General features: G+C 37.9%; 1 protein-coding gene across 4 annotated transcripts; it reads right to left on the reverse strand.

Annotated features, from left to right (window-relative positions):
• Window positions 1-5621: 5621 nt before the first annotated feature.
• Window positions 5622-60482, reverse strand: RPGR (retinitis pigmentosa GTPase regulator). 4 transcript variants are annotated; one of them, XM_041399871.1, is made up of 17 exons: window positions 60428-60482; window positions 58012-58137; window positions 51098-51190; window positions 48479-48541; window positions 46804-46962; window positions 45215-45364; window positions 39748-39906; window positions 31542-31697; window positions 30907-31031; window positions 29597-29776; window positions 28547-28712; window positions 27138-27244; window positions 25323-25388; window positions 10375-10623; window positions 10117-10156; window positions 8809-8897; window positions 5622-7819 (listed from the first exon to the last, which is right to left on the reverse strand). In XM_041399871.1, exons 1-17 carry the CDS (start codon window positions 60465-60467, stop codon window positions 7613-7615), a joined length of 2175 nt encoding a protein of 724 aa, XP_041255805.1. In that variant the 5' UTR covers window positions 60468-60482; the 3' UTR covers window positions 5622-7612. The 4 variants fall into 4 exon arrangements, 3 of the variants coding, with proteins under 3 accessions (XP_041255805.1, XP_041255804.1, XP_041255803.1); XM_041399870.1 differs by having other exon boundaries at window positions 5622-7834; XM_041399869.1 differs by lacking the exon at window positions 60428-60482 and having other exon boundaries at window positions 5622-7834; window positions 58012-58204.
• Window positions 60483-66394: the final 5912 nt, after the last annotated feature.

Genomic DNA, 66394 nt, shown 5'->3' on the forward strand with positions numbered 1-66394 from the left:
AGAACATCAGGAAAAGGAGTGCTTTAATCAGTTTATCTGTGCTGCAAGGCTTTGGTAAGAGTTCAGTGTTCTGATATAATGGAATAATAAAGGTACCTGAATGGGATCTTAATGGGTCAGGTATCTCTTGCTTTCCCTTTGTGTATTGTCCTTGTAGCTGCCCATTTCCACAACACTGGCCTTCATTTAGGTGTTTCTGTGAGCACAAGGTCTGTACTGGTACGAGAGCATTGCCCAAGAAGCCACTGCCAGCAGAAGTGTGAATGCAGCTGCAGCTCCTCCATCAGCTGTCCCAACACCACTGTGCCCAGAGGTCACAGCCTCTCTCCTGGGCAGCCTTTTGGAGCCTTTTCAGGGTGCAGAAATGTGGTGATTGTGGTACAAACCCTCCTGGCTGGGTTGTCTCCTAACGTGAGAGATGCAGGTCTCAGTAGTAGGTGCCATCGGTGACTGCAGCTGTGGTGTCTGAATTGTGCAGGCAAGAATCCTGTTTGATTCCCTGGAATCAGTGGGACCTCAAACTGCATTCCTGTTGCTGCTGATTGTGCATGTGCAATTCCATCTGCTCAAACAACATGACCACTGGTGTTTGCAGAGTTTTTTCTTTGTCTTGCCCCTGAACAGGGACACTCCTGTGCAGCGGGCACAGTGAGCGGGCGTGCCTGCGGGGCTGCTTTTCCTCTGACATCCAGCTCCTGGACAGTCCTAACTGTCCTGAGAAAGGCAAGAGATTTAAGAGCTAACACAGTCTGCAACTTACAGCTCAAATTTAGAGACAAGTGTGAGCATGAGTAGCAGTGGGAATGCATCCTTCATGGCCTGTTTGAAATGAGCCTTGGAAAAGCGTCAGTGCCAAGGTGTGCATTCATCCTGACTCCAGTTTGCTCTGGAGTTTCCTGTGCAATGTAACACTCATTCCTCATGTTTGATAGAATGACAGCACTGTGAAATCACCCAAAAGACTGGGGCTTGAAAGGCAAATTCAAGGCAACTTGAAAAAAAATGTTGAATTCCTAATAACAAATTAGATTTTTGTAGTTTTCTTAAGGGACCTTTTAATAGGAGGAAGCATGTGGAACTATGAGTGAATTAAGCAAATGTCACTTATATTGAATTTGAAGGATCAGTCCAATTTTCTTCTCCCACTTCAGCTTTTAATTTTTATAGCAAAAATTCCAACTATTTAAGCTCGTGGTAAGTTGGAGTTCCTGGCACTCCTGGCATTACACAAGAATTAACCAGTCTGCTTTTCGTGGAAAATTCAGGTTTTGACTGTTCAGAGGTGAAAGAAAATTTTCAAGACTGAAATCAAGCAACACTAGAGGACTGAAATGTGTGAAAAGGTCTTGGTTGAATAGAAAAATAAATCCCAAAGCAAAGCTAAGTGCTCTTGGAGACTTAAAAAAATATTCTCGTTATGTCAAAGAGTTAATATAAAGACATAATTTTTCTTTTCTGCTTTTTTAATAGCAGGTCAGAAGTATAATTTTATTACTCTGTGCCAGAATAGCTGTAACAACTGCAGTTACAGTGATAATAAAAATACAACTTTTAATGGAGAGGAGAAATTAATTAAAATAAAATTTTAATAATATTTAACAATCTAATATTTTTTTCTCCAAATAGTAAAAGAGTGATAAGGAAATAAAAACAATACCCAAACAACCCATGTGTGTGTAATGAAGTTTTGGGACCCCTGAGTAAGGCCTAATTAATCATAAGAGGATGACTAATAGGCCCCCAATCCAAACGACACAGTTTTAGCCCAGGGAATTGCCGGAATGCAAATGCTCTGATACTTACAATTACTCTTGTAAATATCCAGAGAAATAGACAGTCTTAAAATAAATAATAATAATAATGCATGACTTCTGTACAATTCCTAGAATCCTTGGAGCTTATTATTACTTTGTCATCATGTTTAGTGGCAGTGACACTTAAAAATACTCATTTGTAACTCAACATTTGTTATTACTAGACCTTCCTTCCAGCTGCTGGTCACTGCCAGTCCTGTGGCCAGATTTTTGCCTCTGGATGTCAGCCTGTTGCACATGGGCTGTGCTCAGATACTCATCCCTTTGGGATCCCACTCAGAGCCATTCTGTGGGGTGTTGGGACACTCCAGCGTTGGGACATTTCAGAAATGTGGGAATTGGAAAAAGAAACTTACACAGGCACTGAAGAGTTTGATCTGCAGCCTCAGAAGAAGCTTGGGTTGATGTAAAAATTCAACACACAGACATTAAGTAGAAAAATGTTAAATTTATGTTTCTATAGTTGTAAGTAAGAATATACCTTAAGTAAGTAAGAAACTGTATTGGGTAAGATGGTGAAGGGTCTATAGTGTAGTAATGTGACTATATAAAATAGGTTAAGAATTTAAAAGTTAAAATAGAAGCATATGTGTATACGTGTGATAATAATCTATTGGGTGAAAATATCCACAGTGCAGCAGAAGTGAGTAAAGGTGATAGGTTAGAAAAGCAAAATAAACCTTGTAGCGACTGTCCATTGGATTAGAAAGTTATATTTTGTCTTGTAACAAAGAACTTGTGACTACTCTTGAGCTATAGCCGGATACTTGCTCCTTTAAAATCTCACAGCCTCTGAGACTGATGTTTATCTGAGGAATAAATCGTTCTTAGTCTGAAAATTATCCCATTCCTTCATTACTAGTGGTGATAGTGATACAGAAACTCTGACAGAATCTGGGAGAAGCTGAAATGGAAGTGAAGTTTGGGATTGACCTGTGGAGATAGCAGGGAGGAAGAACAGACCTTCCATAGGTGCTGCTGTGGTGAAGGCATGAAGAGGAAAAAAGGCAAAAAGATTCAGAGGAAGACATGGGCAGAAGGAGGCAGGTGGGTGATTGCCATGTACGGTGCTCTCTGAGGAATGATTGACAGAGTTCCTCACACACTGTGCTGCTGCTGTCAGCTCATGACAGGAACCCCAGTGCTAGCCAAGAAACACCACTGCTAGCCCAAGATCATCCTTTCATACGGAGTTGGTTCTTCACTCAGCGCAGTTTTCAAAAGGCACCTCCCTGCCCGTGGGCATGCCTGTTCAAGGCACTTGGCTCACTTTGCATTTTAAATGACATATTCACATTTGTTAATAGGAAGCTGCTTTTCCTGAAATGACAGACAGGAAAGAAAAACAAGAGGTCAGCCTAGGAGAGGACAGCATTGGCTAAAAATCCCAGGAAGATGTACAGCAATGGAAATTCTTGTTCTGGGAGCTTAAACAACAGAAGATGATGATCACACAGTTTCTTCAGTTATATCCTAATAACTTTCTTTCCTACATCACACCTAAACCTCAATGGCACACTCCTTGTCAAAAATATAAAAGAAGATACTGCCCTGACTGTAAAAATAGCATATTTTAGGGAACTGAAATGTTCTTCAGGGCAGCAGTCTCTGGCTGTGCGTCCCATCCCTGAGCACCTTCCTGCTCCCTACACCAGCGATCTGAAGGAATCTCCTTGACTCTTCCCAATTAAAGGTGGCATCCTAAAAATGGCACAAAGGAGATGGCAAGAGTAACTTTCCCTCAATTTCTCCACTGCCAAAACCCTTGCTATGGAAAATTTCAATATGAAGAAAGCACATACATGAAGTACACATGTTGCAAGTTTTGAAGAACACCACTTGCCTTTTTCATCTGGCAGGGCTGGTTTGTCTTAGGCAGCGAGCAAAACAGAAAATTTTGGGGGGAAGATAATATTGCATTCCCAATTAGACACTGACTGATGCATCAGTATGTGGTAAATCAGCAGATACATGGTCTCATGTTTAACAGATGTATGAAGAACAAAATCTCTGTATTTTTTATATTCTTGATGCTGTTAACGTCCCTTAAAATTCTGACTTAATATCTCTTCAGTTTTTGATGAGTGTGATTGGAAACAGCTGTGTCTAAACTGTTTTGACATTAAATGAGAATGGTCTTGAAAATAAAAACTTCTTTGTGTACAAAGCAAAGAACTACAGTTTAGCCAGATTCAGATTTTGCAAGGCTTTTGCTGAGTCATTACAATCTGGTCCTGAAAAAGAAAGTGGTAATTACATAGCATGAATAAAATGTAATTCCAGAAGAGTCTTGAAAAGCAGATAGGTGTGAACTTTAGAGCTCCTCACTATGACATACTGAGCAAAGCAGGCTTACTACCAAAGCATTAATATCTCCAATTTCCAATTCTCACCACTGATGGTGGTCTCATTACACTTAATCAAAACATTATTTATGTCCTTAAAGGAATTTAGACATAACAGAGTGTGCAAATGTTGTAAACTCCCTAAGTAGTGAGTAGTACAAATAATATGGCTCCTAAAAGCACTGTGAGGGAATTTAGAGATAGTATATTTATTTATATTTATATTTATGTTTATATTTATATTTCAAAGGGTAGTTTGAGTACACCAGTATGTTTTAAGTGAGCCCAGACTTAGTCTCTCAATAGTCATGCAAGATTAGTTTCTGTATTCTTGATCACCAGGACTTACAGTGGTTTACCATCATGATATGAATTCAGTTTACTTCAACTACCCTAATGTCAACAGCATGACATAAATATTCCTCAGGGACAAAGACTGGATGTATTTTGCATATTGTGTAAGTAATACTTGGAAGAAAAAGGAAAAAGTTGCACAAAGTTAATTATAATTATGATTATTAACTTTAGACATATAAAATAGTGTCTAAATAAGCTTTCTTTCACGTTCTCTCCTTTTTTAATTTCAGTCACCACAAACGTGCATAGGAACAGCAGCTGCATAAATGAATCCCGTGCTTCTGGAAATCAGTAAACTTACATATGTAAATACATGGATTAAATGGAAATTTCAGGAGGTCAAGCACACATTTTATCATCCATATGCACACACACACATGCACACACGTCTGTATATATTTGTCTATAAATATACACATATATGTCTCAGTGAACTGAATATCTGTGTATGCAAGGTGCACTAATACCACTTCAATTTAAATTAAACATGTATATCTAGACCTACATTTATTTATTACAAACTTGACCACTGTCCATCTATGTATACTTAGAAATAAAAGAGTGATTGTATTTTTTATCTTTATGTTTTTACAAAGACACAGAGTTTAAAACTTTCAAAATGCACTATATAAATACACTGAGGTAGGAGAGTCCTTTAATGCCAACAGCAATATGCCAGAAAACATAAAGTTTTCTGAGAATTTGGAAACAGAAAATTTGATACAGAATGAGTATCTTTAACTTCTTTCAGGGGCCATGAGAAGGAGAATTTCTGGCTCCAGGGGCTGGCTACACCTTTGAAGAGCACAAACTCCACCTAGTGATAGGTTTAGTGGTGAAATTTTAGAAACCAAACAAATCTAAAGCACAATCTCAGTTCTATGGCAGGACTATAAAAATAAGAAATAAAGACTTAAGTTGATGCATTTAATCTTTGGAAAAGTAAGAAGAAAACAGAGAAAGATGTACTAGAAATGTTTATAGAATTTTTTGCTACTCATCTGTTTATGAAAACATTTCAGTAATAAAAAATCTTTACATTTTTATCATAAATATTGTGAACTTGTTAAAAATCCCTATAAGTTAATACACATGCACATGTAAATTGTTTTATTTGTTTAATCTTTTTTATTAAAAATGAAGACATGTAGAAAAGACATTGGAATGGGTTAATATGTTCCTGCTTCTTGTTGAGCAAAGTGTGTGGACAAGATAAATGTACCAGTCCCTGAAACTGCTCAGACATACAGCAGTTTACAGTCCATTACATAAACTTCTGTAGTGTTAGTTTTGAGGGTAATTCCCATTTTAAAGTAATATTTCTCACTAAATCAGTTTACCTTTAAAAAAGAAATTGTTCTTACAGTAACAATTTCTGTAACTGATTTCCCCTTACAAAAATAATTAAAGCTTATTTAATTAATGAGGGCGCCATTTACTTTATTTCTCCTTTTCCACTTTACTCTTCTCAACAGTATCCAAGTAGAACAGAAACCATATGTGCATTCAGAAAAAATAAGAAAATATGTAAATATAATGGAGAAAAAAACCCCTCATGTAAGATTCACTGCATAACACAGGAGTAGCCCAAAGAAAAATAAAAGTCTCAAAGGTAGGATCCTAATTAACTCTGGGAAAGGATGACACAAGCATCCAGGTTTTTAGTATGATGATTATGGTAGCACAGAGGAAACCCTGTGAAAGAATCTGGGCACCTGCCATACTTATAAGGACATGCAGGTGAACCAACTCCTAGGATGAAATCAATTCTGGACACTTCTGACCTATTAAATAAAATTTAAGCAATTCTGAAACTAGAAAAATTTCAGGAAGAATGGGAAAGCAACCAGCCCGGTTGTACCACCTTTCAGCAGTTCACTGTGTGGTCAGGGATCACTGGGGGTCACTGACCACCAGGGACCAGCAAAGGGACCTCCAGGACAGAAGAATGTGTGTAAATGGGAGGGAAAATTTAATTATGATTTCAGGGAAATTATTTATCATGTGTATGTTTATTCTGGGAAAATCAATGACTATGTACGTAAAATACAGTATCTAAACAGGAGTTTTTCTGTACTTAGCCTGCACGATATTTTGGAGGAGATATCCCCTTGAGCAGCTGGCTGAATGAAGAATTCCTGCTTCTTAATGCTGCAGCGGTGTTGAGCAGTTTTTATTTGTACTGATTTTTGGCTCCTCCTGCTAAGTGTCCATCTGAAGAAAAGCCAGTCTGCCTGAGAAAAACATGAATATTTACTCCATGATGATCAGTCTGTCATACTGATGCCACAGTACCTCTGGCTGCATTATTTTCCTGTGAGAAAAGCTTCACTGGAGACTCATTAAGGTGTGGATGTTCAGAGAATACAGGATTACAATCCAAGGGAAACAACAGTGAGGGTGTCCAGTTTTCACTGGGCCTGATTCAGTAGGAGAGAGGCCCATCAGCTTATGACAATTTCAGCAGGAGCAAAGGTTTTCAGCACCTCTCAGAAATAAAAGCTTTCTCCCTGTCCCAGTTTGGCAGGATACTTCCATCCTTACACTGTTTCCACTGGGACTGCTGCCATGTGTGAAATTAGCCACATACTCAAGTAACTTCTTCCATAATGGCCTACAAGTTAACTTGAAAGTTTTACTGCTGTTTTTTCTATGTCAAAACAGAAGGAAATATGTATATTTCTGAGTGCCTTAAATATTCTTAACTAGGTAGTTAAACCAAGTAATATATCAAACATTATAATTTTGCAAGAGTGTCATGCTGAAAGTGGTACTCTGTAGACTGAAACAGAATAAAATTATTGAGCAAGAAACAAAAAATGCCTGTATTCAACTTTTCACATTAAAACCCCCCATATTTTGCTTCAGAACATCAACAGGTAAGGCCACAGAACTTCAGCAAGGTGCTGATAAGTATATAATTTTGAACTATTAAAATTATCAATAAATACCAAGAAAATCATCTGCCTATTTAATATTACAGGAATCCAATCAATCAAAAAAAGCAGCCATCAACATCTCGTATCATAACTGTTTTCAAGTAAAAATTGCACTGTATGCTTTAAGACTGTCACATTCCCATATATTATAACAGTGTTACAGCAATATGCATGTATTAACTTTCATCCTTCTGTCCTGGTTAGTCACAGTTTCACTGGAATTCTCCAGTGTATGATTCTGATTTTCATCCTTACTGCCTTCACCAGTTAAATCTTCTTTTTCCTTTTCTTCACTCTGCAATGGCTTTTCAGAGCTCTCTTCCTTTCTGCTACATACATTCTTGTGGCTTGTCAGTGGCTTTCGCTTAAATAGGGAAAACTGGAGTGAAAAAAACAGGTAAATTATATGACTGAAACAGTTAGCAGTGAAATTCAACACTAAAAAAACCACAAACCCCTTTGTGTATACCAAAGTTAAATGAGGTTGGCAGATTTCTCCTTGGTAAAATAGTTTTTTTTCTCAAAACAAAATCACTAAAAAATGCTAATGAGAAACATTGGCAATATTTCAAATGTGTTAAAATAGCACATGGGAATCAGAAAAGTTAAAGTGATTGCATTTTGTCAAATTACACATTGTACAGTTTGTACAAAATGCTGTAAGTGGTGCATTTATTTGGGTTCTTTCAAATAAGAGCCTGAGGCAAGGTCCAAACATGAAGCCCCAGAACACAAAGTGCTTACTATGCCTCCTGATAAACGTGTGTACTGCCATAAGTGACAGTGCTTGTGCTCAGTGAGACCACACTCGTGTCAAAGTTAACTACTGCTCAGGGCCTTTGGTCAACAGGAACCTCAGCAGTCTCTGCAGGAGCCTCTGGATCCTAAAACCTGTAAGAAATTCTGTATCAGGTACTCCTCAACATGCTCATGCACCTACATAGAGAGATATATCTGATGACAACATCAGTGTATGTTGCAAATAGATGCAGGGTCAATGAGCTCAGCTGCTGCTTTCAGAGACAAGTAGGAGGGGAAATCTTTTTAGATAATGTCCCATAGGAAGCAAGTCCTAAGTTTTCACCTCACCAATTCATGATGTGATAAACCATCTCTCTCTCAGGGACATGCCATCCATGAAAAGGTCATCATGGGCTTTAACTCATTTCTATTACCTGGACAATTTAAAGTTATTTTATCAAAAAATAACATCAAGTCTTAAACATAAGGAGCAGGTTGCTCAGCAGTTTAATAATCTATGCAGATTATATAAATTGAGGTATTTGCTTTGGTAATTGCCCACTGGCTTCTTGGTCACTTGGCAAAGCTAGAAAGAAACATCAGGCCACAAACCTTTTTTCTCCCCACAGTTCCTCCAGTTTTTTGGTCATCAGTGTTCTCTGAAGAATTGTTCACAGTGTGATTGTCAGTGCTTTCCTTCTCTACAACAATATAAATCCTTATAATAACTTCTGATTCATGCAAATCAGAAAAATATTACAGACAAGCAGAAAAAAAATTACTCTTCAGATTATTTTTGAAGTAGATGTCACTAAATAAAACTGAAAAAGCAATCAGAATATTCAGTAAAACTTGATGTCCAGTCTGAAAAGAGTATTTTTATTTTTTAATCTCTGCATATACTGTCCGGATACTACTCTACAGATGCTCAATTTTTATGAACAGAACATTTACGGCAATATATAAAATATTTCTACTTCACACTCACAGTTTCCTCTAGATGACAGGAGACAATGTCTTGCACACTTATTTGCAAGTATATTCTAATTTGGCAAAGCTGATTTTAGGGCAGGAATTACGGTTCAGCATGAATTTTATTCCATAGAAACAATTCTGGGAAAGGAAAAACTTTCCATCTCAGTTGATGTTCCTGTGTTTAAATTTTCCTATACTCCCTGTATGAATCATATACATTTCAAACTTAATATCAAAACTTCCAGATCACTGGATAATGGAAAAATATTTAAGCATCCCTTCTGTACAAGCTATTTCCATTATAATATTGAAAATAAATGGCATAGCTTCTTCATTATAAAGGCTGTGCTCTGTTTTATACACTTGTTATCTTCTTTCAAGAGAACCATTCCAGATTACTCCAAATTTCTAAAATAAAAGAAGTCTTATACATATAGGGCACCCAACTTCATGTTCCCCAGCTTTTCTAAAGGAATATTCAGTTCTCATAAGCTGCCATCAAAACTTCAAGGAACTTCTAGACTTACATCTTCAGCATTCTGAACAGTGTTCAGCAATTATCACATTTCACCTAAAAAAAACCTCTCTGTGAATAGAATAAGGAAATATCAGCTGAAAAAGATGGAGAAGAATTCTAAGAAGCTTCTTGATTGAAGGGAGGCACAGGGCACCTAAAAAAGTTGCCTGAGAGACAATAAAATCACCGTGACTTTGGCACTGCACAGCCAGAACTGCTCACAGCATGGACTTCCTGCAACATGTGACTGGGAAAAGTATTTATTTCTTTCAAATCATTAACAATTAATAATGGGGTTTGCCCCTCAAATTTCATTACCTCTCAAGAACTGCTTTGCCAACTATGAACAAGAACTGTGTTGTATAATATTGTTAAGAACACTTTTATCTCTCTTTAGAATGTCCAATTCTTAGTAATTTTACTCTTACCCTGCTGAACGATGGTCTCTTTCTGAGTAGTCTCCTCTGTCTATAGACCAAAAAAAAAAAAAACCACCTCTTTCAAAATTGCTTAAAAAAGAAAAGTTGTTTAACTATTAACCCATACATGTGTTTCTCCCTCTACCAAAACCACCCCAAACAACAACTTTGCATTTACAGGATAGGTACACATGTATCAAACTAAAGTTAGTTACAGAACCAAATTATTTCAGAGACCAGTAACTTAATAGGAGTAAATGCCTTTACCTCTCCAGTTTCCACAGTGCTACTGCTACTGCTTGTCTCTCCCTCAGGTGATTTACGATCCTTTTCTTTGTCATTTTTTCCCTCTTTTTCCTCTTTTTTCTCTATTCCTTCTTTTGTTTCATTTCCTTCTGTTTCTTCTTTTCCCTCTATTTCTTCTACTTCTTCTATTTCTTCTATTTCTTCTGTTTCTTCTATTTCTTCTTCTTCCTCATCATCATCTATTTCTTCATTTCCAGACAAGTTTTGTTCCTTGGACAAAATTGCCAAAACATAATTTTGAAACTCAAGGTGTACAATGATAATGATCCTCATCCCACACCAGTTCATCACACATCAGAATTTGACTAAGAACAAGAAAACTCAAAAGGGAATGTTCTAAGGAGACAGAACAGGAGACCTCAATCAAAGTTTGCTAATTGTATTACGTTTTTTAAAAACTGACCTCCAGGGAACATTAGGAGTGAAGCTGACTTATGTTTTGCCAACATGTGCCTCCTTAAAAAAAAAGGAATGGAAATAACTTTTTTTAAATGTTTGAGCATAATTGACACCAGAAGTAATAATTCCAACACTGAAAAAAAATTTCAAATCTATTTCTCAAGAAAATTAATGAAGAAATGCCAGATACAAAGCTTTGATTCATATGATTCAATACAGACATTATAATTTGAATTAAAGTTATTTTCAGCCTAAGATAAAACTTCAATATAGTAAAAATAAAGTGGCCAAGGGCATTATAAAATAAATATTTAAAAGCATGAATGCTATTTTTGTAAAATGTGTAGAAAAATGAATCAATTATATCCTTCTTACTCCCTTCAATCAGATTGTCATTATTATGCCAGTAGGTACTTATAACAGCAAATACAATATTTAAATAAGAAGCATTCTCCTTCCCACTGCAGAAATATAAGAGCCTAAACCAAGGGATTCCAAGGTCAACTCAAGTGAAGGCACATCACTGCCCAGAGGGGAACATTTCTGCCCCACTGCAGCCAGTGTCACAGTGGAAACTGGTGGGCAGTATCTGCACACCCTTGGGAAGCGTGGTAGAGCAAAGAGTCTTACAGTGAACTCCCTCCCACAGCTGGTTCCTAATGTTGTCTCCCACCTGTAGTTAATGTTTTCCCTATTCTCTCTTTGGATTTTTGCCTGCTGTCTCCCCAGCTGCTCTCTTGGTCATTAGAAGGTAACTTGCTGGTGAGGAGGAAACCACCAGTGAATGTTTCTCTAAGTTGGAACACAGAGACCTTTGGTGGAACTCCTTTGCTAAACCCAACTCACATATCCCAGGAATCTGAGACATCCTTACAGGGGACTTATGGAATCCTGCATCATTCTGGAACCCAGATCACAGCCTACAGCACCTCAAATCACACGAGATTAATTTATTTCAGCAGCTGAGCCATGCTTCTCATCCAAAATAAAAAAGGTGAAGGAGAGAGTCACTCCTTTTACTCCAAGGAAGCCACCTGTTTAACTGAACAGCTTCCCAGAGTGACCCCATTTCCATTTACTGCAGCTTTGCACAGGTGTCTCTGGCTGTCACCTCATCTGTTCAACTCCTAAAATGGCAAATTTTGCATCATAACTCTGATAGCACAGTTCTGTTACTGTTACTTCTGCTTGCCCATTTACAGGCATGTTTTGGAGATTTTACCAATGGTAGGGAATGATCTGAGAATGTCACACTACAGATATGCTTTTATCTTAAAGGATGAATCATCTGACCATTCAAACTTATACCTGAAGAATTTAATAATTTAAGAATATAGGCTACTAATTAAAGTACATATATATGTTATGTTATATGCATATATTATATATACCTATAATCTCTTCATTATTCTCTTTCATCATGCTTTAGGGTTTTGGGTTTTTTTTATTTCACTCTAAATTCCTTTTTCATAGAAAGATAATGCTGAAAGAATACCTTCAATACCTCTAAAGTTGAGACAGAGAGAAGCTGTCTGGGCCAGGGCCATGCACAGAAAGTCAAAAGTAGTAGAGAGCATACAAGTGAAATATTTCAAAGTGGTTTCATTTAGGCTTGAGGTTCCAGTTTCTTCAAGGACAAAACCATAGTTGTTACTATGAAACAGCCTTAAACATTTTGTACCTATAGTATAATAAATCAGTACAGCAGAACAGCAATCTAGAAAATATAACCTTGCAGATTTAACACAATGCATAGATTTTTGTGGAGCTGTCTTTGCTGATTTATTTTCATGCATTTATTCTGGTTTTCCTGTAAATCCAGACCTTCATAACTAGACATTCTTAAACATAAATTTGCTGTTTCCAAGCTTATGTGGACAAATGACTTTACTTGCATAGGTTTGGGCAAAAGTATTGCCTTAGTGGATTATAACTCCATGTCTATAATTACCTTCTGCTAAAATGGCTGCAGCTAGCTTTTCTTTGGGCAGATTAATACAAAATAAAGACGTTTCTTTTCAGAATGCTCTATAAAAATGTGGTCCTGTGTCTACAGGAGAGAGGGGAAAAAACTTCACTCTGTTCTGTACTGCTGTCTCATCTGGTGCCCCGCTATGGCTAAAAGTCTCACTGAAGACTGAGACCACATCTCATGGTAGACCTTGCTCAAATGACAGCTGCCAACTAGGTTTCCCTGTATTTCTGTAATTGTTTCATTGTGGACCCCTCCTGCTTAGTTTATGGAAACAGCTCTGGCAGATGGGCTGCTCATAATTAGCATTTCAGAAGGGAAGGCTTATGATGTTTTTCCACATCTCCTCAAGAAGTCAAAACAATGCTTGCCATGACCATTTTATATTTTTAGAGAAGAAAATCTCAAAGCCACTGATGGGACAATTTTAGCTGCAGATCTTTTAAAAATCTGGTGAAAACTCAGTGATGAAGAGAAAGCTGTAATTACTATGTGTACTACTTGAAGTGGAGAGTTCTAGGAAGCTCTGGTTTACGGAGATGTTTCTGTTTCCAGTTGCCTTGGAAACTGTTAAAATCCACGAGAAGGTTATTAAAGAGAGCTGAGAGTGAGGTAGGTAGCTGCATGTCTGTTGCTGCATGGTGTTCTGCCAAGCAGCCATAAACCAGCAATAGCAAAAACAGCAATTAGCAGAGTTTTTAATCATTTAAGGAACAGATTTCTCCATTACCTGCCCAGCTCATTAGCCTGACATGCCCAAAAGCATTCTCATGACCTTTTTACATGTCTACAGGATAAATGAATGGTACAAATACCAAGCAGGAACTTCCCTCTGAAGCAGAAAACTCTGAGTAGGTGGGTGTTAGGTCCAAGAAGGTTGGGCAGTGGGCATAAGGCTTCATATGGGCCTAAACTTTCTGGAGCACTATAAAGACAAATACAAAACACATTCTACAGACTATCTTCTTGCTTTGATGCAGGATTGAAGAAGAATAGGTAGAGGAATCATATCCTATGCTAGCTGTCATTCTGCTCTCCAAAAACCTAGTGCACATTCATGTCACTCCTGAACTGTCTATGTTGGGAAAATGCACTGGGTTAACATTTTACTAAAACAGCACTGAAAGTAACAATACCAACCCTGATCTTACATACAGATGAGTGAAAAAACCCCACAAAACAAACAACTCAGTTTACCATTTGTGGGTTGGAGGTACATGGATGGGTGGACTTGTAACATTTTCTTGGTACTGATCAGGGTGTCAAGGCATCTGATGCCAAGTGACTGGAAATACTGCCTGACAAAACTGCTGGAAAAGCTAAGATTCATACTGTGTTGCTTCTTACTAAGCAGTTCCAGAGACAGCTTAACACCTTAAAGTCCACACAGTGTTAGCCACTTGTCATCAGGTATTTGAACTGGCTTTCATTTTGTAGCTATTAATATAGAGGAGTTATTATCTCAGCTACTCTACGCCTTAGAGAAATATCCTTTACTTTAATGTTTATTAAAGAAAGCTGTCCAGTTTAAAGACTGACAAAATTCAAAGACATGAGTACTCAAATAAGAGATTTAGCAGCTTATCCTTCCACTTACAAGCAATAAGGCAGCCAAACTAAGCTTTCCCTACATATTGTCACAGAGACAAACAGAAAAGCTCAGTAAATACACTTAGAAGAGTTTCCTGCAAAAAGCTGAGCCTGCCACCATAACTTGCCTAAACATAACACCTAGATTTCTGCTAGGTTCCCCAATTGCACAATTTTATGTTAGGAGCACTTATCATGGATTACCCAATACTTATTACACTCCCTTAATGCTGCTGTTGTGTGAGTGTCCTGGAAAATGAAGGCAATGCTGCACTTGTCATTTCAGGCACACTGTGCAGTGAAACCACTGGAAACCAGTTTTATGTCAGATGGGACTTTCCACTGTTAAATGTCAAAAACTGAACTTTAAAGGTAGTTGTGCCTTCTTGTAAATATGATGGAAGAAAACATATTGAGGTAGCAGCTGCCCTGCAGTGATACACATTACCCTGGACATGTGGTGACTAACTACCACAACAGTGCCCTCCAACAGCATGGCATCACCCTGGGATAAAACAGTGAATACACAGCTGAAAATTATGTTGGTAGAGACTGACTGAACAGATTCATTTTCCATTAAGGTTTTTTTTCAGCCCACACTTTGCTACCCAACATATTTTATTTACTAAAAGACCAACTGAACAGTTTCATTTTCCATTTAGTTTTTTTTTTTTTTCAGCCCACACTTTGCTACCCAACATATTTTATTTACTAAAAGCCGAGCACAACAACCTACAAGTCTCCACAGACCTGTGCACTTCTGTCACAGGCTGGCAGTGCACATACTTGGCATTAAGAGGATTAATCAGATTACATGCATTAACCAAGGCTTTAGGTGTCATCCTGAGACTGCACACTGGCATTGATTACACAGAGTAGCCAGTAATTTTTGAGGGCATTCTCTTAAAGATTATTTCAGTTGGCTTTGGTGTTATTATTCTGTGGTTTGCCAGCTTGCTGCTGTAGGTGTACCTGGAGAAAGACGTATTTCTGCATTCTTCTGTGAATAAAAATAAATACTTACCAATGTATAAAATTGTAATTTAATACTACATTCTGAAGAAGTATTTGTACTTTCAGTTTTTCACTAGAAATTTAAATAGAGTTATCTAAAGTTTTATCCTCCCAGCAACTCCAAAGATATTTTTTGCTTATTCCCCAAGATAAATCAACATCTGAAATAGCTCAGATGTACTACAACTTTCATATACAAAACAGTTACCTTCTCATAAAAGTTTTCTTTCTTTGGATAACAAACAGAAAATATAAATTTCCAAGCAAAAAGAGGGAAAAAACCCACTTCTATAGAACTAGAAAGAATTTTAAGGTGTTTTGTGAAAACCATAAAACAAGTTAGAGACTGTTTACATCCCGTACAATCTCTTATGAAGTATTTTACACAGTAACATAAGTAGCCTCTAATATTCAGTCACTCAGAAATAGCATATCAAAGTAACTCCTGGGTACCTGAGTACCTAACAAAACAGGAGAAATACAATGAGCAACTCCAGAATATGTTGGTTATTATCTGAAAAACTTACTGTGTCTCTGGAAGATATTATGGTGTATAAAATGAATTCTTAATGCTAACAGACACAGAAGAAAAAAAATTACTTGGGAATATTGGCCCACACTTGGATGCAGATTGTGCATATTTTCCAAATCCTTACAGAAAAACTGTAGTGTCTGGAGTTTGTCATGCAGCTCCCACATATTTGCAAGTGAATGAGGACAGTCACTCCTTCTGCTTTTATTGTGCACATAGCTTAGATACTGCAAGTTTTTCCCAAATCCTGTACTTTTCATTAAAATCCTGCCATAATCATGCTGGGTTTTATTCAGTGCTCTGATAAAAATATTGGTAAAGGCAAATTTTTGCCAAAGCACCAAAGCAGGCAGGAAGGTTTTTTGAGATTCTCTGACTCTGTACATTCCTCAAAGCTGGTCCAGGAGTCACTGCTAAAACCTCCACAGACTGCAAGACTGGGTCTCAGGGAAGAGCCCCCACTTCAAAATACTCCGATGTAAAAGTAGCAATTTTTACACAACCATCACTAATCTTTAAACCCATTCTCATTTCATAGATTTTTCAAGGCACACCCAACTCAGTAATGCAAGTGCCACCAGCTTCCCCATGGAATTGTTCTCCACATCCTGCCAGCACTTGTGGAAGTTCTCCCTCAGCCGCTGCAAGGCTGGCTTTAAAGCACAGCTTGACTCCTTTCTGTACCCTTGATACACGTTCAGGTTTGCTTTGTTCTTTTTCTCCACACAGATGATAATGAAGTGCCTTGCACAAGAGTTAAATTTTGCAGCAGTTCTGCTGCTGTGTTTCTAATTATGAAAGTAGTTTTGTGCCTTGGATAGATGCTGGATAGAATGAAAGTGAAGTATTTTATACTTCCTGTAAGAAAGCCAGGCTCTGCCAGGGTGGCTCACAAGCTCCTTTTAGGTTGGTATTTATTGCTCACTTTCCAGTCAAACAGCACAGGCTCTTGTATTAACAACAGTACACAGGGAGGGTTGAAATCTTATTCTTCAATACTACTGTGATCTATATCCTTACAAAAAAGGTGCAGATAAAGGCTTTGTTTAATATAAAATTCTTCTTAGAGCCACCTTTGCTTTTCTCTCTCACACTCTCCATATGACAGCACAAATACTTTAAATTTACAAACCACAAATGAGACTCTGTGTGAAGGGTGTGCCAGTCATGACAAATTATAAGGCTCTAAATCCACACCACTGAACTTGGGACACTCCAGCAGACAGCCCTGCAACCCAGCAGAGATCCAAAGAGTCATTTCTAATTTTTCAATGCTGGAGAAATAAGAAAACCAGAATTTACACTAGACATTTCAGGGCCCTGGTAAGAATTATTTTCATAACTAAGCATGGGGGTTTGAGATAACAGTATTAATATTTGTTTAAATTATTATAACAGAGGTTGACAAGCAAAAAAACAAAGAGCACTATCACAAATCCTTAAAAAAAGAGCGCGATTAAGTGTACTTGCTTCTTCTTTTGGCAATAGAAAAATAAAACCTCTGTTGCTGTCTGCAATGCAATTTTCTGATGCCAAAGCTGTCTCTCCCAAATCCTTTCAATATCTTTCAATCCTCTCCTGTCTCCATTAAAACATAAATAAGCGTACAAGAATGCTACAGCTCAGTGAGTGATTTTGGATCCCAAATATGCTCAGAACTTTACTGAGCACAACACCATGGGTTTGCCATTTCTGCAAGCTAAGAATGTGCTCATAGAATGCCACAGTACTAAACACTATCACATCCACAATTAGATGAAAAATTACCCTTTCACATTTACTTTGCCCTTTTTTTGGCCTTTTTACAGGTCCTTATTGTTATATGAGAGATAGGATCTAAAAGGTAATGTCATCTTGGGAGAAAAGAAGCTAAAATTTATATTAAAAGATACCTAAAGGTAAGAAAAACTAGGAGGGAAAAAAACCTAAGAGCAATGAAAACAGGAACTAGATGTCCTTTCTGCATAATTCTGAAAGGCCCTGTTCTAAAGAATATCCACGTAGTCATCCAGATAAGAAACTGGAACAAAAAATAATGAGTGAAACCTAGACACTTTTTGCAGCTTGGAGAAGGACATTTTTATTATTCAGCATCAATTATGCCAAATGATTTAGTATCTGAATAAATGGTTTGATATGTTCAGCTATAATGGAAAAACTTATCTGCTGAAATTTTGCAGGCACAAGAGAAGAGCTGTGCTACAGAATATTCCAAGGTCACCCAGAACACCCTCACCTCTAAGCAGAGCTGTGAGGCAGCAGCAGACCTGCACCCCACCCTCTGAAATGCCAGAGGTGTTTGTATTGCATACCCACTGTAAAAGGTGTCACCTGTAATTCTGTGAATGTCTGTGAGACTGTGCAGGGGATTAAAATTTCTGAGATGAGCTGCAGGGGATGTCTAGAAATTTCCATGTGCTTATTAACACTTTGAGGATGTCCAGCGTTGCTGTCAACTGCTGTGTTGCTGCTCTTGAATTAAACATGTACACGGTTGATTGCTGGTTAAGTGTAATTAATAAATCAATAAACCACTTATTCTTGACTTAAACCACAGAACTGAACACTTTTTCCATGTGATAATCATTAAGGAATAAATAATGAAGAGGGAATAAGTGCTCTTTTTTCTAGTACAAGAATACAAAGACATCAAATGATGGAAATAAAAAAAGAGGAGTTACTTCTCCAAACAATGTGTAAAGAAATCTAAGAATTATTTTCCAAAACTTGCTAAACAGGTTAAAAATTGATTGAAAGAAATTAATGTGAAGAAAATGGATGTTAAATGTAATACATGTATCTGCTAAACTACAAATTATACTGAACAATTATAGGGGCAAAGTAACACTACATGTTTGTGCTACTCTAATATTCTAATTTATTTTTTTTCCCAGGCACTCACCAGTAGCCACTGGCAGAAAAAAAATCGATAGATCTTTGGTCTGGGCAATTGCCTGTTGTTTTCTCTCTCAAATGCAGGATTTCTTTTCTCTATTAAAAACTAACACAGGACTATTTCTGCCATTTTTCTTCAGTACTGCACATAAATCTCTTTGTATGCCATAATAAATACCAAGGATATACTGAATCTTCACAAAACCACAAATAGCAAACTTCATAAACCAGAATGAGTCAAACTAAATAAAATTCCACTCATTATGCTAATGGAGTTCCAAAGTCCCCTCAAAGCTCAGAAACGCTGGCACAGAGCACAATTTATGTAACGAGTCTGTGGAAAACCCTTAGAAGTGCTGGAGTAAAGCTCTGCTTTTCCCCCACCACAGGAATGATCCACAAAACTGCATAAAATCTGTTCTCAAATGAATGAATTTTAATCTAGACAAAACAAAGAAGAGGAGATGCCCACCAGCTGGCTTCCTTCACTCTCTTGGAAAGCTTTCTGCTATCGGCATATGTTAAGAGAGAAACAACAAATAGTCCTCATTTTCCTAAGAATTTACATTAAATGCTGCAACCAAAATGAAGGGCCATTTCTAGGTGGAATTGGAAATCACTTGCTTTTAAATGCTCTCTTTTTTTCTCTCTCTCTAGGAAAACTTTTTCACTAGAAATAACAGTGATGTTTTGTTTTTCATAGCCCAGTTTTCTTCCAGTGATCAATTCTAGAACCACAAAGAAGTACATGTCATATCCAAGAAACCCAGTTTTGGGCCTATAAAAATACTTTTCACTACTACTAAACTTTCTAAGTTTAATCACAGTAACATCCTAATCTTTCCTAAGAAAGATAAAACAACACATCACAGCTCCACTTAATTTCCAATGGAAGTGTTTTCAGAGGAGTTCAGTGATAGCACAGCACACTGGCAAAATACCCAATGACTCCATTGTTAGAGAGAGCTTGGGAAGGGCATTTAACTGATTAAATATTCTCTAACAGAATATCAGGATACTTACCCTGCTCCAAAGACACATGCTGATGTCAAGACAATGTCTTCCAGAGAGTTCCAAAGTTTGAAACAAGGGACAAAATACAGCCACTGGGGTAAGTTTTTGCTGTATTTAGGCACAGCAGGTGACTGAGGTGATCTTACCTTCAGATGCAGCATATGGAAGGGGTGAGTGAGGCAGGAAGGTCAGACCTAGACTAGGATTTACTGGCAAACTACCGATCCACTACAGGCTTTTGAGAAAATAAATTCTGGAGACATCGTGTCAAAGATTGTTTAATGCCAGCATCTTACAAAACAATATTAAAATGTTTTATAATATCAACAAAAGTATTGATTCCATTCATGCTTTTATTGAATGACATTTACTCATTTTGATTCCTTTCTTCTTCTGGCCTCATTTTCAAGTAGGGCTTAAACAACTGTTTTCCTAGAGAATGTCAATACTGAGATCTGTTTGCAAAAATTTCCCAGACCACCCACTGGCATAATATTCAAGTAACAATGCTGCATGATAAGTCCCTATCTCTTCATTTACCAGTTCAGTCCCTAATGGTTGAAAGAGTATGCATTATCTTACAAAAATAATTTGCAAGATTTGTTTGTGTATTTTAAGGACATTCTAAAAGTATTAACTTTGTCCTTTCAAAAAAAAAAAATCAGACTTTCTTACCACTTTCTTTACTATTCCATCTGCTTTACCTCTTTTTGGAGATTACAGATAGGGTTTTTTAAAACCTTAAATCTTCTCCAATGAGGAGAAACTTTGGCTCTGATCCTGGAAACATGTATGTGTTTCACACAGCAAGAACATATATTCCCCCTCCTGGAGTGCCTCAGAGTTAGAGGACTAATGTGATATAATCTTTTGCGGGCAGATATAGAATCTTTTGTGTATTGCACAGTATAAACAAATATAAAATGTTTTACAGGTATGTATTTCAAGTTCTTAGTTCTATCCAATCACCAAGTGTGAAATTCAAAAAATTATCCCTGAACTCTAATGTAATCTAGGCTGGATTCTGAGATCTGTGTGTGTCTTCTTGCACAGAATTGTGTGCTGACACCAAAATAAGAAGTCAGCCTTAAGGCCCTTGGAAAGTCCCAGGCCATCGCTTACCCAGGCCTGCATTTCCATTTACCTCCCATCCGCTGACCCATGTAAATTTGGCAACTTGTCCTTTCTTTAATTTAGGTACTTGAACATTTTACCAATGTATGAGCAGAATAAAAGTAGGGGGAATAAATTATGGAGTGATGTGGAAAAGGTTTTACAGCGACTTCTGTGAGCCAGAAAGAAGTTTGATCAGAGGATTCATGTTTACCCCTGAAAGAATTTTCTACCAAGGTTATTGACATAGAAACCAAGAAAGAAAGAAGAAAAAATAAGAGAAACCTGCAACTGCCTATTCCAATAAGCACTTTGTCTGTCTTTCCTGACCAATGAGTAAAGTGTAAACTTATGAGTTTTGTAAGAATGTATAAAAAGCATGCATGCTATAATAAAAACAGGTTTGAAGCCTTCTGAAAATGGAGTGTGTTGCTTTGTATTGTCTCAATTACCAGAGAGTGATACCAGAATTTTAAAATAGGTATCTTTGCTAATTTACTGAAACTCGCTTCATGTAAGGCACATTATCAAGTAAATTGCCCTGCAAGTAAAATTGGTGTGTTGCTGATTCAAAGGCAAAGATTATAATGTTACAATGTATAATTGATTTGTCAGCATGACGTTGCACTTGGATTAAGAGGCAAACACAGTTTACCTCCTCAGCAATTAATTTTTGTGTATTTTAAGGAAATTCTATAACAGATCATATATAATACATGATCAACAGGATTGTGAAAATGATTGTAATGATCAATAAAGTATCACATCTCTCATAAAAGTATCCTAATCTAAACATTTTCTTCAGTCTTTTTCAAGAAATTGGCACTTAAATTATATGCACAATAGTATGCTTTGATTGCATGAAAACAATCTGTTTCCTGAATAGGCTTAAAATTCATCTGCAGTAGTCTATGTTACTTTAGTGTTAAATAATGAGGTAGCACATTGTTCCAAAATTGTTCTGGATTATGTAAACCATTTGCTACATGACGTTTGGATTTCATGTTTTGTTTAGAGCTCTTTGGTAAAGCAGTACTTTCTGTCTTTTCTGGCTTCCTGGGTTTGCTTTTCTTTTCTGGAAGTTTACTACTATAATTTTTCCTTTTATCTTTTGCTTTTTCCTCTTCTTCTTCTTCCTCATCCTCATCTTCTCCCTCATCCTCTTCTTCCTCCTCTCCTAAATCCCCTTCCTCCTCATTTCCTTCTTCCCCCTCTTCCTCTTCACCTTCTCCCCCCTCTCCCTCTTCCCCTTCTTCTTCCTCCTCTTCCCCTTTTTCTTCTTCTCCCTCTTCCTCCTCTTCCTCCTCACCCTCTTCCCCTTTTTCTTCTTTCCCCTCCTCTTCTTCTTCCTCCTCACCCTCTTCCCCATCATCCTTTTCTTCTTCTTCCTCTTCACCCTCTTCCTCTTTTTCCTCTTCCTCCTCTTCCCCTTCTCCTTCATCTTCTTCTTCTCCTTCTTCCTGTCCTGCCTCTTCCCCCTCCTCTACCTCTTCTTCTTCCTCTCCTGTTTCCTCATCTCCCCTTTCTTCCACTCCTTCCTCATCTTCCTCTTCTTCTTCCACTCCCTCTTCTCCCTCATCTTCTCTGACATTCTCTTCTTCCTCTCCTACTCCCTCATCTTCTTCCACTCCTTCTCCCTCTTCTCTATCTTCCCTTTTCTCTTCATTTTCCCCCTCTTCTTCTTCCTTTTCATCTTCTTCCCCCTTGTCCCCTTCTGCTTCTGCCTCTGTTTCTTCCTCTTTCTCATCTTCTCTTTCCTCTTCCACTTCATCCTCCCCATCTTTTCCTTCTTCCACTCCATCCTTACCCACTTCCTTAGTTTTTGTATTTGCATCTTCCTCAATGTGCTCTTCTTCAGATACCTCTTCTTCCCTCCCTGCCAATGATTCTCCCAACTCCTCCTCTTCACCCTCTTTGTCTTTTTCATTCTCCCTTTCTATTTCCTCTTCATTTTCCTTTTCATCTTCTTCCTCTTCTGCTTCTACCTCTTTTTCTTCCCCTTCCTCTGTATCTTCCCCTCCTTCCTCACTCTCATTGCTTCTCTCCCTTTTAACCTGCTCTTTTCCTTTTTCAGTGCCTTCCTCTTTCTCATACTTCTCCTCCATATCCTCCTTTTCTCCCTCACTCACCATTTCTTCTTCCTCCATCAACCTGCCTTGCTCATCTCTTTGCTCTTTGCCATCTTCCTGGCTGACCTCCTCAGTCTCCTCTGCACCCTCATTCCCACTGTCTCTTTCAGTCTGTGATTCTTCTTGTTCATCTTCTTCCTCATTATCTTTTCCCTCATCTTTTTCTACTGAAACTTCATCTCTGTCTTTTTTAACCTCACTTTCTTCTTCCCCTAGTTTACCTTCACTGTCAATTGTTTCATCCAATTTTTCTTTTTCACTTTCACCCTTTTCACTGCTTTCATTCTCCTGCTCCTGATCAGATTCCTCCTCATTCTTAATTTCTAAGGGCCTGTCTTCATCAGGTTTAGCATCAGAGCTTGTTTCTTCCTCATTCAGGCTTTTTACATCAGTCTGTTCTACATGGTCTTTCTCATTGTTTGTAGCTTTCATCTCCTCAATCTCACTGTCTTTTTCTAAGTCCAGATGTGTCACTGTCCTCCTTGCCCTCTGGACAACTCTGTGTTCATAATAGGCATCTTCCTTAAGTATATATTTTTGGAGATCATTAGTACTTTCCTCAGTTGAAGATGATGATGAAGTTACAGATACTTGTTTCAAAAACTGATGCTTTTTTTTAAGATCCTTCTGTTCTGCACTACTTTCTTCTCCTGTGACATTTACTCTTTCACACTTGTCAGATTTTTCAACACCATCCTTTAGTTTGTTTTGACTATCTGTTGTTTTTTGACTCCCTTGCTTTTTAACAGGACGGTATTCCTGTACAGTTAATGAATCAGTCTGGGGCTGATCCCTGGGAGCAGAAGGAAGTACCTCTATTTTAAGGGATTGCTTAGATTTAACAGCTTTTGGCTTTTTATTGGAAGAATTTATTTTTTCAGTCAGAATTTGATTTTCAGTGGGAGGATTATATGTTGCATCCTTTCTGAAAAATTCAGCATTTTCCACACACTCTTTTTCCCCTTTCACTAATATGCTTTTGTCCTCAGTAATTTCTCGAGCACCACTTTTCAAAGTACTATCACTTTGTGCACGCTCAGATTTACCTTTCCTGATACTTTTTCTGGCCACAGGCTTCCCTGCAAAGGCACTACTCTTTTCTAAATCTTGTCCAGTTGACTCTGAAAGTGAAGACTGCTTTTGTAAAGAGCCAGACACTAATTTTGAGCTCTCCTTTGTGAAATCAGAATCCTTGTTTTTCAGCCCACCCTTACCATCTCTTTTCAGTTTCACATTTTTATTGTTCTTCTATTCCACATGAGAAGCAGAAAATTAAAAAGAAAGAAAAAAAGCATTAAAGACAAATGGCAGCAAAAGAAAAAGGTTACAAAAGCATCTGAACAAGAAAAGAAACAATTTGCGAGAGGGGATTAAAAGACAGCATAAAAGGTAGAATATTTCACATGAAATGAATTTACAAGTGCACATATTAGAAGAATGTAACACCCTGGTAGTGCTACACCTTTCTCACTATCCAAGGAAATGCAGCAGGAGTTGTGCAGCCAGTGCCACAGCCCATACACCAGAGCAGGGGCAATGCATGAGGCTGTGCAAGCAGAAGGAAATTCATACAGTTCTCTTACACTTCCTCCTTTGGAACCCTTCTGATGCACTCACTGTTACACCATTTAAAAGCTGAAGTTTGAAAATCTGTCGTCTATTTGCTTTAAACTGTACACTTATTTAACAAATTATGAATAATAACTTTAAAAATCTAAAATAAAATTTTAAGGAAATATAACAAAGTGCTGAAAAGCTGGGATCACTTTAGGAGTGAAATAGAAAGTACTACAAAGTACTTTAATTTCATAATTAAGACCAGTATTATTGCTTCTTTAAATATACTTCATGGTGAATATCTGTAAATAAAATATTTACACTGTGTCCCAAAATATCTTCTTAGTAACAAACCAGTAGAAATGTAGGTTATTACATGAGGTTACAAGATGTATATGATAGTCTCTGGCTTCTTAAACTGGTGAAATATTACACACTCATCTCAAACTGCACTGGGTATGTGGAGTTCTAGGTGCCCAAATTCTCTCTGCCTTCATGCAGCTTCTTAGAATTTTAGGTCATGGATATTCAGAAAATTAGCAAGAGGAGGTCTATAAAATTTGCCTGACTTTTTAAAAACTCAAAGCAAAATAATGGACAATACAAGAATTGCAATAATGGACTAGGACAATACAAGAATTGCAGATTTTTAAACATCAGTATCAATATACAAATATGTAATTAGTTACAGTACCTTCTGTTTTTGGAGTGGTGATAATTTTAAGGACCAGTCACCAGGATTCAACTTCATTGCATGTGTCTGCAAAAAATAGGATCTCGATTAAGAAAATAAATATATTTAATACAGAAAGCAGCATCAAAGCCCAGTTTTACTAAACAGATCTAGTTTATGAACATTTTAATATTATTGCACAGTCAGGGTGAGACAAACCTGTATGATCAATCAGCTCACCTGTTTCACTTCCACTCCATCGTTTACTGCTTATAAAGAGCGTGGAGAACAAATGTCAACACCTAAACTGTCTGTAGAGACTGAACATTACCCTGACCTTTCTAAGAGCCCACAGGCACATTTGAGATCCACCTTCCTCTCCCTGTGAGGTTGCAAATAGAACCTTACTCCATTATCATCACAAACTTAACTCAACATCCAGTTTGGCATCACAGCCTTGAAAGAACGTCTTTAAAGAAATGTTGCACAGCAGAAGTTTTCCTTGGAATCTAATACCTTTATCTCTTCCACATAAAGCAAGAAACCAAAAGACAATATAGAATACTGCTAAGTGGGAACATATACTGAAATTTTGCTCATCCCTTGCCATATATTCCAAATGACATTGTAATAATATTGTCTGCTGCTGATTATTAACTGCTCATGGTTTACCTACATTCTTTTTCAACACAGTGAGCATGGAGAGTTCTGGTTTCAGACTCCCAATAATTTGTATCATCAATTTAACATTAAAGGTCTTTCCTCCTCTTGTCACATGTGTCAATAAGATGTATGTTGCCACAGTCTAGAAAAATTGAAAAAAACTATGCTGTAGCAGATTGTTTTCATTCAGATCCAAGAAGAGCAACCATTTATCCTGTATTTTGACAAGTTTGCCTGATAGATTTTTTTTTTTAATTTATGTTTAAAAATTGTTTAAATGTTTTAAATTTGATTCAGGATAGGTATAAAACTGAAAAGGAGAAGGAAGACTAGCACATAAATTGTGCAATATGTAAATTATGCTTCAGTAAATTAATGGAGGCCATGCTGTGCATTGGATCTGATGACATTTTTTTTCTTGTAAATCAAAATGAAGTTTTATAATGTTAAATAAACATAATGTTAAATAAATGCCATGGACAAACAGACTGTTAAATTACTAAGTACTTTTAAATGCAAACAAATAATAATTCCTGTAGTTGTTCAATCCTTCCAGCGTAACTGTGGCTGCATTAAGGCCAGGACATGTCCCTTCTGCTGAGAGAACAAAATGTTTTGGAAAGTTGAAAGTTGTACAAGTGATAAGATGAACATGTTTTTAAAATAAAAGAAACATGTAGGAACAAGGTGGGGGATCACCAAATAATCAAAATGTCTGGATTTTGGCCTTCCCTTTAACATGATCCACCTGTACTAAAAAAAAAAAAACTCTTCTCAAAGTAGGAAAAGATGCTCTTCTGCTTCATTTCCTGCAATTGTCTGTTGGAAATCAAAGAGAAAAGCAAGGTCAGAGATAGAGATCACCATGTGGTCTTCAGCATCCCTTTCCTTTCCCTTCTGATTTCCAGAGCTAAAGTGTGGGGAGGCACTGCACTACTTGGACTGCTTCAATCTCATATCACAATACCACTTTGAAAATTAAAACATATTTTAGCATTGGGTAATGATGATACAAAATGCATGTTCATCTAACAGTGTGTCAGTATGATATCTGTCACATAGGATGTTTTGGTAGTCAGGAATTCTGCATTAGAACCTGAAACACAATTCAGATTTTTTGTCTCTCCCTGCAAAAAATTACTGAACTACAGATCCATTACTGGAATATATTACCATATTTAGGACATCAGTTGTATCCCCAAGGTTTCTGTCAAGATTTTCATTATCTGAATCTTCTTCTGAAGAGACTTCACTAGGTTTATCTTTTTGATTATTATTTTCTACAAGGTAAAATAGAGGCAAATAAACAAATGTCATAGGAACAAGCACTGTATAGCAAACAGAACACTCCACTCTTATAAAACAGAGATTATTCCTATTTTACTAACACAGAACTGAAGTCCTCAGATTCTTCATTCCCCCAGCCCAGACACAGCAAAAGCACTTCCATCTCCTTTCATCATTAACAACAGAGGGAGCTCAGCAATCTGGTCTCAGTGCACTGTAGATCTCTGACCATTTCTGCAGGCTTTCAAAGCCTAAATATTACCTGGGACAAAGATTCTTTTGGATAATATCCTTAATAATAGTGTAAAAATTAGACCAAAGTAGCAGCAGTCATGTTATCTCCATTGCACATTATCTATGTAATGGATGGAGAGACAGTGAGTTAAATTCAGCATTATAAAAATGTCCCTACATCATTAAGCTCATCAGGTTTATGACCATTTTGTACAGCACAAAACCTGAGGTTTTAGATCTAAGAAAACTCTAAAGGAAATTCAAATTTCACTGCATTGCTTTCCTGGAACCAGAAATGCTAATGGACATGCTGGCAGATTTAAAAATAATCATCTTCATTCTATGAATGAATTACTTTCAAATTAGATTTGGCTGTCCAGTAAATCTGAGCTAACAATTACACAGAAGCTCTGCATTTTGCACTCTTCAGCATTGTTCTTTCTAGGAAATCACACAGGCCCAGGATGCCAGACAAGTCCAGAACTGCCCTAGAGAATCTGTGCCAAAGTGCAGTGCTGCATTATGGTTATCCAGATTATTTCATCAGCTATAATATTATAAATCCTTATTATCTTAGATAACAAAGAGTAAAGAGTACTTCTGCATTTCCCAGTGAAGAAAGGTCCTCTAAGAATTAGTAGACCTCTTATGTTTTCTTATCCAAGTTCCTGGTGGGCTTACCTATGTCCTTAAGACTGTTCCTAAGCTTTTTTTTTTCCTGTAATTCCTTTTTATTGTGTGAAAACAAAGTAAGTAGCTAATGTTTTTACAGTATTTTTGTGAATCTTATTTCTAAAGGTAACTACAGGTACAATTTATAAATTGGGGTTTTTTTTCACTCAAGTCTCCTCTTAATCTTTAAATTTGCTTTGCAAACATGAACAGTGTGAGGCCATTTTTGCCTGCATTTCTCTGCTTTCATGCCTGTATGCTGCCAGACTGTCCTGAGGTAAGACTGAACCTGAACTTCCTTTCAGGTTCAAACTGCACATGTGTTTATGAATGATGAGAGTCAAACCATTCTAATCAGAAAACAGCAGCAAGATGTGGGGACACTTCACCTTTCTCATGGTCTCCATCCCTCCCAGATTCAGCTTTAGGATGACTTGTTGCAGAAAACCAGAATGGGCTGGTGTTGCTTGCCACAGGCAATGAAGATTTTAAGAAGCCTTCCCCCATTGCAGGCAGAGTTTGTGCCATTCGAGCAAACTGCTCTGGTGACCTTTCCTTTAGAAGATTGAAAACCAATAAATTGAGAAAAAGGGTAGAAGAACAAAATGTAAGCATTCTCTCACCCATACCAGTGGTATTTGCTGTTAGCTTGGGATACAGTGTTGCAACTTAATAAGTAGAATATCTTTAAAAATTTTAATTACTTATAGTACTAGAAAGTGGGCAGGTACATAGTGGGATTTTTAAGATCATCTCTATGCAATGATTTCAAGCAATCCTAAAATATAAGCAAAGGAGAAAAAGAACTTTTTCTTTTTATCCAAAATGAAGAACTAAACTCTCAAATAACATCAAGGTATTTAATCCACAACATCAATATATTTTTATAGAATAAATTCGGGTTTTGGTAGAGTTAGTTCTCAGACAGGTAAGTGAAATGATCCAATTCATTGTGCTGTTTAAGGCAATCACATGGAATGTGTAGTGGAGATAAAAGAGCAGAAAGTAATATTTTAAGTAGCTACATCTAATATTCTCCTTTGATATTTTATGAACTATGAAATTGTTTAATATGTTCAAGGATTCAGAGGGAAGAGCAAAAGAGTCAGGTTCTTCCAATTTTTTAAAAAATATTTCTAAGATAGTTTAAAAATGCAAAGGAACAGGTTCTACATTTTAGAACAAAAAAAAAAATATAAACTCGATTTTAATCTCTTTCACAGAAATAATTAAGCAAAATCTGACCAATACCTACTTGTTTTTCTCCTGCATCAATTTTTGGGACCAGGGTAAATGTCTGTTTTTCATATTATACATTAAAATTAAACCCTTAGTTTAAGAAGATGTATTTAACTGCTTGGCATATGCTGTGATTTAGCTATAAAAGTGATTTTGATTCCTGAAAGAAGCATTGCAGCTCTAAATATCTCTGAGCTTACCCTCTCTCGACGTCGCATTCGTGCTGCTGATAACTGTAAAGTGTTTGCCAGCACAAAGTCCCCTCTGCTTTGAGAGGTAGCAGCAGTCAAACGAGGCTCATACAAATCTTCCAAGGGGATTTCAGATCCTTTAGGTCTTGGAGCAGCAAAAACCAGCATGTGACAACCCCCACAAGCAACCTATAGCTCAAAAAAAGGTCTGATTACTTCATTTGCAAGTATCAAGGATGCACTTTTCTTACAATCATTTCTAGGGATTTAGATGATAAGACAGAAATGTAGTAGAAGACACAGCAAATGGCTTCAAATTTAGTTCCCAATTACACCAACAAAATAAAAGTACTTAATCACATTTATTAACAACTAGGATCTATGTTCACTGCTTAGTTAAATACAATCTATTTTTACTGAACAGAACAAAAGACAGGACTATCACATTTTTTAATATAAAAGATAGCAAATATATTTCCACTGATTTTCAAGAGACTTTAGCTATTTATTTGGATACAAGTCACTTGAGAGCAATACTGATAATTTCAAACCTAAATATTTTATCAAAAAATCAGCAAAATGTAAAATAAATTCAACACTCTCCAGTAGACACAATATTATTACATAAAAAACAGAGGTTTCACTTTTTAAAAGGTTTGCAACACTCACTGCTTCCAATAAAACTTCCTTCACCTCTAATTCCAGTAAACAAACAGAAGTGATCAATAGACATTTGTTGCAAATTTTTTTCAATCCTGAGTCGTGTTAATATTTTTGATGCTGACAATTCTCTGACATTTCTTCCACACCTCAAGAAGCAGATGAAAAAACTTCCCTTACACAATTCTCTAAAGAAAAGCCTATTCTTGCTTTCTTGTCCAGTTTGGATTAAAAAAAACCCTCAAATTTTCTTGAGGTTTAAAAATATCTCACTGTACAAAAATTGTCAAAATTGAAAAGATTACTCTCTGGTGTTTACAGAAAAGACAAAAATTTCCCCATGCTTCCAACCATCCGAGAGTAATAAATAATTCAGTTTATAAGTTACCAGAGCTCTGAAGACCAAAACACCACAGCACAAGAGTACTGAATAAAACCCTAAAGAGCAATCTGTATGTGTAGCCCAAGTCAAAGACATTCTAAACTAAATTAACACTGTGCTAAGCATATATAGTTTCCTCTTTCCTTCAGATTGTATTGTCTACTTATTAAATGTTATAGAAAGAAATAATTCTATAATGATAGTTCAGCTCTCATTAATAGTGTTTCATAAAAAGATAAATATTATGATGTCTGAGAGGAATGAACAAAGGTTTTACCAAAAGGACTGTGAACTTCAAGAAATTGTAACACAGAGTGGGATCAAACAGATTTGTAAAACTCTCTTCTCCAAATCCTAACTTGCCATGTCGTCCATCTCCAAAAGTAAACATCAGGCCATTCTCTGCATATGGGAATAAAAAGGAAACAAAGATTCAACAGAAAACCAGGACAGAACCATTAAAAAGTAACAGGCTATGAAAGTAAGAAATATTTCCCTTCCAAAAGCAAAATCTGAACAATTATTTTTTACATCTTCAACAGATTGCTATTATTTAAAAATATGCATGTTTTCAGACAAAGTACTGTCTGAGATGTTGGTCTAGACAATTTGTAAAAAAAACCACCCCAACAAAATAGTAATATTTAAACTATACAGAAAAACAATGGCTTCTAAACAAGAATATTTGTTAGCAAGGCATAGTTAGGAGGTTATCATTCCCCAGGAGATACAGAGTTATGCATGGCATGGCTCTCAAGTCAGAAATTCCTGTTGAATTCGCCTTTCTCACTGGCTCATTTCACCTTTAGAACGAGTAATAGATATGTCTGCTACTGCTCATTGTATAAGGAAAGTTTTTACAGCATGAGAGAGAGTTGCTAGAAGTGGTTCCAGAATTTTGCACTCCCATACCTGCTACCACAGCAGTGTGATTTTCCCCACATGCAATGTTACAAATTTTATGCCTCTTCAAGCGTTTCACAGGCCTCGGTACTGAACTTTCAAACACGAAAGTTCCATGTCCCAGCTGCCCATACTGTCCAAGTCCAAAAGTATAAACATCTGTCTCTGAAATTATACAGGCAAAGTTAACAACAAAAATGCTGCTATGTATATTTATTTATTTATTTATATAATAACCTAAGTTTTATTCAACAAATGGAAGGCCATTGACATAAACATAATTTTAAAATGTTACTCAATTAAAAATGTGCCAACTAATCAATTACACTTATCAATTATTAATATACAACAAAATAAAAAATCCAGGAATTGAAGCACTGAAGTATACACAGGAAATAATTTTAAATAGTTCAATGTGTGATATATTTTCTAACATAAATGCAAAATAATCCACTGATCATATGTACACAAAGCAAAGTTAAAAAATGTATGGGAATTTACAAACTACAATCAATTCAAGACTACAATGTTTATACATTTATGTGCATTTTCACAATAGTCTCATCTTAATTACTCATTAGTTCCACGAACACTGTAGGGCCCTAAATAATAGACAAGACCTCATAATTTGTATGTAAGAAGAGACTGGAACAGAATAGGTTTCAGTATTCTGTTCAGCTACCAAATCAGCCCTGCAATAAATACAGAGAACACTATAATTGTGTTATCTTGTGACAGAATAATAATCTTTCCACATTTATATTTTGTCTGTTTAATGGACTGTGTGTGCCAGGAAAAAGAATGAGAGCTTCTCCAAAGTAATAAAGATTCTTGGTGTGTCCATCCCTGGCACTCCATCACTACAGGGGAAGATTGTGAAGCTTGGAAATCTTGATGAGGTCATGCTTGAACAGAGGAGTTTTTTGGGAAAAAAGGAGAAGTTTTCCTAGAATTTAGTTTCTTCCCCTTTTTCTTTTGCATGTAGGCAACAAAGGAATAGTGAGAGAAATTCTACTCAAAGCACTTGAAAAACTATTATGAAAAAATGAAAAAGATTATGAATTGACAAAAACCATTCCATGTTAAGTTAAAAGAACTTTCCAATTACAAAGGAACTGTGGTGAAATAGTAACACTACATATGGAAACGTTCTTTCTAGGAAAGTCTTTTCCTTTCCGTTCCTTATAAATTGTTCCATAATAAGATATCATAAATCCACACCATAAAAAAAAAAAAAAAGCCCAATGGTCTCACATTTTTTATCAAGTTTTATTCAACAAATGGAAGGCCATTGACATAAACATAATTTTAAAATGTTACTCAATTAAAAATGTGCCAACTAATCAATTACACTTATCAATTATTAATATACAACAAAATAAAAAATCCAGGAATTGAAGCACTGAAGTATACACAGGAAATAATTTTAAATAGTTCAATGTGTGATATATTTTCTAACATAAATGCAAAATAATCCACTGATCATATGTACACAAAGCAAAGTTAAAAAATGTATGGGAATTTACAAACTACAATCAATTCAAGACTACAATGTTTATACATTTATGTGCATTTTCACAATAGTCTCATCTTAATTACTCATTAGTTCCACGAACACTGTAGGGCCCTAAATAATAGACAAGACCTCATAATTTGTATGTAAGAAGAGACTGGAACAGAATAGGTTTCAGTATTCTGTTCAGCTACCAAATCAGCCCTGCAATAAATACAGAGAACACTATAATTGTGTTATCTTGTGACAGAATAATAATCTTTCCACATTTATATTTTGTCTGTTTAATGGACTGTGTGTGCCAGGAAAAAGAATGAGAGCTTCTCCAAAGTAATAAAGATTCTTGGTGTGTCCATCCCTGGCACTCCATCACTACAGGGGAAGATTGTGAAGCTTGGAAATCTTGATGAGGTCATGCTTGAACAGAGGAGTTTTTTGGGAAAAAAGGAGAAGTTTTCCTAGAATTTAGTTTCTTCCCCTTTTTCTTTTGCATGTAGGCAACAAAGGAATAGTGAGAGAAATTCTACTCAAAGCACTTGAAAAACTATTATGAAAAAATGAAAAAGATTATGAATTGACAAAAACCATTCCATGTTAAGTTAAAAGAACTTTCCAATTACAAAGGAACTGTGGTGAAATAGTAACACTACATATGGAAACGTTCTTTCTAGGAAAGTCTTTTCCTTTCCGTTCCTTATAAATTGTTCCATAATAAGATGTCATAAATTCACACCATAAAAAAAAAAGCCCAATGGTCTCACATTTTTTATCAATTGTAGATGAAAAGTATTGAGCACCTGGTTTTTTTACTAAAGGTAATGGTAAAGCTCCCTCTGCTGGAAATTTTAGTGCAAGAAAGTAAAACCTTCTAGGGAGCTTTATAAAGTAAAAGAAGTAGTTAGAATTTTCCTGTAATATTTAGACTCCCTGCATACGAATCAAGAAACTACACCTGAAAGACAGGAGCTTTCTCTAAGCAAACAAAAGTCTCATCTTTATTTTAGTAAACTGCTTTCTCAGGATGGCTGATTAAAAAAATTCTGTTTAGAAGTACTGCAATTGTTTTAACAGTTCTTTGGAAACTGGCAGATATTTTAACTGTGTGGTTTATCTGATTAACATAATTACTCTGAATGAACTACAATTTTTTTTTCTTTAATCCTAGCATGAAACATGTAAAGTCTTTTGCATTTGTGTCAAGAGGGAGATGTTCTCAAATGTTAACTTTAAAAGTGCAGGGAATTCTTTCTTTCCTGTGTTTCTACTGAAAATGAGGGAAAAGGCCAATCCCAAGCCAGGTTAGAGTGCCTTTATATGATGAAGAATTTCTTCTGCTGCCCTTACAGACCAGTGGCACCTAAATGTTGCTCCTCCTAAATTTGCTTCTTAGTGAATTATCAGGGTAGAGGAAGAAAGAAACCTTGCACCTTTCTTAAATGACTCACCACTCTGGTGCAGAAGTGAGGTCACACCTCACTAATAACCCCTTTCAGTAGAAATGAGGTATTTCCTCCCATCTGTCTTTATAAATGCATGGAAAGAGAAGAGTATGGAAAAGCAAGCTCACACACTTCTTGATAAAATGACAAGGGTGAATTTCATCATTCTGAACACAGCAGCAGCCCATGAGAGGGCCTTGAAGCATAAAGAGAAATCGTTTCAGAGGTTGCACAGAAGACAATGGCTTTGCTGTTCCAAGTGACCTCCAGCACTTGAGCGCTGGAAGAGCTGCTTCTTCATTTCCTATTTCTCTTTTTGGAAGAAAGGGGATAATTCCCTGTAGCTGTGTTATCTTCCATCTTTGCAGGCATCTTTTGTAATCTCTGTGATCGTTTGCACTATCAATAAAACAGTTCTAGGCAAAAAGCTATATAGCTTTCATATTATTTTTTACAACGTGCGATTTGCTGACAGAACTGTACGAGCTCAAGGAATGTTTTTCAGAATCATGCATTCCCTGCTATGTATCTAAGGCTACAGATGAAGTTAAAAGTCTACAGAACTAAAAAGGAAGCAGACAGGTAAGCTTATATCATAGTAATATAGAATGGTTTGGCTTGGAAGAGACCTTAAAGATCATCTGGTTCCAACCTCTTGCAATGGGCAGGGATACTTGCAACTAGACCAGGGTGCTCCCATCCAGCCTGGCCTTGAACACAGCCAGGGACAGAACATCCACAACTTCTCTGGGAAACCTGTGCCAGGGTCTCAACACTCTCACAGTAAAGAATTTCTTCCTAATATCCAACTTAAACCTATTCTCTGTCAGTTTGAAGCCATTGCCCTTTGTCCTGTCACTCCAGGCTCTTGTAAATAGTCCCTCTCCATTACTTCTTGTAGGCTCTGTTCAAGGACTGGAAGACTGCCATTAGATCAGCCCAGAACCTTCTCTTTTCCAGGCAGAACAACCCCAATTCTCTCAGCCTTTCCTCACAGGGGAGGTGCTGCATCCTTCCAATCATCCCAGTGGCCTGTCCACATAAATCCATTCTCCTTAAACATTACCATTATTATTATTGTTACTACTATAACTATTATGCCAATGAACTATTCATTCTCACAATAGCTTTATTTTTAAACAGCTTATGCTGAAAAATGTTACGGCGAAAAATCAACTGTCAACACAATGTTCAGTATTCAGAATTAGTAACTGCATTTTCAGTACAAATAGTATACAGACTTAAGAACGGTTTAAAAAATCTAATAATCCTATAAGGTCTGAATTGTGAGTTCTGACAGGAAAAAGTAGAGTTTTTACATCCTTTTTGTTCTCTTTCAAAAGGGTGCCTTGGCTTTCTTTTCTTTTTAAAAGACCTTGAGACAGAAGATGAAAAATCCAGCATTTTACATACTAATGCACTAATGTTCTTATGTCAAACATTCTATTCTCAAAGGTCTGCTTCACTTTTTCCTTTGAAGAGCTATCTTTGCTTTCCTTCCTTTCAGAGAATGAAAGGAAGTAATATATCCTTCTATAGAAAAAAATATTCCCAGAGGATCTGTCCTCATCTGAAAAAAACTGCAAGATATTAAAGCCACTCCAAATAATCAGTTTCTTCTTTTCCAATTTCTAGATTCAGATTCATTATTTTTCCACCTGTTAAAACACCTTATTGAAAAAAGCCCACAAATTGGGATTGCTGCTCTCCCATATTTCATTTCAAAGTGATGACACCAACAGCTTCCATTTGTAGCAGGAAGTACCTGCAAGCATTGGGGGAAGTCGGTGCAATTTTTTCAGTTTCTGAGAAAATGAATCTGAGATGAGGACAGGCTCTTCTCAGACTGGCTGACTGACTGCCATGAAATGAAAAGCTTTGTGCTCTCAAGATTTTGCACTATAGAATTCTTAAATGCAATTCTGTTTATTGTCTAGAACAATTGCAAATATTAAAGGCAGAGGTAACAATAGAGCTTGGAAAGATGATGGTTTCCAATACCACACTCAACGTTTCTAAAACCCATATTTTAAAAATTGGGCTTTTTCCTAAATTATTGCTCTCAACAATTTAATTCTTGTTCTCTGGGAAAAATAATTGAGTTTCTCATTTTAGAATTTCAGAGGAAAAAACCCCAAATAATTATTTTAAGCTATACTTTCTACCTTTTACTCTGACACTTGTAGAGATTTCGAGCAGTACCTTGATTTAATAGCCCAGATAACAGTGGTTCTCACCACACAAAATTGCCAATAGAATAGACAACAGTCATAAAAAGGAAATCTTATGAAGTGCTTTGGAATAGACTAATTACACATGAAAGTCAGGAAGAAACTTGCCTTATACTCTGTAAGATAACTGAATTACGCTTTCTTCTAATTTGATAAACTCTAAGTAGAAATGATGTCAAGAAATGAGCCAAGATGAGCAACAGTTTTTCCATTTACATTTTCTCTTCTGCTTTTGCTATGCTAAATGAGATAGATGAAGCAGGGGAATATTCAATAGTCACACACTCAATTCTTGTTTCCTGAGACTGAAGTGTCACATCCTTAAGAACTGGAAAGACTCTGAAAGGATGAAAACTACACCAGTATATGTTGTGTTACTAAAGGCAAGCAACACACATTTTCATGGAGGATTAAACTTGAAATTCAGAGTTTCTTCAAAATTGTATTACTTTCTTAATTTATGGAAATGAGCTTAAAAGAGGTGTAAATGTTTCTGCCCCTCTTTAAAGATATCTCATCAGAATTCTCAGTTTTTGGTCACATACTTCATCTCAAGATGTAATTTAGGACCAATTTAAAGTGAAGTTTCTGGTGCAAAGCCATAAACGTATGTATGTCACAGTCCCTTAAAATTTTTAGTATCCGTATCTACCTCTTTTCACAACTTTTTGCTCAAATTTTGCTTTGAGTCAGAAAATGTTCTCTATGTTAACATTTCTGACTAAGTATCTTTCATTTGAGACAGTATTGCCACTGTTCTCCACAGTTTCACTCAGTGTCTTAGTCAGAAGTTCATATTTGTCACCTATTTAATAACAGCTGAATCACATTAAAAAACATCCATCTGATTTTTCACTCTTATCACAACTATTAATCTTCAGGAAATGTATTTTGTTGGAGGATATGGTTTTCCTCTTTTTGTGACTCAACTAGGTCCTCTGGCACTCAACACTTTGATCATCAACTGCCAGCACAGCCAGCATTGAATTTCTTATTTACTTCTACTAAAGGATTTATTTCGATAAGCAAGCAAATCTTACATATATGCATACTTATTACAGTATTTTCTTCACTGCATTTTTTTCTATGGCATTTATATTTCCCTCTTTATTCCAGCTCTTGTACAGATTTCACTGTAATGATGATGGCATCCAGGTCTCGATCTTTCTTCTAAATCTCTGTAACAGTCATTGGTTATAATGATTTTTTTATCATATGAAACACCATTAAGTCAAAATATCTACTGGTTGAATTCAGATTTATGGTAAAGAAAATAATCAATGATGATAATCAAATTCTTTCTACTAAACTCCACTTTATAACTCATAAAACAATGCTATGATTTATGCATTTGTTGGTCCCAAATTTATGGCAGTTTTTTTCACTAATAATGATAATCTGATTTCACATAAATAAATTTGTGACATAGAATACTGCCAGAGTAAGACTGTATCTTGGTGGAAGAAGGAGACAAAGGCATTGAAATGCAGACAGATGTTTACATTACTTCCTGGATTAGCTACTGCTATTTCCTCTTTAGAGTTTCCCCAAAGGAATTTTAACCTACCCAGAATCTTGCAGCTTCACTCACTACACAATCTTTACCAGCATTTCACTTCCACCTTTACTCTTTCCAATGGCTTGCAGTACAACACCACATCTATTACTCACAATCTCCCTCAGTTAGATTTTCAGTTTATATTTTAGAAAGTTTAGCTACATAACCTTGAATGCACACCACAAGATTGTCAAGAGACAATCACAGAAAACCTTCAGAATACAGATTTAAGGACTGATATCTACACATCCAACTTGGTTTTACAGCTTTTTCATTTTGGCAGAAAAAAAAATCACAAGCTATACAGTTTTACACATTCTATTCATTACAAACTAAAGCTGATATTTTTTAAACTATCTTCAGGCAAAGTCAAACTTACCTCTCCTGCTCCTACACCACTTCAGCTCAGGATTGAATTTGTGGAAATAAATGGCTGGCACTGCTTTGCATGTATGCCTTGGAAAAGCTAAGTCACCACTGCAGACAATTATTTAACAGCTCAGCAACACACAGCATTTTCCAAGTACTATATATGTGGCCCTGTGAATTAATATGTAACATTTGTATTTGCTGATTTTCATAACCTGCACAATGTCAAATGTATATGTCTGTACTGGTTTCATATTTATGCTAAAGATTCTGCTCAAAGGCACAAGATAATTCTGTCTCACAATAGGAGATATTTAATCCATTCAGGCATGCAGTAGATTGTGAAGCTACTTGAAAAGTGACTTCCTACATACATTCCTAAATATTCAAGAGCATTTAAATTTACTACAGAATGGAAGCTTTCCTCTAGAATTTCCCTCTCATTGCAATAACAATTTCAAGCTCTTAGAGGAAAGAAACATCAATCATCTGCATGGCACCAGGTGGTGCTGGCTTATTACAATTCCAGTAAGAAAGGCACTCAGCCTATGTAAAGTTCTCTTAAAATGATATTTATTGGAGCTAAGACTATAAAGAAAAAAAAAGACAGGATCAATAACCTTCTGTCCCTTCAGAGGCTGGAAGTCCTGAGCTGTGTGGAATTGAAAAGGACCCCAGCACACATGTGGTAACCATGGAAGGTTACCTCAGTTTGAGCTCTTATAGGATTTTCTTACATCCAAAACCACTCTATATATCATTTATGCTGATAAATTCAGTATTTTATACTGAATAAAAAGGACATTCACATTGGAACTTGCTGATGAAGTTTCAGGTAAAGCAAGGACAGGCAAGTGGTGTCAGCCAGGAGCTGCTGGGATGCCCCTCTGTTAAAATCACCTGGCCAAGCTCCCCTGTAGTCAAGGGACATGGGCAGTGCAGCACAGGCCTGCCTTAGCTGGGTGGTATATGGATTTCTACCTCCTTGGTGTACAATGACCTTCCAGTTAGGATCAGCATCCAGCACTTCAGTGGGATGCAAATTCTTTAGAGTTAATGGAGTTTAAATCACAGGGCTGTAAGAAAAGCCAGTTAAATTGCATACCTGTCAGCACCACGGTGTGTTCTCCACCACAAGCAACCTTATTAACCTTTTCCATAATTCCCAGTACAGGCTGTGGGACTCTATTGTTCTTCAGCTGTTCAGGGAATAATCCCAGTTTCCCATTCACAGATTCTCCAAAAGTATAGAGCTCACCATCTCCTGTGAAAATACAGAACAGAGTATGGTTTCTAGCACATACTCAGGAGCAAGAATAGGTTGTCAAGACTGCTGCAGACAAAAATTTAAAGACAGAAAAGTGTTTGAACATTACAGGATAGATGAACATATTTGTATAATGCCCAAACAGCTGTGAAAAGCACAGAATTCACAGAATGACTAGATTGGAAGAGACCTCCAAGATCATCAAGTCCAACCCAGCCCCAACACCTCAACTAAACCCTGGCACTGAATGCCACATCCAATCTTTATTTAAACACATCCAGGGATGGTGACTCCACCACCTCCCTGGGCAGACAATTCCAGTACTTTATTGCTCTTCCTGTAAGAAACTTTTTCCTAATATCCAGCCTATATTTCCCTTGGCACAGCTTAAGACTGTGTCCTCTGGTTCTGTCAGCTGATGCCTGGAGAAAGAGGCCAGCCCCACCTGAGCACAGCCACATTTCAGGGAGTTGTAGAGAGTGACAAGGTCATCTCTGAGTCTCCTTTTCTCCAGGCTAAACACCCCCAGCTCCCTCAGTCATTCCTCACAGGGCTTGTGTTCCAAACCCCTCATCCTCACTCTGCTTTGATGGGACACAAAGGTGCTAGAGTTGAGTCCCTGCAAATTCTGAATCACAATATTTATCCTGCAAAGAATGTAGCCACAGGAAAAACAAAACCATACACATCCTGCTTCTGAGAGGTGGTAATTCTCTCTGTAATCAGTATTTAAGTCAAATGAAGAATTGCTTGTAAGAATCTTAACTAAAACAGAAAATAATTTTGTGTGGAATTTTGATGGAAAATCAACCTGCTCAAGCAGGGTCATCCCTGAGCACATGGCACAGGATTGGGTCCAGACTTTTCTGGAATATCTCCAGTGAGGGAGGCTCACCACCCTCTCTGGGTGTCTGTCCCAGTGCTTGGTCACTGCACGGTGAAGAATTTCTTCCTCATGTTCAGGTGGGACTTCCTGGCCATCAGTTCCTGTCCCATTGCTGGGCACCACGGAGCAGAGCCTGGTCCATTCCCTGACCCTCCCTGACAGACAGGGATGAGATCCCCCCTCAGCCACATCTTCTCAAGGCCCTCTTACATTCTTCTACGCCTCTTTCCTAAGAATTTTTTGCAGTCATTTCAATCTGTCTGCACTTCTTAAGAACCAGCAAATTACCTTAGCTGCAAAAAAAGTAAATTTCACTAAATTTTAAACCTATGAACTGTGTTTAGGCTTCTCTGTTCAGTTTGATTTCCTGTTTTAATTCTGATTTTGTTCTTATATCTATGTGCAGAAATACTTTGTTGTTATTTGCATCAGCATCAATTTTCTGTTCTAAAACACTAGCCCAATTAAAAAGATAAAAATCAACCACAATGTGAGGTTTTCTGTAATCAAAACATTCTGCTGACAAAAAGAGATTTAAGCATTCTAAGTGGAAAGAAAAAAAAAAGGCAACAAAAGAATCCTGTATTTTTTGGAAGGTAAGTATTTTTTTCAGTACTCTTAGATCAGCCATATATTTCTAAAAACAAGTTTTAAAAAAACCCAAAAGCACTTGGGAGATAACTACTTATGCAGTTCTCTTTGAAGAGACCAGCAGTTCTTAAACACTATTGCACTGAAAAAATTAATCCAATCACTATCTAATTAAGAGGATTAGAAATTCAAATGGCCAAGCCTCCCAAACTCATCAAGTTTATTACATTTTTTCCACTTAATAATCCAGCTAACAAAGATAAAACCATTTACCAAAGCAATTTTTGAATATATTACACATCCCTTTTAGGCAAATAGTGGTCTAAAAACTATGAAAAACAGCAATCAAGCATGAACAGAACCCAGTCAAACCCAGATAAATTTTGAGTGCAGTACATCTGCATGCTGAGGACATAAGGTACTGTGTGGAGCACACCTGAATTTTAAGGACACTCTGTTCACAACAAAACGTGGTTATTTAATTTGTTCCTCTCATATGAGTCACACTCTCACATTTTGAACTTTCCCTAATGTGATTTTCTGTATCACTAAACTTAAAATAACAGAAGCATATCAAGAAAATGGACAAGTGAATGGAAAATGTCCCCCAAAGTTAAAGGTGCATTTGAGTGCATAGATAAGAGACCTGGCTGGTGGCAAATGAGGGACAAAAATGAGTGGACAAAAGAATTGGATAACTCTAAGATTTCTTGAATAAATGAAGAAGAAAAAGAAAATAAATATTTCTTAAGACCAAATTGGTTAAAACTGTCTCAAACACTGAAATTCAGAGCAGAGAACTGTTTGTGGGACGAATGATTCTTAAACCAGTCCTTAAAATAATGACAAAATATATTTTAAAAAAAGAATTCAAGGAACCTGCAAAACTCTTTATGAAAAGACTTCTTCTCAATAAGAATCTATCTTGACCTTGGTTACAGTTACAATTCAGGCAGGGGAAACACTAGAAGGGGGTCCAATATATTCAATTCCTTTTTGTCTCCACACATCTAATTCTGCTGTAGAAGCCAGAGCAGTGGTGAGATGTATCAGCTTTTCCTGCTCTCCATCCCCTGCAGTGGACAAATGAGCTGTACATGCTTGCCAAGCTTAATGCTTCCTGAAAAACTGTCCCCTCCTGAGTGTGTGATCAAAGGAAAGTAAAGATCTGTGTAAGTGCTCAAAATTGTTGCTACACTCTCCCAGCAGTTTATCTCTCTGTTGATTTGCTTGAGACATAACCCTGATACTGGGACACAATGTCCAAAGCCTGCTAAAAGGGAAGAAAGGAAACACACTGTGAAAAAATCCTAAAGAGAGCTGGAAGCTACAGACTAAGAGCTTCTTTTCACTGGAACTCTTTGACAAATGCAAAGGAGAGAGAAAGGGAGCAAGCAATCATCTTCCAAATATGAACTGAGTAATCAGACTAGTTCTAAATTTGCATGTGGAATTGAATTAGCCATTGCCTGTGCATGTGCCTAGTCTAAATTCCAGAAGTGGGCTTATTAAATTTAAAATATTCAGGATTTGTTCTATTCTTCTGTTCTGCAGCCACTGTGGCATCAGTGGAGTCCACATGTACATGGCAGAATACAGGTGACACATGTTCAGCAGTCACATTGTCTGCAAAGAAGGCCTTCTAGAAAGCAGAAGGAAGAAGGGTGACATCATCTTTTTGGAACTATAAGAGGCATTGCTCCTGTCTTTATACCTTAAAGTTAAAAGTCTACTAAAAAAAAATCTAAAACCCAGCAATGTCAAAAAAATAAGAACTTCATTTTAAAAGGAAAAAAAAAGCTGGAATCCATACTTCACCACCTTTTTATTCAATACTCTCTTATTAATGAACATCCTGCCCTGGAGAGGGCACTCTGTGTCCACACTATGTTTTCTAGTGTCCTTATGAGCCACCTTTTAGTTTTAACCCAGATATGCCTGTGTTCCCAACAGGTTTTTGAGCCAGCACACACCTTATGTCAAACATAAACATATTAAGAAAGGGAGCTGTATGGTGCCATGCTTATCAGTTCAGTCTGACAGCATCTTCCAAGTTTTAAATCCTGCAAGTATGTTACACTATAGTGTATTGTTTGAGGTCTAAAAATCAAAATGTGGTAATTCTATAGTATTCTAATAACTGGTACATAACACATCCTGTGACTATGGTATATTCAGAAAAAATGTATAAAGCTAATTTTTAAACACTGTGTAGATACTCACTGACAGTAGTGCAACAGAAAATTGATTCTGCAAAAGTACTTGGATGCCCAATATTAAATTTTTATGGTAGCTGAAGTATCATTCAAATAAAACTGATGGCAAGAGGCCCAAGGAAAGTAATAAAAAATTTTATGCTTTCACCACAAAGAAGGCCATGTGTGTGTCAGTAGCTTCAGTGACACAGACTGAATTCATGCAGGACTTGCAGATATTAAGGCTAAAAATTAAGATTTTCCATCTTATACTCAGGCCTGTTTAAGTAGTAATAGGTTCACCAAACTCCTCATTTTCACAGGTGATAACCAGTTCATTCTACCTATCAATATTTTAAGAAGCTCCATTTTTCTTAACCAGGTACAATCCTAAGCCTTTTTTTCTTATCCTCTTCCATCAAAAGTTTTCACTTCCTTCGGGCACTTGGCACACACTGTTCTCACTTTACTCTCAGATGTTTGTCCTCAACCCTTCTACTAATAAGAACTTTTATGACATCCTGCTGCACTCCTGGATCTTCAGCTCTTGGCTCAAAGGCAGAGATACACACATTACAACTACATCCTTGAAGCAAGTATCTTTTTTCCCCCCATTTGTTCTGATTCCAGAAAGCTACATTTTTCCAAATAGGTGCTGAGGTCCTGATCAGTCCCAGACACTTAATTCATTTACTGTAATAAAGCATTTGTAATCAAAAGTTGCACACTACCAGCCTAACACCTAATTAATATTGGTCCACTGTTGCAAGCTCTCATTCTGTTAACAGCATGTTCTCAGAGAGCAATAAAGATATTGTATGTGGAAAAGTAACATTCATCAAGTATTCTGGGAAAGGTGTCTGATGGAACAGCTCCTGGGTACCCATTAAAAGCTTTACAATCAAAACTATCGATCCTTTGAAATCTTTAATTACTCTAAGGGGACCAAACAGTAAAGTTTAATAATGTAAATCTATATGGCTGAGAGGAATTCATAGCTGCTCATACATAATGCCATCAATACTGGCTGATAATTCATCCATACTGGCATTATTAAAAGGTGAGTGGAATCATCACTTTGGAAACCAATGGAGAGTTGGGAAGAGACAGGTGGAAAGTAATAGGAGGTGGTTTGGTTTGGAGAGCAGACAACAGCTCACTGCAGCATTGCTTCTCCTCATATCACATACTGCCTCTTTAACTGACTTCAAAACTTAAATTTTAAGACAGAAAAACTTGGACAACAATCTTTTACTTCTAACAAGATTAATTTTTTCTCATAACAGTATCTCAGTTCAATATTGGTATTTCTAGAGAAGATAATGTTTATTATTTGATCATCAAAAAAAAAAAAATGTTGGCTTTTTGAAACCATAGTTTTAATCCACAATATATGCAATAACCTTTATGAAAACAAACTGTGATAAGATATTTCATTCTTTCTAATATACTTTCACATGAGAATGTGCAAATGCAGAAAATTAACTACAAATTTTTTCTCTGTGTGATACAGAACTATATAGGAGGCTTTCTGTCCCATGACAGTTTTTAACAACTATAGGGTATCAAGTTTCAAATAACTATTTGAAAACCACTGTCTTGTCTCCACTAACCTCTATTCCCATTCTCTTACCTGTAATCAAGGCAGAATGATAATATCCACAGGATACAAAGGAAACAGGTTTTCCAATATCCACTTTGCAGGGGACACTGACAGAGGCTTCACTGGCCAGGCCAATCTGCCCTTCTGAATTATCACCCCACACAAAGAGCTGCCCATCCTCTAAAATGAAGACACAGATAGTGAATAGATTTAAAACAAAAACTAATAAAAATGTAATCTATTTATTGAAGAGTACTTCAGAAACTCTGTATATGATACTACTGAATGTCATGATCTCAAGGATATAAATGACAATTTGGCTCAATGCAAAAAGGAGTTGGAAATAAGAGGGTTTTTCTTAAGCTTTTCATAAGTGACCCAGAACACTTACATATCAACCAATGTTAGGCTATAAATACCAACAGAAAAAACACTGTGTAAAAAACATTCCTTCAGAAAGAGAAAGAGACTTAGTGAGACAATTCAGTTGCCAGAGGTCAGTATGAAAATATTACAGTGAATTTAAGGCATCTTCTCATTCCTAGGTCTAAGTCACCCCTTTCTCATTCTTCCAAACTTATTGTTCTGATTTTGGTAGGCATCCCACTTATTCGTGCCTTATCTTTCAATTCTCCTCACAGGTGGTTATACTGACCAGCTTCATTTTGCTTTCCTTAAACTACAACAGAAGATGCTCCAGGTTTATTAAGACGAGCTTCTATTGAAACAAAGATCAATGGCAACAGTAAAACAGCAACAAAAAAAAAAAAAAGGCAGTGAGCAACATGAAAAGTCTGTAGATTCTTCTAGAAGAGATAAAGTCTTCTTTATGCATATTTCTTATTGTTGGGAAATAAGTTGTGAATAAAAAAGTACCACCTACAGTGTAACTGAGGTGGTGTTAGGAGCTAAAATAACTAGAAGTTGTCGTAAGAATCTAAAAGTCTCAGGAGAGTGTCAGAAATTGGCATAAACAAACAAACAAGCAGGCTAGTATCTCTCTCAAGTTCTGAAATTACACCCTCAATAACTTACCCTAAACAGGTACAGAAAAAACTGCTTTACAGCAAGAAATGAAAAATTGCATTATAGGGTAATAAAGGACCACCCATCCACTTTGTGATAGGAAGTATTATAACTGTGGATTTCAGCATGTTGTGATGTATCATTGGTATAATTCTGCCACCTGAGAAACAGGTGAGAGGCTCAGCCTCTCCCAGAATTAGTAAGGAATGACACAGCTGTGCAGCCTGAACCAATGGACTGCAGTAACAGGTGGAACTAGAGATGCTTAGTTTTCATAGGATTCATGTTTTGTAGCTGCTTTCCCTGGAAATAAACTGATGGTTTTTTTGTTTCCATTTTGAGAGTATTCATACCATTCCTCCTCTGTAAGTATTTCTACTAAACTTTCACAAAAACTCTAAGAAATTAATGAGACGCCAAACTGTTAAAGCAGGCAATTGACTGCATTAAAAAAAAATTACTGTGGCTATCCAGCAAAGAAGACAGTGAGGATAGAAAATACATCCACATATGCAGACAGAATGCTGGATTAAGTGTCTTCCTGGAACCAGGTTGGACACACATAAATAGATTTTATTAGCAGTTGTTCTCACCAGTTACTGCTGCTGAGGTGTAGGATCCAGCTGATAGTTGCTTGATCTTGTGCTGGTTGGTGAAAAATCTAATTAAATGAAATGTGGTCCTTTCCTCTGTGTCACCTAATCCCAACTGGCCTTCACTGTTACCTCCAGCAGCATAGACATTTCCTTTTTCTGTATACAGAAAAGCACAGGTAATACAGAGAAAAAAGAAACCAGAACAAGTAATTTAATTTTCAATGGAAAAAACATCACAAAAACATTAGGGCCTATTGCCCTGAAACACCCTCCTGCTGAAATTAGCAGCTCTGTTGTAGCTAGCAAGGTTTTCCTGTACACACTTAGAGCAGAACTTCCTAAAGACCTTACTGCATTTCCCATTATTCTGGAGACTGATGTAAAAATAGATGTGATTGGAAGTTCTGCAAGAGCTCTGAGAAAATGACTACCAGTAGCCCTGGCAACCAGAAGCAGCTCTTTCCACAAATAATGTGTATTTTGCGATAAAGTGGGAGGAAAAGGGTGCATGATGTCACACACAAAAAAAACTGAAGCTGTATTAGTACGTAAATTAAAGAAATTAATAACTTGATAGTTTTGAGTACTGGGAATGACATATATTTCTGCTTAGTTTTTTAATTAGAAATATTTTACTTATTTTAATATTTAAGTAACTTCCAATTTAATTAACCAGATTTTTTTTTTAATCTTGAATTTAATGCTGATGACAGATATCTTCAACTTTAGAGAACTGTAAGATTTATACTTTTAATTTTAGTATGTTGCACATCTAAAGTGCCCATCTATGCAGAAACAGATACATCCTATTATTAATTAGAAACCCAGACAGAAATGTGATAAATAAACTGACATATAATGGCCACAAATCATCTAGCCAGTGTGTATACCAAAGGTGACTAATATTTACCCTGGGCAGACTTGCACACTCGATTGTTATTAATATGTTCTATTTTATTCTAACAATCTTATTTACAGTGTTCAGGGTCTCCATGTATACAAAGCTCCTAATACCCAAACAATCCTCTTTACAACATTACTGAAAGCTAAAGGATTACAACCACAGAGATGGCTATTCCATTACATAAATTGTAGAAGCATGATAAGAACCTTCATAAATTCTCTGTATACTTTGTCTCTACAAATTTATTTTTAAGTTTAAATTTACAGTTTATTTATTTATAGCTTAATAAAGCAACTTGTCATTGAAACAGCAGACTATGCTGTGTAACCAAAAATGCAGGAAAATTTGAAGACTTGAAAATATTCAGTTCTATTATATTTATGCAAATATATAACTTCACACTAATAAAGATTATTTATCAAAGGTAAATTTGAGTACATATGTATATGAAAATAACAATATATTTTTACAGGGCTTAAAGGAAATATTCATAATTGTTAACCACACCTCAAATGCCAGCAAGAAATTTTTCCATATGTCTATTACTAGGAAACTACCATCTAACATTAGTTTATAAATGCATTTGCTCAGAATAAATTTAAAAATTCTAAAAATTTCTGAATTCTAAGAAATCAGACCCCTGACTTTTAGAAGACCCATTTTTATTTTTTTTTCCTTCTTCAATACTTCTGGGGTTCCTAAGGTAATTTTGCATGAAAGCAAAGGAAGAAATGAATCTTGAATATGTATGAAATAGAGATTACATACCTGTGTAAACTAAAGTGTGGTTTCTTCCACAAACAGCAAGTTTTGGTTTTTCTGGTTTTAAAGCTAAGAATTAAAACCAAACAGGAGAGAAAGTTATAAACAAGATGATAGTTTGTTCAACAACAAGATGTTCTATGCTCTAGAGGGAGCTCTGATTTCTTCTTTTCACATTTTTATGAACAGAATTATTACAAAATTCATTGCCCATTTGAATCTAGCACATGACTTATCAAATCAGTATTCCCCCAAGATAAGAAAATAGGTCAGACCTTAAAAACTTAAAACACTCAAGTTAACTTGATGATGGTTACTTCACCCCAGTGCCACAGTCCCTGGAATTTGCCATTTATGGGATATGCCTCAAAGAATATATTAAGTTGCAGGATACAATTAATGATTTAAGCTGTCTCCAGTTTTCATTAACAGTGCTATTGTTACTTCTCCCTTAGACTTTTCCCACTATTGTAAATCTTTGAAACCATCCTGTTCCTTTGTCTCACCATCCCTGCCTCCCTTTGTTGTGCTCACATCCCTTTTCTGCTCCATTCTGATCATTTCCTGATCACTGATCTCAATTGCCAAGGGCAGCCCCACCTGGACTAGTGCCTACATTTTTTGCTTGTGTCATCCTGTCTCAATTTCAGCTGACTTAGCACCAATGAGAGTGCCATGGCATGCCCTTCTTTGCAGTCTGGTCTCTTTGAAAGACTGGGAATGTATGTGAGGGGAGTCAGGAGTTTTTTTGGTGGGAAAGAGAGAATACAGAGGCTCCTCTTCTCCTATGACAAGTGTACTCCATTTCAGAAATAGAGAGAAAAAATGTCTTCCTGACTTTTCCATCCTTGCTCCAGCTGCTGTTCATTGTCAACAAATTATCTTCTCTCAGTCATGTTCATGTACCCTATACAATGCTCTAAACCAGGATTATTTTTACATAATAAATCTTTAATTGCTTTTCCACTGCACTAGTCCATAACAAAGCCAACAACAATCATCCCTTTCACAAACCCTTTTTCAGCCCTTACAGATCAACTTTCATCAGCTCTTTAACATCCAGATTAAGGTGCCTCCTACCAAGTCACCAAACAAATCTATCAACTTAAGCATGAACTGCCCCTGGTCTGTCACACAGACACAAATCTAATTTGTCCAAATTCAAGTTCCTGCCTCTTCTATCCAACACCTACCACGACCATCAGGCTAGAACCATAACATTTCCAATGCTGGTTTCTTCCTACAATCTTTATATCCCAACACTCTTCAACTTCAGAGATGATCTTAATCAGCTCTTCAGAATCTTCAGAATCCTGTGCTCCCTCAATGTCCACTTAGGCTAACAATTTGTATGTTATGAGACATGCTATATTTACAATGTTGCTGGTGATTTTTCATAACCAACGTCATTAATCCCTAACAAAGTCTCAGAAAATATTTTTTTTTCAGGAAACATGCAGACATAAGCATTTGGCTCCAAGCAGAAATTGAAAAGTGTCCTTGCAACTCCATTCCCAAAGCCAAGTGATGACCAAAGGCTAGTGAGAAAAACTCCAGGAATTCTTCCTGCTGTCTACTGCCAAGAGAAAAAAGACACCCCCTTTGTGATTTTTTTTCAATGGATGCCAGGTCTGCTTTGAATTGCTGTCATCTTCTCTTCATCTTTTATTCTACATTGCAATTCAACAGCAAACCCAAAACTTGAAACCAAATCTATTTAAGCCAAGGCAGGAATCAATCTCTCACATGGCTGACAGAAGATGTGTACCTGAGAGTCGCTGCATTCTCAATCTGAAGGGAGATGGAGGCAGGAGCAAATAAAGGACAGTAGAATAAACTAAATTAGGAAGAACAGAGTTTGAACAAGCAGGATAATTTGTTTTTAACAATAAGCTAACAGATCGATCTGCTGGCAGAAAGAGTGAAGATAAACATCTAATAGTGAAGAGAAATGTGTTAATGGGATAGATCTGACTTGACATAAGTAAAGGGATAAGGAAAAGTATTGACTCAGCTTTGTTTGACAAGATAAAAACAGCTAGGAAAGATCAAAAAGATCACAGTGCAATGAAAACATATTTTCCAATACGTGAAAGAATACAGGAATTTATTTCAGTGCCTCATAAAAATGTATTAACATTTATGTCCCCTGGGGCATTTCTTATACTTGTTACAAATGTAGCAGTACTTGTGAAAAGTATTCTGATAGATTTTTTTTCATTTACAAAGTTGCTAAGAAAATAGTGACACAGAGGTTACACAATGCTGCTGGAACTATGGCTTCTAAAACACAGACATGCAGAGACCAAGCATCTGATTATTGTCTGCAGTAAAAAATGAAGATGTGGTTTGAGAGAATAGGCAAGTACTACATAAAGTCAGAGCCCTCAAAAATGACAGGATTCTGTGTATCCAAAGTAATCCTCAGATGCAAAAGGACTCAGAATCTGAAGTAATGGAAAATCAATAAGGGATCCTTTAGAGCTACCTTCATGATAATGTGCACTTGTGATGAAGAAAAATAAAGAATCAGTTATTTTGGAATTGTATCCTATGAAGTACCTTTTCACAAAGGTCTCCTTTCAAAAGGACAAAAGAAAAGAAAAAAAGAAAAATCACACAAACCTTTAACACAGGTTGGTTTGCTGACAGTGTTCTTTGATCCTAGTCCTAACTGGCCCCAGTCGTTACTGCCAAACATGTACAGTTTACCTTTCCCTGAAAGAAATCACAGACAGAATCCACACAAGGCTTTGAATACCTCATTGGAGACAAGATGGTCATTCACTCACAATGAACTTATTACTTCCTTTCTAATCTAAGGTTTAAGTTTAGGCAATTCGGTACATAAGTGTAAACAATAATTAATATCCTTGTGATTTTACAGAAAATAGCAATTGCATTGTTTAAGTAAGAAAGCCAGAAGAAGAAACATTCTCATCTTTAATTACAGCGCAGATGAAGTGCTCTTCAGAAAACAAGATGTACTTTGGGTAGACCCTGCAGTTCAGAAACCTCAGTGTCTATAAGCCCCCTTATAAAATAACAGCACATCAAACTGAGCACCCACATCTTTTACTCCAAAGACACAAATGAATAATGCAGCTATTTGATAAATACAAGTACAGATTTGTAATATTTGGTTTATTTGATTGTTTAGGGTGGGATATTTCTTTTATTGCTAAATGTCTTCTCTTAAAATGACTTACAAATATGCACTTCTATCAAATGTAGTTTCTGATAAATTTTCACAAACGATTACTATACTGTATCAATTTAATACTATACTGTATTAGTTTGTTATTTTGCATATAAAGACAGAATATGTAAACCCACCATGCAGTCAGAGAGTTTTGTAAACCTAAATGCAGACATTAGGTTACAACTGTTCAACAGGGACAATGCCAGAATCACCTTTCAGAAATTCCTGATGTGTCATTGGACTTGCATATTTGACCATTGCAAACAATGAACTGTTACAATTCTGAAAAAACAGTGCTTTTTCTAAGGATGGTATATGAACAGATGACAATTTTGTCATCTGTGATGAAAATTGGACAAAACTAATTACTGACAATACCTTAAAATGAACTCATTTATTTAATTTTTAAAAATTATCACACCTTGAAAAGCTGTAAAGTTCCTACTGGAAAATAAGACCTTTATTCCAACAGAAATCTTTATAAAACAATAGAAACTGATTTATCCAAAAAACGCACAACAAAACAACATCCTTTCCCCAAACTCCCACCCTTTTGCAACAAATAAAAGGATTTTTTTTTACTTCTGAAGGTCTGCAGATCTTTGTGCATTAGACTCCATCATAATGTTGTCATCCTAGATAGAAATTTGGTCATAGAGTTCATCACCCTCATCATCTACAATTACCACAACCAAAATCCATAATTGCAATTCCATATAATAATGCCAAAATAATATGGCTGTTCCCAGTGAAGGTTCTGATTGTGATTTACAGAGTCTTTGAAATATGATATTGCAAAGTTTTAAATATTACCCTAAAAATCATTTTCTAATAAAAATATACATTCATTTTCTTAAAGATAATCACATAGTTCAAAAAAAATAAAACCACACCAGTGCTTAACTGCAACTAGTATCTAAAATCCTGATTGTTAGATTTTACAATTCTTGGCACGTGGGACTATGTGTCAATATTATGTCTTTCCAAGAAAGCTGGAAGGGAAGAAAGACAGAGGTCAAATTCATGCTCACAGTGTTCTACTAACAGCATTTATATCTCCATCCTAATTTTGATAATGTAATCACGTCAAACACATGCAGAGCTGTCGCTGACAGCAAACACACCTTAACAGAAAGGATTTTTATCAGCAAATGACATCTATCCTATATTGGTACGGCTTCCTTGTATCCTTGCTTTACACTTTCCAACTGCTTTCCTAAGACAGCAGTACTTTTGTGGGAGTATGATGCCAAGCTGCCCTAATTCAATTTAAGCACATTCTCTTTTATCCATGCAAAATTCAAACAAGGTCATGCTTTTCATCCTATAATCTGTTGGGTTTTATATCAGTCTTTAAATTCTCAGGCATTGCTTTGTAAATCAAGGAGCTTAATAGATGAGAGGAATTTTTCCACATTCTTTTACAACTGAGTGACAGTCTTTTATAATTTCAGGTTTCCTAGGAGTAGAATAGAAAATAAGAAATCTGGGAAGCAGTTAATTTAGAAAGAGAATGAGAATTAACAGGCACTACAGAAGAACCTAAACAAATGCCTGTAATGAGGCAACATTTCTCAGTCTGTACAGCAAATCAAGTTTCGGAAGAGATGTGATTCAATCTAAGCTGGCCAAGAAATCCAATATAATTTTGCATGCAAAAGGCACAATTTTCATAACTGAGATATGCCAGCCATCACACAGATGCACTGAATCCAACAGCAGAAAAATAGGCAAGGATCAAATTTCAAAATTTTGTAAACTCAGACTGCTCTTGGTTTTTTCGCTTCCACTGTGGTGCCACCATCCAGATTGCGGCCACCTGCCAGGTGGAATGGCTGGCACAAGACAGGTCCAGCAGAGTAAGTAAGACTGTGACTCTGGGCAGGAGGGAAACAACAGGAGACTATGAAAAGGCCTGTTTTGGTGATGAAAACACACTTCCAACTGTAGTCTCCACCTTTATCCTGATGCAAAAGTGAAGTATTTCTCCCAAGCATGTGTTCCCTGGCAGGTACACCAGCAGATGTTTCACCAACAGCAATTCAGGGCTACCAGGGAAGCCACAAGACACTTGCACATGTAGCAACAGAGGTTTTGTGGGACCCTTCAGTAAAAGATTGTCTCCCACCTCATTTCTCATGAACAGTTGCTACCACAACTGTGATTCCTGGCAACCCCATCAGTATGTGCACTTCTGTTTCATGAAGTGCTTTTAAAGGCATTCACTGGGCAGCTGGGAAATATCAGCTGAAATCCCACATGCTTTGTCATAGCAGGCAGCCAAGTACACTAATCACCTATGTTTAAAGGTATGTTTTACATATTCTCCCCCTTTCTTTTTAAATTATATGAGTGTGGGAGAGAAATAAGATGGGAAGGCAATGTACAGGCCTTGAATATTTACTACAAGATTCTTCTGAGAAACTGTATCTGAATAAAACATAAAAGGTAGTGTTTTATACAGAGTAGCAAATGCCAAGGCACCGCAATTACTTTTAAAATTATTTTTATTTGAGCTATATAGTGAATAAATTAACAGTTGATTTAAAACTCATATAGAAGTCAAATAAGTCTCAGGAAAATAGGAATGGCATCAGTTTTGTTAGACAAATCATGGTATTTTCAGAAACTTTATTGAGCAACAAGCACAGCCATGATTAGGACATTTGGCATCATAAAGCAAAACCAGCACAGAACATTGCTTGCTCATATACATCAACACAAATGTGTACTAATCTTTCTCATCCTCCCCTTGCAGTTGATGCAAAAGATATTGTGCCATGTTCTGGTGACCTACTGATAACCAGAAAGAAGAAAACTGGTGACAAAACACCTGGAGGGTTTCCAACATCTCTGCTGAATGCTTAATGCCTTACAAAACCTGAAATTATGAGTATACTATCTTCTTGTGGTTCCATATGCACCTCTTTTCACTCCCACTTTTACAACTGATACTTCTTTCTTTCCTTCAGCCTTCTTGTGCTGGGGGCTTCAATTCTCTCCAAAGCTCCGAGTTCAGAAAAGGTGTCTTCATCCATCAGCACTTTCCCCCTTGTGAACAGATCAGTCTCTTTGATAAAATGTGGTTAAGCTGCCTAGGATACTCTAATCAAGGCAAATAAACAACAAGATAGCTGTTAAGTTTAAGAGTTTTGTAGGAAACAGAATTTAATACACAGGCATTGGAAGGAGATTCTTAAAAGTATTCATATTCATACTTCTTCACTCCAGCTCCCATGAGGATAAATTAGTTGATTTCCAAAGCCTGCAGTTATAGAAGATGCAGGGAATGGACTATTAGTATGCTTGGGCCAAAAGATACAGAAATGAGGCAAGAACCATTATGAAACATGTTACAAGTGATGCTGGAATATATATTACTCATGACTGCATTAAATGCCTAAAGAAGACCACTGCTTAAAAAATTCCTTCTTGGACATTTTAATCAATGTTATGCCAATGGTAGACAGCAAAAGAATAAAGAAACACAACTTCCTTCCTGGAGAAGAAAACATTTCTTCAACTAGCTCAGCAAGCCAACTCAAAGTCAGCAAGTAACTATCACTGGTCCCATCAATTCCAACAGGCAGCCACTATACATGAATAAAATTTTGGACTCTTAACTCCTGACCTAGAAAGGCAAAGGACAGAGTGTTTTGTATTTATTTTACACTTGTCTTTGTAAGTCATATGGGAATATTGATGCTAGATTAGATGAAAGTTTGAAAGGTTCTGAATATTTTGTTTGAATGCTAAATATCAGTTCTTGTACATTTTCTTCATTAGTATTCAGTCAAGATTTGGTGCTAGTTATAGCCAACTCTCCTGCCCAATCCAGCATTAAGGAATGATTTGTACCAGTTTGGGTGATTGTTTTATTTACAGTTGTTGAGCCATGTTAAGTGTAAAATTGGTATGTTTCTAAATTTTCATCTACCTCATATTCCTACTGTCCCCTACAAATATACCTCCCACTCCCTCTTTCAAGGTGTGGGGAAAAAAAGGAGGGGGGAAATTTTGTGACCTGTAACTAAAGATTGAAAGCATGCATTAACACACACCTGCTTGAGATACTTTTCCTTCCTTGGGGATGTTTGCCTTTTATCTCTTCCAGGTCAGGTTCAGCTGAAGAAGCTCCTGGTTTCCCACAAGGTCTGCACCCTTCTCAGTAAACTCATTATCAGCATGAGCTTGTGAACCATTTATTCCAGGTGTTACTGCAGCTCAGGGTCATTCCCAAGGGCTGTATCATCCAATTCCATCTAACTGCAGAAATGTGAGGTGCACATGGGCATGCACTGGTGTGAAGAACAAATGAGGGAGAAGAGCTTTTTCCTTCCCTTCTTCGCTTTTTTTGTATGACTTTTGCAGTTTCTCTACCTTTGCTTGTTGTTGATCCACACTTTACTCTCACTTCTGTCTTTACTTTACAATGACCCAGAAAACCTTTTGCTACCAAAGAAGTGTTTTCCTCATGCTTCTACAGTTCCTTGAGAGCAAAAGCTTTGAGGAAATCAAGATCTGATCATCTAGAAGCCTCCCTGGTGATGTACCTGCCCCCTACAATAGCTAGGGCAAGCTACAGAGACACTTTTGAAACAAGCTACATATACTAAAATAATGGAGAGAAGGGGAAATTATACAGTAATGGTGCTGCATGAAAATCTCTGCAAGATGACTTCTTCAAAAGCTTTATCTGACTGGTCACTATTACAGTGATGTGGGAATTTGGGGATTGTTGCTTACTGGTTTAAACTCAGAACTATACCTGTGTTATTTCAAACTGGGTGTGGGCATATAAAAGTATATGTAAAAAGAAAATGCAAAAAGAAAATGCCACAGTGCCCCAGGTTACATCTGGATTAATTTAATGCAACAGGTAATTTAATATTATTGGTTCAATCAAAAAAAAAGTGCCAAGCTTTGTTCAAAATAAACTACTAATGTATAATTCATCTGCCGTGAAGTTAGGCTTGAAAAATTCATCATGTAATTTCACCTCAGGGTGTTCTGCAGCCCATGAAATCTATAGTCTTTTTTATCTTGCCTGGAATAGTTCTTTCTAAAAATTCAGCATCTTCAATGTTGCTTGTGAACATTGCAAGAAATTCTCAGCAAATTACTTAATAAGAAATTACCAACTGGATATTGATGAGCAATAACTACATTCCAATTTAAAAAGTCCTGAAAATACACATATATTTTTTTCAACAACAAAGTCTAATTATCTGTCAGCAGTTGATTGTCAGTACAATCATCACACACACTTATCCACAGAAGAGTAGTCCCCCCATGTAAAATAAAATGAACAAATTCTTTAATGAGTATTGTTTCCACCATTTCAAAGAAAATAAAAAAAAAACATTAATAATGCTCCCTCTATTACACCAGTTTCTTTGAACGCTTTTTCCATTTATTTCTGATTTTTGTAGGATTTTCTAAAATCCTTTATTGAGTTGCTCTTTCAAGGGCTATTTTCATCTCAGAGTTGACAGTAATCCCAAACTTAATTTGAGAGACACAATAAATTGTAAATACAATAAATTGTATTTATTGTTTCAAGGAGATTTCTAGTGAACTTGTGGTGTTCAGAAGTTACTGTTACTTCCATGATACAACAAATGTAACACACTAAACATTGTCAGATTCACGAGAAACATTCAGCCTGAACTAAGTTATGTATAGTTTCAATCCTGTCATACATTCAGTTATTAAAAACTTCCCCCAAACAGTTCTTGGGCAAGTCCTGTGAAAACCTTGAGTGACCTCACACTAACTCCAAAGGTATCCAACAGTTCCCACAAAGCAATCCCCTCTCCTCTCCCCAACCTCAACCTCAGGATGCAGGTAAGATTCCTAACTTTCAAAGGTGCCCAAATACATCACTTAATCATATAGGTCAGCTTCACTACAAGAAAGACATTGAGGGGCTGGAATGTGTCCACAGAAGGGTCTGGAGCACAAGTCCTGTCAGGCAAGCTGGGAGAAAAGGGAGCTCAGAGAAGACCTCGTCACCCTACAACTTCCTGAAATTGTAGCCAGGTGGGGTTTGGCCTCTGCTCCCAGGTAACAAGCAAGAGGATGAGAGGAAATGGCTTCAAGCTGTGCCAGGGAAGCTTTAGACCAGAGACTGGGAAAAATTTCTTCATGGAACAGGATGCCCAGGGAAGTGGCTGCGTCACCATCCCTGGAGGTGTTTAAAAGATGCATAGATGTGGCACTTGGGGACATGGTGGTAAACTTGGCAATGTTGGGTTAACGGTTGGACTTGCTAATCTTAAAGGTCTCTTCCAACCTAAACAATTCTGATTCTATATCCTCCATTTCCAATACTGACCTGTAATAATAGCTGTATGTTCATCTCCACATGATATAAGTACAGGCTTGTCATTTTTGAACCAGAACTTGCTAGGAATATCTTCTGCAAATTTGCTTTTCCCAAACGTGAAAACAGCACCTGACTCTGGAACACAGAAAGATGTCAATTTCAGTGAAAGCAAATTTTGCCTCACATATTTTGAAATAGACATGTTTATCAATTCAGTGGCACATTTTATTTTCTTGTCTTTCTCTTCTTTCTTCTCTCAGCCTTCAAAACATGAGTTGGCAAAACTCCCATTTCGCCCAAACAGGAGGAAGAACTGTCCTGTGTGAGTGGCAGAGCACTGGAACAGGCTGCCCAGAGAAGCTCTGGAGTCTCCATCTCTGGAGATATTCAAAACCTGCCTGGACACCATCCTGTGCAACCTCCTCTGGGTGAACCTGCTTCACCAAGGGGGCTGGACCAGATGGTCTCCAGGGATTTCTTCCAATCCCAACCATTCTGTGATAAAGCCATGATCTAAAAAATCCAAACAAAACCACCCCAAAATAAAGTCCAAGCAGCTCTTCAGGCTGTAGTCTGCCTGGTTTTTCAGTTCTTCACACTTTACAGAATGTTAACTACGTGTTCAGCTTTTGGTTAGGCATGTGGTTTGACAGAAAATATCAATTCTACAGAAAAATAAATGAACTTACAAGTTAAATTATTTGTCAAAATTCTTGCAGACAATGTCAGCTCAGATATAAAAGCTCGATTAGACCTCCTAGTTTAAAATGTCAAAGCCTGTGCTATAAAACATAGATTAAAAAAAAACCAAACAAACAAACAAACAGAAAAACTAAAAAAAAAAAAACCCCAACAACAACAACAAAAAAAACCAAAAAAAACCCCCAAAAAAACAAAACCAAAAACAAACAACAACAAAAAAAACCCAAAGGTTTTCCTTGTAAATTCTGTTAGCATGTAACACGTTAGGACTTATACACAATAACAGTAGACTGTTTCTGAAAATTACATTGAGACATCTTAGTGCACTTACTTTCAATGAAAACAATCTCATCAACAATATGCACCCCAGCTCCAAAACCTAAAAGTTCTTTCTTAAACTGTATATTTGATTTGAATTTAAAATAATTATTTAATGCAAAAGCTTCCCCTATTTCCAAATAAGTTATTGTATCTATCAGATGGAGCAGACATGTATAAATTGCACTTATTACCTCACTAGATGTGTTTTTCACTTTCACTTGCTCAAAAAGCTTTGTGCAGACAAACTCAAGCCTTCTTAAAGAAAGAGCTGAGTTTTTTCCTTATTTTACCTAGACATACCTACAACTACAGACAAGCTAAGCAGCATCTGAAAACTCTGTTTTAAGTTTTCATCTACCAGCCAGACAGCCATGGACTTCTGAACGTTTTTAGCAATCTCTTCAGCAGGTAGAGAGCTCTCTGGTTCATTTATTTTCCCTTCAGAAGGGTTAACATGAAAACATTTTATGTTCTTTATTCAGTGTATACAAAAAGCTGATACATTTTCCAATGCATTTTGTATCTCATTCATTTGACTAAGCCACAACATTTCACAACTGGACACAACTACTGTGCCCTGTTCTGGGCTCCTCAGTACAAGTGAGGCACGGAGATCACAAAGTGGGTCCGAGGGTGACAACAAGGATTTTGGGGTACTGGAGCATCTCTCTTATGAGGAAAGGCTGAGGGATTTGGGCTGTTCAGCCTTGAGAAGAGACTCAGGGAACCTTACTAATGTGTATAAAAATCTAAACTCAGGGGGTGCCAAGAAGATGCAGCCAGGCTCTGCTCGGTGGTGCTGAGCAATAGGGCAAGAGGCAATGGCCAGAAATGATGCTCGGGAAGTTCCGCCTGAACTGGAGGAAGAAATTCTTTTCTGTGCATTCTCTCTCACTGGACATATCCCAGAGCCGTCTGGACACAATCCTGTGCCATGTGCTGCGGGATGACCCTGCTTGAGCAGGGAGATGGGACCAGACAACCCTCGCGGCTCCTTCCAGCCTGACCCATCCTGTGCTTCAGCGCTGCCGCCAGTTTGGAAACGGAACCCCATCAACTCGGTAAATTAAATCCCACAGGACGTACACGAGGCGTTTGTTATCCCAGCAACGAGGCAACGTTTGAACATTACCCTGGGCCAAACCGCGACACAAACTAACCATTAATGCTCCGAATTAAGCGCGCCCCCCGAGTGCCCGGCGCTGCCCCCCGCCCCCGCCGCTGACGGGGCTGCCCCGTCCGAGCTCTGGCGGCGGCGGACGCGTTTCCCCCCAGACGCCGCGAAGCACCGGCCCGGCTAGGGGCCCGCAGCCGGGAGAGACCTTCGGGGGTGAGGCGGGCAGGGGCCGGCACAGGCAGACGCACTTTCCCCCCGGGTGCCTTGAGGAGCGGCCGCACTCACCGGGCACGGGCAGCTCGGTCCCCGCGGCGGGCGCGGCCATGGCGGCCGGGAGGAAACCCCGCCGGGCCGGGGGGCAGCGCCGCGGGCAGCGCCGCCTGGCGGCCGGCGGGGGCGGCACCGGGCCCGGCCGGACCGTGAGGGCGAGCGGGGTTGGAAAGGCCTGGCACAGGGCTGTGGGCACGGCATCACCACAGGATCAGCTGTGCCGGGCACGGGGAAAGGCCTGGCACAGCGTTGTGGGCACGGCATCGCCACAGGATCAGCTGTGCTGGGCACGGGGAAAGGCCTGGCACTGGGCTGTGGGCACGGCATCACCACAGGATCAGCTGTGCCGGGCACGGGGAAAGGCCTGGCACAGCGTTGTGGGCACGGCATCGCCACAGGATCAGCTGTGCTGGGCAGGGAGAAACGCCTGGCACAGGGCTGTGGGCACGGCATCGCCACAGGATCAGCTGTGCTGGGCACGGAGAAACGCCTGGCACAGGGCTGTGGGCACGGCATCGCAGGACCAGCTATGTCCTGAGGGGTGAAAGGCCTGGCACAGGGCTGTGGGCACGGCATCGCAGGACCAGCTATGTCCTGAGGGGTGAAAGGCCTGGCACAGGGCTGTGGGCACGGCATTGCAGGCACAGCATTGCAGGATTGGCTATGTCCTGAGGGGGGGAAAGACCTGGCACAGGGCTGTGGGCATGGCATCACCACAGGATCAGCTGTGCTGGGCACGGGGAAAGGCTTGGTACAGGGCTATAGGCACGGCATCGCAGGATCAGCTATGTCCTGAGGGGTGAAAGGCCTGGCACAGGGCTGTGGGCACGGCATTGCAGGCACAGCATTGCAGGATTGGCTATGTCCTGAGGGGGGGAAAGACCTGGCACAGGGCTGTGGGCATGGCATCACCACAGGATCAGCTGTGCTGGGCACGGGGAAAGGCCTGGCACAGGGCTATGGGCATGGCATCACGACAGGATGGGCTGTGCTGGAAACAGCCTCTGGGACCACCATATACAACCTACAGCCAGCATCACCATGGCACTCCATGCCACATCCAGTCTTTCCTTAAACTCCTGCCGGTGGCTCCAGCACCTCCCTGGGCAGCTGGCAGTGGGGCAGCACCGGGCCCGGCACAGCATCCTGAGCTCCCGGGGAAAGCTTCTCTATGAAATCAACCCCCACAGTGCCCAGGGGGTGCCCCTGAGGACCCTGGACCTCTTGTTGGCCAGATGGATACTGGACCCAGGACCAGTGATCTCCTTTTCTCTCTCTTCCCACCTTTTTTTTTTTTTTTTTTTTGCTTTTATTTCTCTTGCTACTAGGAGATAAGGAGCTAACTTAAGCCAATTAATATGCCACATATATAATTTACTAATAAAACTTTGTAAGTTTTTTTGGACCCTCTGACATTTGCTGTTCCTTTTCAACCGCAGGCATCTGTAAATCTTGGCTGTTCCCTTCCTGTTAGGTGGCACTCATTCACAGGAGCTTCCTAAGAAATTGGTCCATGTGGGAATTGGGATCAGGCAGCCGCTGTACAGGGGGGTGGTGGATTGGTCTTCACTGGACACCAGGTGCCCACCGAGACATTTCATCTCTACTCCTTCTCAGCTGGACAGAGGAGAGAAAATAAGACAGGAAGCATAGGCTGAGAAAAGGTAGATTGCTAAAACAAAAATGAAAGGTTGCATGCACAAAAGCAAAGCAAAAAAACAGAGATTTTTTTTCTTCTTGCCATCAGCAAGTGATGTCCAGCCAAGTACCAGGAAGAGGAGTTAAGCACCTCATCTTTGCTCCAGAAGGCACATATTGTAAAATAATGAATGTTTCCCCTTCTTCCTTCTTTCCTTAGCTTTTACATCTGAGCTGGCATCATATGATATAAAATATCCCTTTGGTTAATTTGGGTCTGCTGCCCTGTGTTCCCTCCCAAGATCTTGTCCAGCCCCAACCTACGGATGGGGGGTGGGAAGTTGGAGGGACAGCGCTGGTGCTGCTCAGCACCAGCTCACCAGTGCCAGCACTCCTCAGCAGTACCCAAAACTCTTGGTGTGGCATCAGCACCTTTCCAGCTACCAGTGCAGAGCCCAGCACTGGGAAGGCTGCTGTGGAAAACGAGTCCAGCTCAGCCAGACCCAGTACAAGGTGTGACCTGACACAGAGGCATCGGCAGCGTCCCCTCCCTGCCAGGCTGCAGGATGGGACTTGTCCTTGACTGGAGCCACATTTGCTTTGTCTGCTGTCTTTTCTCCTGGGCATCACTAGTGACACAAGTTCAGTCCCAGGGGCTGGGCTTGAAGGTCATGGGAGTAATTTGCTAGTGGACAACCAAGAGGGAAACCGTGGCCTGACATTCTTCTCTTTGTTTTCTTTCTTGCCTTTCTTCTCTTTCTTCTATTTCTTCCCTTTCTTCTCTTTCTTCTCTTTCTTCCCTTTCTTCCTTTTCTTCCCTTTCTTCTCTTTCATTCCCTCACTACTCATTTCTCTAGGATTTTACTTCTGTTTGACATTTCCTCTGGCAACTGCTGCATTTCCCAAGCATCTCAGGGTTGGTTCAGCATGAGGGGTCTTGAGCAAATCCCACCAGGAGCTATCACCCTGCGTGATGTTTTCACAGATGTCTGTCTTTCTCTGGAGTCAAACTTCTCTCTTGTATGCTTTAATTATAAGTTCCTTGCATTGTAATTTCTAGGCATCACCCTCTCTGACAGATATGCCATCACCTTGATTTACCCTAGTGCGTCTCTCCTTACAGGGAGGAGGAAATGAGAAAGTAATGGTCATATTTCAAAACCACCTACAGTGCAGGTGGCATAAAATCCTATCTGACAATTATATTTGAAGGTAGAAACTCAAATTAAATCACTTTACTATTTAACAATTGACCTACTTCAGACTATACAGCAAGCAGTTTAGCCTAAGGAGGTAGGCAGGCTGCAATCTTTCACTTTCTGGGCCCCACACTGTTTAACACTACCACAGCATAATTGAAAACTTGGTCCAAAACAAACAAACAAACAAACAAAAAAAAAAAACCCAACAACAAAAAACCAACCAAACAAAAAACCACAAAAGGAAAAAAAAAAAACCCAAAAACCAAAACAAAACAAAAAAAACCAACCAAGCAGAAAAAAAAAAAAACAAACCAGGAAAATGTAGATTTCTTTAATGCAGAATACTTCATTATTGTCAGGGTCCCAAAAGCATGAATAAGTCTTTATGCCCTGCCCAGTTCCATAGCCATGAACCCAGAACCCTCATTTTGACTCAGCTCAGGGCCAACAGTCCCTGCCTGGGCTGTGCTGGAGCCCCCATGGCCACAGTCCCATCCCCGCTCATGCTGATCCTGCAAGTTTTCTTTTGCCTTTTTCTATCAGCACATGCTTCTGTGCAAATATTTAACACAAAATAGCTATGAAATAGTATTGACACAGGTATGATACGACACGATGAGCCCACACAGAAGAACACAAACTGCGAGTGGTGCAATGGGCCCTGGGAGAAATCTCTGCATCTGTAGAGTTTGACCAAAGAAAAGGTTCAGGGTCAGCCCCAGCCTGGCCCAGCCCTGGCTGCGACAGCCAAAACAAGGACCTTGGTTCTTGGTTTCCCTCATTTGCACAGCAGCCCAGCTCACTCTGCTTCCTACACCTTCCTTTCTCATAACTTCATTTGTGGGTTAAAAGAAGTCTTAATGCAAACAGAAGATGCTGTTTAATAGGAGCAATTTCATCAGTATTGTGAAACTAGCAGGGACCAGCAAGCAGCTGCTGCAACAGTTTTGGTGAGCTTATCCTTTAATTTTATCTGGTGTGGTGTTGGGTCAGAAACCTGGAGTCAAAAGCAGCACAATCCTGTGAAGGACTGAGTGTTTTAGAGAAAGACTCTGGGGGCTTTTCCCTGCAATTTTAGTGTCCTTTCACCTCACCAGGCAGCAAGGTCTGTGACTTCAGGAGACTGGAGGATTATCTGGTTTTTAGTGTTTGTGGAATACCATTAATTTGTTCTGTGGGATTTAGCTGCAAAGTCAGGAAGGAATGTTTATTCTTGAGGTCAGTGTGTGCTGCAGGTACTGTAACCAGTAAATAACTATCTGAATAAAGGTAATCTGTCTGCATTTAGACATATTGTGACCAGTTTGGGTGGGGAATTCTCTCCTTGAAGCTGCAAGGTGAATCTCTGCCTCATTATTTTGTGTCTCTGTGTACCCTGGAGGCATGCAGCAAAAGCAAGATGTGATGTGAGATCCAGTCAAGCAGTCAGACCTGCTTCTGTTGCCTGCTCTTTCTGCACCCACATTACTGTGTCTGTCCTCCCAATTTCAGGAAAGTTCCTGTGTGACAGGGTTTCCCTAACCTGCTTCTCAGGTTTGTCACATCTCCAAAATCAGGTTAAAATTTTAGAGCTGAAACTCAATTCCATGTTTTCTCATGGTTTTACGTCAGCTTCAATAAGACTAGAATTAACACTTGTTCATAACAAATTATTAGATCTAGAAAAAATATGCAGAAATTTCACATTCACAAGAATTCTAATATGCAATAAGTAATTTTTGTTTATAATTTCTACATTACATCATATGAAAACCAAATGTTCTCAAAATTCTATGATTTATTTGCAACAGTTTTAGAGTGGTCCTAAAGGTTGGGTGTTAATTTTTTATGAATTTTGGATTTTTACTGCAACCATTTGGGAAATTTCTGCAGTTAACAGAGGTGTTGGAAGAGCAAGTTTGGACAATAACTGTAGTAAATCTGGTTTTCCAAGGAAGTAATCCGATTTTTTAAGTTCCACACACAGCATTGTTATTTTTGGTTGGTTTTTGAACATTATAGCATAATGTTGGCATAAGCTATGACCACTGTCTCTGGGTATTCCCGCTGAGCACACTGTGTTTAATACTGCAGGATAACCTAACGTCTGTGAGTCTGTGCTAATAGTCCAAAGTTATGCTGTCCCTGCTCAGAAAGGAAGAAGCCAAAACTGCTTGACCTTGCAATTCTGCCCGTTACATTTTAACTTTGGTATGTTGTCTCATGCTCCTTCTCTGGAATTCATTTTTCCATTTCTGCCCCTCTTTCACATATGGATAACAGGGAAGGGAGCAAATTTCTTGGAGGTCATAGCAATAAAACAGAATCTCCAAGAGGTCAGGAGCACATCTGTAGTCCAACTGTCTGCTTGCAGTCTCTCAAACACCATATGAGAGCAGCGATGCCTTTGCTCAGGCACCTCTTGAAAATACTTAAGGATGGTAATTCCAAATCCTCTCCAGGTAACCAATTTAAGTGCTTCACTATCTGCCAGTGGAGAAATTAGTGATGAATATTTCTCAGTCCACTTCTCAATCATGCCAGATGGTGAAACGAGAGCAATGAACAGAAGTTGTTGTTTGGCAAATTGAGATTAGATAATCTCTAAGTCCCTGGAAGGAATTGCAGGCTGAAATGAGAAAAACAAGGAGGATCCCCAAAGCTGTTCTGGAAACAAGGAGGCAAAGGAGAGTCGGGAGTAGGAAACAATTGCATAGATTTTAAAGCAGGAAAAGTTTGGGTTTTTTCCCCACAAACAAGTTAAAAAAGCAAATCCCTGTAATGAAAATTTAAAGTAATTAAAGAAGTCCCAGTTACACAACTATTTTCCTTTCGAATATGCACAATGAAAATTAAAGCCAATCCTGTAATTATAAACTGTTGATATTTAAACTCTTGGCATTTAAGAGTGGATTTCAGTAACTTATCTTAGTGGGCTGTTTTTCATGGTGCGGTAGAAATTACCTGACCCATGAATGCCCCTACACTTGCTTCCATTTTCTTCTTGCCTCTGTTTTGAGACGTGAGTGTAATTGAAAATATCCAGCAGACAAATATTTGCTGTCTGCTCTGGGAGCCCACACAGCTTTGGGAGCTTGTCACGTGTGCCTGCACAGCTCCCTTGGCAGGCACAGCAGAAACAACACCCCAGAAACCTTAGTAA

Source organism: Onychostruthus taczanowskii, unplaced genomic scaffold (genome assembly GCF_017590055.1).
Source record: "Onychostruthus taczanowskii isolate IOZ18803 unplaced genomic scaffold, ASM1759005v1 scaffold17, whole genome shotgun sequence".
Lineage (NCBI taxonomy): Eukaryota > Metazoa > Chordata > Aves > Passeriformes > Passeridae > Onychostruthus > Onychostruthus taczanowskii.

What these genes read in the sequence shown, in the direction of transcription:
- RPGR (XM_041399869.1), bottom strand. Translation starts at nt 58,204, where the DNA reads ATGTCTATTTCAAAATATGTGAGGCAAAATTTGCTTTCACTGAAATTG. An exon ending in GAATGCGACGTCGAGAGAGG is followed by an intron (nt 28,713 to 29,596) that starts GTAAGCTCAGAG and finishes AATCTTCTAAAG; the next exon opens with GAAAGGTCACCAGAGCAGTT. An exon ending in CAACTGATGTCCTAAATATG is followed by an intron (nt 25,389 to 27,137) that starts GTAATATATTCC and finishes TATTTTTTGCAG; the next exon opens with ACACATGCAATGAAGTTGAA.